The sequence below is a fragment of the Cariama cristata genome, unplaced genomic scaffold (assembly GCF_000690535.1).
Source record: "Cariama cristata isolate BGI_N322 unplaced genomic scaffold, ASM69053v1 scaffold748, whole genome shotgun sequence".
NCBI classification, from domain to species: Eukaryota; Metazoa; Chordata; class Aves; order Cariamiformes; family Cariamidae; genus Cariama; species Cariama cristata.
The window spans coordinates 11,647-83,735 of NW_009629241.1; the positions used below are offsets into that span (position 1 = coordinate 11,647).

The 72,089-nt window shown below is 40.3% G+C and overlaps 1 protein-coding gene across 1 annotated transcript; it reads left to right on the top strand.

The window, feature by feature from the left end:
• The first annotated feature begins 2,783 nt into the window (after positions 1-2,783).
• On the top strand, positions 2,784-53,790 carry FRK (fyn-related Src family tyrosine kinase). Its single transcript, XM_009705079.1, has 8 exons — positions 2,784-3,214; positions 26,372-26,493; positions 32,527-32,690; positions 33,385-33,553; positions 44,075-44,233; positions 49,260-49,441; positions 51,600-51,765; positions 53,582-53,790. The coding sequence occupies exons 1-8, from the start codon at positions 2,784-2,786 to the stop codon at positions 53,788-53,790; spliced, it is 1,602 nt and encodes a 533-aa protein (XP_009703381.1).
• Positions 53,791-72,089: the final 18,299 nt, after the last annotated feature.

Sequence of the window (72,089 nt, forward strand, 5' to 3'; positions counted from 1 at the left end):
AAACTGTGAGCATGAAGATTAGGATTATGGGATTTACCAGATTTTATTTTTTTCAGTAAAACTGACAAGAACATTTTTATTGCATGTTCATTTTTTTCTTGCCTGTGATAAAATTGTATAGTTTCTAAAACATAAAGAGTACTGCTTTATTTTCAGAAATGCAGAGAATTCTCAGTAAAGTGCCCAGGATGGGAACAAGGACGCTTGCAGCGTGGCCACCACAGCTCAGCCGTGGTCCTGCCCCACACCAGCGCTGGAATCTGCTCAGCAGTTCTCAGCAACCCTGCTACTCTCTCTTTTTGAGGAGAGTTTTGAATCCGACCAATGAATTTCATGGCTATTTGTTAAAGTCGTCTTGTTTCGTAAGTAAAACTGATCCTGAAGAGTGGGTTGGGAGGAAAGTAATCTGATTTATAGTTATTGATCACTTCCAGCAAAAGTCTTTCTGGTCTTGTAAAGCCAAGCAGGGACATAAATTGGGAGAGAGATGAATTTCATGCCTGGGTTTATTTGAGATAAGATATTCACATACACAAATGTTTGTAGGCTTAAGATTCATTCTAGCTAGTTATAAATATTTATCTGAGTGATCTCAGTGAATACAGTGTGATTTCTAATGTATATGTGTATTGGTACCTGAGCAGAAAAATGGGTCTTGATCCTGAAAAGAGCTGTGCTAAGACTGATTCTGTACGCTGCAAGTGGCTCCATTGTCATGATGAAACTATTCTGTGCAGTCAACATGTGTGCAAATCTTTGCCAGAGTAATGCCCAAGTTGCCAAAACCACAAAACATTACAGGAAAAGCCAATCAAATATGCAAACTGAAAAAACCCACATTATTTAATGTATTTTTTCTAATATTCTCTGGTTTCAGTGAATGTAGATAATTCTTTAGATGAGACTAATGGAGAGAGTTTCTTTTTCAACACAGGCCTTTCCTGACTTTGGATATTGTCCATCAGACCTAAGAAAAGTAAATATCTCTTAGATATCTGTGTTCTTATTGATCTGAGTAGTGATTAATAATTGCTGTGGGGAAAAATCATCTCCAGTGGTGCTTCAGAAACTAAATACAATTTTCATAATCTGAAAAATCAGTATGCCATTTTATTATCAGACCCAAAAAGGTTCACCACAGATTATGAGGTGTAGCGTTCACTTAATGTGCATGACACTTTATTCAGTTTCTTTTGCAGCATTGCAGAAGAGCAGTGAGTAAGCAGTTCCCCATCCCTCTTCAGTGGAGATGCACCTCATAGTGATAAATTTTCAGTGGAGACTTCTTTCAGTCATCCCACAGCCCCTAGTCCATCAGTAAGGCTTCTGCCTGTGCCACTGGTCTCCTCATTCAAAGGACTGACTGACAGACACAATGAAAACAAATGGCTTTGGTTTCTAAGTAATTTATTTGAGTCCTCTTTCTAGTAAAGTAAAGCAACAGAAGTCAGCAACTCTAAATGGAGCTGAGACGTGTGTGCATGGTTTAGGAGAACAGCACATATTCCTGACAAAAAAAAAAAAAAGGGTGTAAGTTTTCTTTATCTGCAGGAAGCTAAAGGTCCATGCGTGGGTTTTCAGTGACCTCTTATCTGTAAGAGTTTGCCTCTTACTGGAATGCCACCACACGGTGCAGCCAGGCCCTCTCCGATTCTTCCTGCTCCTGCTCCCGGCATTGCCGGTCCCCCAGGCTGGGGCGATGCCCAGCTGTTTGGGCGCTTGGGCTGCACTGCTGGGATGGGGCAGTCGGCTCTTCAGCTGGCTTTGCCACAGCAGCATCCAGACACCTGTGCTTGGTCTGTATGCCAGGTTATAGGTGCTTTAGAATTGGAAATATGCCAGTCCGTGTAGTTTCATTGGCTTACATGGTGACTGGAAGACAGCCATTATTTTTGTATGTGGTTGACATAATTAGCCAGCCACCTGGAGCAATTTTTTTGGCTAGTGCCTTTGTTTCCTTAAAACACAGAATAAGGAATGCATTAAAATCTATTGCTGTATTACTGTAAGGCCCATATATTTATTTTCCCTTGTAAGAAGTGCCAAAACCAGCTCAATAAAAAAAAAAGGCGGAGGATGGGTTAGCAAGGCGGGCACTCGGCAGGGGAAAGCACCGGGGCGTGAGCAAGAGCAGGATCCGCAGGTGCACTCCAGGTGAGGGTGTCTGCCAGCCTCCGGCGAGCGAAGGCTTCCTACTGGGAACCGAAAGCAGCACAAACCAGGAAACAACAAGAAATATTTAAGCTGTCCACGTTGGAGACTGCTAAGGGAACAGGCAGGTCAGCTTGGTTAATCATTACCCAGAGACTTTACAGACGTTCACTGCTGATCGTATGACAGGAGCCCATCTGAGATAAGAAAACATCCATCCCGAGCAATAAGAGTTGAGAAGCCTCCCTTGCTTCGATTTTCTGACTTTATTGTTTTGCTGTGGGAGAAGAGGCTCCACGCTCCCTCCTTGTTCCCGGAGCTCAGCCCAGCACAGCTGTTCTGTTGCTTTCCTCTTCCGAAGAGGAAGTGAGAAATTCCCTCCCCGTGTGCTCTGGCACTCGGATGCTCAGGTTTCACTCATGATCCAGGAGCGCCTGTAATGAGCTCTCAGTGGGGCTCAGAGAGGAGCTTCCAGCTGTGCCAAGAGTTGTTTCATTTTATGCCAAAGGAGGAGGGGGAGAAGAAATCCTGCAAAAAACTAAAATGTTGATGGTGCAAAAATTGGCCTAAGGCTATCACAACTGTGAAAAGACAAAGAAAAGCCGAAGCAGAGGAAGGCACAAGGAAACAGAATGGGAAACTTCTGTCAGAAGCACTGCGCCTGTTTGGAGCCCTACATCCCGTGCTTATTCTCAGGGAGAGACGGTGAGCAGGATGAGAAAGGTGGCCAAGTCTTCGCCAACCTTGCTGTGATAAGGCATGACTTCCAAGCAGGACAGAAAGACAGAGCCAGTAAGATAAAAGAGAAACCTTTACCTCCGCTGCCTGGCCAGCATCTGGTGAATACTTGCAGATTTGTGGCACTCTTTGACTACGAGGCTCGCACTGAGGAGGACTTGAGCTTCCGAGCTGGGGATAAGCTTGAAGTGCTGGATGCGTCCCACGAGGGCTGGTGGTATGCTAGGCTCCTCCTGCCATCAGGGTCAGTCAGTCCTGGCCGCAAGCTCCAGGGCTACATCCCCGCCAACTACATAGCTGCTGACCAGAGCATCGAAGCTGAGCCGTGAGTAACCCACATAATGCACACTGAAGTCTTTTTTCTGTTAGGTTAAATGGGTTTGGGACAGGAGGTTACGACCTTTTCTCTTGCTGAGTAGTACCCTACCACACTCATCCTCCAGTGGTCCTACCAGTGATAGTGCTAGTTGGTGTGTGCGAGGAAAAGACACCGTGGTCACAAGAAAATCGATTACAAAAGGCAGAGTGTCGAGGGTTTTGGTTTGGTTTAAATAATTCCCCTCTCTGATATACCCTAATCACCTGTTTAAGAAGCATCTGGGAATATCAGGTTGGTTGCCACTGTGATGGTTCATTATTTTTATTCATGTAACAATAGGTGTGTGTCAGATGCTTCCCACAGAGTGAAAAGGTATGACCCCTGCCCCACACAGCGTTCAGCCTAACCAGCTGCAAAGTTATCAGTTAATCAGAGTTTCTTTAAGCTGCCTTTACATCTTACAAATGATGGGTGAGTCTCTAACAGATAACTTTTTATGGTTTCCTCTATATTGTTGGTTTCTTCCTTGGGGGCAAATCTCTACTCTCAGGACAAACTTAACTGCAGTAAGTAGTGCAAAAGGCAAAAGAGTGGGTATAGCAATGGAGTACAAATTGCATTTGTTAAACATTCACAGCTTAATGATGCAGCCCATGTTTTTCTGCCTGTCCAAAACATGCCCAATCTTATTTAATATTCTGAACTAGAGCAGAAACCACACAAAATCAGTTACTTGGCTCCCTAGTGAGGATCAGTAGGGTCTGAGTCAGCCTGGGATGCGGAGTTATGTATGTCTTGCGTCAGAGGCAGCGTTTGCTGAAATGGGTCTGACTACAGTTTCAGAGGTATGTTTTGACAAAAATTATCACTGTAGAAAAAGACAGCAGAAATGGCATTCATTATTAGTCTCATAATTAATGTTGACTTTAGAGGGATGATGTTGCAGCTTTTCAGTTAAATCTCATTTGGCCCTGAAGCATCACCTCTGATCTGATCTGCCCACTGTACTGCCAAGGGCTAGGAAAATTGCTCAGACATGATTATGCCAGTCTTTTATCAGCTGTAGGATTTGTGCTAGACGCATCTTAGGGCAACTTGTAAGATTCCTCTCTAACCTGAAGACCTTAATTTGTGGAGTCTGACCAGCTGTTTCTGTTTCTGTAATCAGGCAGACAACCCTTTCAATGGTCATGTTCAAAAGAATTCTTCCAATTGCAGAAATTAATCTGCAGGGAAGGCATTTTCTGAACCACTAGAGAAATGGTGCTACACTCTAATTCAACTCAGCTTGGCCTTTGCTCTCCTTCAAGAACTAGTTTTATTACAAGTCATCTAAGATTTCTGCTTGCTGTTAATACTTTGAAAGTGATTTTGCACCATTACACAACAAAGTCTCAGCTCTTAAGATCCCTCTTAACTTTCTATATCTACAGCATCAAATACAAAGTTAAGTTTGCCAAAGTGCATTGTTGCATAACCTATTTTTTTCTTGTTGCAGAATTGATTTTATTCTATTTTACTCTTTTTATATACCTTTCTCCCTTTATTAATGAAGACTAAGTTTACGCAAAAGATTTTTCTTTATAGATTGTTAGAACTCTGGAGAGGAGGAAATGGAGGGCTTTTACAGCTCTCAGATGAAGTAATTCCTCCAAAATGAGTTTTTAGTTTCGTACCAAAACTAATCTGTCTAAACATGTTGTCTCTTCTCAGATTTCCTTCTAAGTCAGTTGGCTTTAGTGATCTTCATATGTATGCAAGACTCTCTGCTGTCAGGCCACACACATATAACCATAGACTGACTCAGGTTGGAAAGGACCTCTGAAGGACATTTGAAGCAGTCGTCCCAACTCAAACAAGGCCCAAATAAAGTTAGACTCGTTTGGTTAGTTGAGCATTTCCAGTTCAGCCTTTCACCCTAATGGTGGGGATTTTTCTTGCCTTGTATCTAATTAGAATATTCCTTGATACAGTTTCCTCCAAGAATTCCCTTTCATCCACCCTCTGCATTTCACACCTCTGTTAATCCTAATGAAACTATAAGAGCAACAGTAATAATGGTTTAAAGAATTAACCCTTGTTTTCCCTAAAGTAAAAGAATGAGGGTGAAAAAAGTTATTCTAATGTCTCTTTAATTAAAATTCAATGCTTTAGTCTTATTCTCTGCCCAAACTTTAAATTTAACTTCTTTCATCTTTCCATTTTGATTTTAATTAGCTCTCCCCTTTGGTGTTGGCCAATTGCTCATGGCCATGATAGAGACATTTGTAGAAATAGGAGAAGTTTTTATTGCATCCTTGCATCCTTTATACCAGTCCTTTGTGGTCCCAGCACAGAGCTGACGAAGAATGGAAGACTTACAATCTCATGTTCACCTGCCAAAATGCATATATACCGTACATTTGCAGTGTGTTATTTATGCTTTGCAATATTTGCAAGGCACAGCTGATCAACAGTCTTTGAGTTAGTTGAATGCACATATCCTAGCACTAGCTAGCTTCTGTATATCTGCAGAGACAATGGGAATTTTAGCTTATTTCTGGGCTGTGTCTCCATCTTACTAGATCAGGACAAACTGGCTAAACTGTTCTGGGAAACAAACTTGATTGATGGTATGACTCTTGGGAAGCTTGCGGAGAAAACCAAATGGACCATATTCTTGAGCAGCTGATTTCAGCACATTTGTACATAAAGTGTTTTTTAAAAAAAGACATTCATATACATTCATGGATACTCCATAAATTCACTTAAATAAAGAGATAGAGGGGCATGAAATGTTCTGTAAGTCACAGAATGACTTAGAGGTGACAGGGTCACTATGTAAGTTTAGCCAATAAATGCTTGGAAGGTGAATGCAGAACCATCAAATTTCTTTTGCTAATCATTTCACTTTTGCCTGTAGCCTTCAAGATTGTTAACAACAAAATATATCTGGGCCTTTTTTATCAACATTTTCACATGATCTTTATTACAGAGACAATTAGAGATCAGAAAGTCCATCCTGATCTGTGTTATCCATTCTGGCAGAAGATAATGCTAGGTAATTGCTTGTTCTTGGCAAGTGCCACAGCAGACCATTTTGTCTCCTTGCTGAAGTGTCTGTGAATTTTTTCAGGGAGAAAGGCTTTTTTTTTAACTTTTCCTTGGTAAGAAAGAAAATGAAGTGAAGTCAGAAGGAAAGTGAGAACCTTTTGTTCCTTGTCCTCATTTAGATAACAGTTTTTCTTCAGAAGTCTCTTTGACTCCATCCAATATGACTGAGGTAGTGCTGATAAGGTAGATCGATAACGAAAGGATGTGCAATATCTTCAGCCTGGGGAAAACAAAAATGAAATACCGTTTATAACAACGGGAATTTTCGTGTATCCTTGGCTATCAGAATGTTCAAGCAGAAGTGAGAAAGAATGAGATTTCTTTACGGTGTTCCTTTCCTCAGGCCAAAGTTTATTGGTAGAAATCGTATGCTAAAATTGAAGAGACACTTTGTTTATATTATATTTTGCTAATATATTTATATTACATTTATATTATGTGATATAACTATCTTATGCCAAAAGTCAAACACTTGTTATTTCTGCATGGTATCTTGTTAAAAAAAGGTTTCTTTTGCTTCCTTCCTTTGGCTTGAGTGATCCCTTCCAGTGTGAATGACTCAGACAAAATCAGTAACAATCTGTGTGAATAAGAGAAGGGGGAAAAAAGTATTTTTCCATGGCTTGGGTTCTGCCTGCTGCAGCATTGCAGTCCAAATGTGTGCTGCATAAGATTAAGTACGTCCGAGAAATGCACGCCTGCTACCATGAAGGCTGTTTTGGACAGAGTGAGGAAACAAGACCCTTCATTTTTATGTTTACCAGTAAAGCATCTTCTTATTGCTGATCTCTTCTAGCACCTGCAGTACTCCTTATACTAACAACAGCCGCTCAGGTGGAGGGATTGTGAAGGGATTGCGCCTAGTGTCTCTGGAGGCAGGTGTGTTCTCCTGGCCCTACCTGGGATAGGTGGGACAAGGCAGCCGGGGAGTGGAAGCATTCCTCTAGCAAACCACCGTCACACAGTGAACTTGCACTTCCTGAGGAAATAAACCTCTTACTACAAAAACATTATTTTACTTACTATCTGACCGAAAGCAGACGCAGAATGCACTAATGATGAGTTAGCGACTGTAAGAACACTTGGTGCTTTTCTTCTCTCTGCATCGCAGGTAGCAGTCAAAACCACAAGCCAGACAGATTTTTCATTTCTAAGGAAGTTTGAGTAAGGTTGTATCTGCCGCATCCCTCGACTTCAGAATGCTCTTCTTTCTGGGATTAGACACATAACATTTAGAAAAAGGAAAGCAAAAAATACAGTCACATAATTTAACTTGCATGTCCAGCAAAGGATGATCAGAAAGATCAATTTGTCTAACACCAAAATCTGAATTAAAAGATATAAATTTCCTTGGCAAGGAGTGTGACCTTCCTGTCTGTGTGCTCTTTCTGTGCCTGTTACTCTGCACTGTAAACAGGAACCATAGTAACGCATTCACCTGCCCTTATTTTATTACGGCCAGTTGTTTTAACTAAACAAGAAAATGACATAGTGCAAATTGTTATGGACAACAAATATAGCCCAGCTGTACAGTTAATTTTAATGAAGGAAAAATAAAAAAACAACCCTCACTGTTGGAGTGACATGAGTTCTTTTCTTGTAGAGGAAAGATAGAGTGTACTTAGAGGGGGCTCTCGCCTGCCATCCTGATGGACCTGTTGGCTGTTTCTTGAAAGTCAGCTTCATTCCATATGTTCATGCCAGCATTATTGAGACAAGACTGCTGTGCTGAGGGAAGTAAATCCACACAAATTCCTAGTAGATTAAGTCAAAGAAGATCACAGCAATTACTTTTAACTTTTGCCAGTTTCAGAAACATTCCTTATTGCAGAGAGTTTTCTTATGTAGGTATTTCCCAGCTGGTGGAAACCGAGCCCCAGACCTAATCAATGAAACCTCACCAGTCAATTCCACAATGAGCTTTTTAAACAACTCTTTGAAAGCAGAAGTGACTTGTAGGTTATTTTTGTCAATCTCCATAATTCCTTCACCTTCTGTGACCTGACTCAGCTTTAACTATTTCATACATTGACTGAATCTGAGCTGCTATGTGTGAACAATAAAGTGTTTCCTGGGCTGACCTGTTTCAGACTTTCTGCAAAGTCAGGCTTATGGGGTTTCTTTGGTTCATGCGGGTCATTTTTCAAAGTGGTATTTAGAGCCAAAAAGTCTAGAGGCTCTTTTTAAAGTGAAGCCTTAGATTCTGCTGAGCACCTCAGAAAACGGAATGTAATCCGCTGTGGTTTCTGTGTGCTCCCTCTCTCTCGCTCTCATAATTCGTCTTTCTATTACAGTACAAACTCCTGAGGACACCACTAGAATCAGCAGTAACCCTTTTACCAAAATAAACTTGTAAAAACTGTTCATTGCTAATGCGACTACACAAAGCAGCAGTAGGTTGTTCTCACAGTCTTGAAACCTGTTGCATTAAGTATGAAAGCTAATCTTGCATAGTTTTTGGTAGAAAAGTTTTCTTTATCACCAAAATATGTATTTATTATAAATCAATGAAATGGCTATATGTGAACTCATTTGAAATTCTATCTTTTCTTTCAATTGATATACTTTATGTATGTGCTTTTGTGTGTGCATGCATGTGTACACACATACCCCATAGGGAAAGTTTGTAAGACTGATGCTTTTAAGACCATGCAAAACAGCCCTGTGAGACAAGGCGTGTATTGCAAAGCCAGAAGATCGTGCTTACAAGAAAGCTGGAGAGGGACTTTTTACAAGGGCCTGTAGTGATAGGACAAGGGGCCATGGCTTTGAACTGGAAGAGGGAAGGTGTAGATGAGCTATTAGGAAGAAATGCATTACTGTGAGGGTGGTGAGGCAGTGGCAGAGGTTGCCCAGAGAAGCTGTGGCTGCCCCATCCCTGGAAGTGTTCAAGGCCAGGTTGGATGGGGCTGTGAGCAACCTGGTGTGGTGGGAGGTGTCCCTGCCCGTGGCAGGGGGGTTGGAACTGGGTGAGCTTTAAGGTCCCTTCCAACCCAAACCATGCTATGAGTCTGTGATTCTATGATTTTTATGTTTTTTGACCTTGTGTTCATAGCATCTGAAGTACTCAAAATTTGAAATTGCCATGCGTCTTTTGGAGTGCCTCTCTTGAATTTAAATGATTGAATGCTACAAAAAGACCGTGAATTTAGCCACTTAACCTCTTAGTTGTGGTTGGGCGTTCCAGTGCTGTCTTGAAGCACATCTCAAACTTTGTCTTCATTTATGCTCATTTCTTAAATATGCAAAGATACACTGAACACAAAAGGAGATGGTTTATAGAACTGTGAAATGTCGGATTTTGTCAAGTGCCAGCAGTATTTACACATCCATGTGTATACCATGTCCAGAAAATGTGTGTCTCTGCTCAGAAAGGCGGAAGGAGTTATGGCATTGCAGAATGAGGAGTTCATGCAAACTGGTCTAATTTAAGTCACCTAATTTCTGGCAATGTGGTTTTCTAAATATACAACATTGTCTATTCAAATTCTGAGAAATGAAGAAATTTCTTCCTATCGTGTCTTTATTTGAAATTAGTTTTATACGTTATAATCATTATATACTATTTTACCTCACCCTGTTGTGAAAGATTTGACAACAAATCATATGAAGACCAGAAACAATATCCTTAAAGCCTGCAAACATAACCAGTTAGCTTTTCTTAGGGCGCGGTGAAACCCAGGTGGCCTTTACAGTGCCTTTTAGAAAAACAAAGACCATATACTGGTCAGAATAACTCAATAGTCCCGTTTGATGGTTTTTCTTCAGACTCAGTAGGAGTAAGCATTGTGCATGCTAGCCTAGATTAGCTGGCTTTGAGCAATGTTGTTGGCAAAAACATTCTCCAGGTATTGTACAACGGCTAGTGTTTCCTCAATAGCTGTCTTTGATGGCTCTCTGTGCGGCACAATACAGAGCTGTGCAGAGCTTTGTGATCTCTGAGTGGGTTTAGAACTGAAAAACAGTAACCAACAGTTCAGCCAGGCTAAGAACTCCTAAAGCTGGGCTGAATTTAAACAAACTGGGTCAAGTATCTCTGTGAAGAATTATTTTGTAACATGTAAAAAGCACTGTTGGTTATAGAAGACTTTGGGGCTTTCTTTATGTAGGATCATATCTGTACTGAAGAGATTAAGTCATAAAAATATAAGAGATACTCTGCGAGGTCAAACCAATGGCCCCTTGAGCCCCGTTATTCTGTTTCAGAAGCGGTTTTATGAAAAGTGCACAGGCCCATCCACTTTCTTTGATCTGTTCCTTTTGTACTTCACCAGAGGCTGGAACTGTTGTATAAGCAATGTCAGAGGGTGCATCACTGCCATGTCTAATTACAGACCTGTTGTCAAGTCTGTTTAGCAAAAGTGTAGGTGTTGACACTGCACAATTCTTTATATGTCTGTGGGCAAAGAAAAATAAAACGAAAAACAAAACCCACAAAAACCCCTCTCATCTCTACAGAAAATTTTATATTCCTAAAGAAGCGTTTGACATTTTTTTTCCAGATTGGTGATTGCTTAGTCATGAGTGACTCAAAAAAGCTCACACTCAAAATAAATAGGCACAAAAGGAAATGGTATCCCTGCACAGGTCCCTGTGAAATCCAGGTCCTTTACAGACCACACCTGTCTGCCCCGTCTACCCCAACGTACCCCAGTCAGCCCGGGCTGCAGAGCTCCGTCACTTCACCCTCACACATTTACCCATCAATGCCTCTTGCTTCCTACCACAGCTGCAGAACTAAACCCAGGCTCTGTCCTGTTACTATCTTACAGAGGTTATCTTCTAACGTGAGGCTATAGCAGAGGTGCCTTGTGCAAACTTTACAATAATGATGCAGCCTTCCAGTAGTCTAGTTTAGACAACAAAAGATTTACCCGCACTTTAATTTTACAACAGAGTAGTAGAGAAAAATATGTTAAATCAGGATTCAGGTGTTTTTCTGTAATAAAATGTTTTGTTCCTTTTCCAAGTTATGCAAGCAAAGTATGCACAGCAAAGAAAGAATAGAATTTATTAGGTGGTATTTAAAAAATATGTATTATTACATATTTACTACTACATGTAAGAGGAAAAAAACAATTTTCAGTGATTTTTAAATAGTTCTATATGGGATGTATTTGAAGACCCTTCTTGTGTTAGAACTTTAAAAATAAGAGATTAAGCTCCTTTAGTTGAGAAACTTATTCTTCATCAGAGTTTTCTTAAATGCTGACATTTGGGGTTGCACCTCATAACTGTGTAAAAAACCCCCAAAGAGTTACAAGAAATAAGAAAGGGAATCTACATCTTTGCAGTTTTCAATTCTCCAGACATGCCTAGAATTCACCTAGAAAAGACTTTTCAGATCAAATAAAATATTGATCATGAATGCATTCCTTTTCTTTGTCATGTAAACCAGATAGAAATACATTTTTTCTGTGCTGGTACACTAATCTTAATCAATGAAAACTGGAAAAAAAAAAAAGCAGTGAATTAAATAATAGGTGATGGTTCCGTAAAGGATTGCACTAACTGACATTTTCATTACTTCTATGCAGACTACTCTGCAATCTATAATATTGTACATTATAAATTTATCTGCAGTAACGTTGGTAAACACTTTCCCTTAACTTTCTCTCACTAAAGCAGATATATTGCTAGTTTAATTAGTAACATTTTTCTGTGTTTATAACACAAATGATTTTGCAGCCCACCTTTTCAAACCTCACTGCAAAAGAAGAGAAAAAAAGAAATCTGAGACTCACATGTGGGAATGAATATATACCATGAATTTCAGAAATTATTAGAACTCACAAGCCTCGATCTTCCTTTTGAAACTACCGATCATTTCAGTGAATGGAAGTCCCTGTGAGGGTATATGGAAGGAGTCCCTGCTTCTCTAAGGGTGTGTGGGGAAAGGAGCCATCCCCAAGAACACGGAGAGGCAGACCTGAGGGACACGTGAGAAGGGAGGTGGTGAGGAGGACAAGCCTGTTCAGTCGCACTCGCCAATAAGGGTCTGCGGAGTGTGGGAACGTTTCTTTTTCAGGAAGATTATCTGAGGATCTTGCCAATAAGGAAAAGGAGGGAGATCAAACCTGGCCGATTAATGTTAACAAAGACCATAATCAGGAATAAACCTGATCAGTCGCACTAATTGATGGGCTATGAAGAAAAGGCAGGCAAACTCGGACTTTGCAACTGATAAGGATGCAAGCCTGGGGGTGCAGGTTGGGGGAGGGTGTCTGTGGGGCTATGTCAAGTGACGAAGCAAGGTTTAGGGAAAAAAAGGGTCAGGGAGGAACAACGAAGGGGTATAAAAGGTGCTGTTCACATGTAAAATGGGGCCAGTCAGTACACTTGTCTGGCTGAGCCCTGCGCCTGGTCACATCACCCTGTCCTGTCTACTTATTAAATCCTGTCTTGATTATCTCTCTGTGTAACTTACCCTCTGTCCCATGCTTGAGTGCTGCAAGGACTAAGTGCCAGCTACTGGGGGGACTGGTGTGAATGGGTACTGGGCCAGCAAGGGGATTCAGAGCTAGGAGGTCGGTGCCCCTGGCCTGTGGTGTCAGCAGCTGGAGCAAGGGGGGGTCTCAGTGCCAGCTCTGGCGCTGGGGGGCGGGGGTCCTGGCCACCCAGCTGGCACTGAGGTAGGTCTCGAAACCAGCTGCCGGGGGGACCGGCATGTGTGAGGCAAGCATGGGTAAGAGGGGTAAGAAGGCAGGGTTGTTGGATGGAGAGACAGGCTGTGCTGGTCTTTGAGAGTGGGATCCGCAAATGTGCGTGTGCTTGTGAATCTAGAGAGAGTGTGTGTGTGTGCGTGTACTGTCACTAGTGACCTCCTGGCTCTGCCAGCTGAAGAGGAGGAGGAAGGGTCTGTGCTTATGTTTTATGTCAGTCCTGTACATGGGTGCTGTTGAAGGCAGCGCCTGTGGCAGTCTGTGTGACCGGCCGTGTCAGCGTCCCCTCTGCCTGTCTGTGTGTCTCTCAGACACACGCTCAGCTTGGCCACCAGTGGAACCTGCGAACACAGGAGAGCGGCAGCCACATCCCTCAGCACGGGCACAGGACCTGTGGCCCTGGGCTGGGCTCCAGCAGCCGAGCAGGAGGTCCCTGGGCTGCAGTGGCTGGAGGAGGCGGCTGCTCCTAAATCCCCTTCGTGGTTTCCTGTACGTCTACTTCGAAAAAGAGAGTCTTGGCTTTCTGATCCTTTTTTTTGTGTGCTTTTCCCAGACTCCTACAGATTTATGAATGTTTAGAAGTGTGCGTATGTTCTCAGCCACTGACATGGATGAATCGGTATCATTTTTATCCATAGAAAGTCATCTGATGTCTTTTGCTGTTCCAGAATGACAGCTTGATTAGCTTGGAAAGATAATTACTAGTTTTCTGAATACCTGCAAGGAAAGAAAAGAGAAAATGAGATCATGTTCTTATTACACAGCTACAATGTTTGAAAAATCACCCGGAAACTTCCTTTGATACTGACATACCTTTCTGACATGGTGGTGTGATCTCTTACAAAAGAAACGATGCCTGTGGGTCTTGGGCTGATACTATACACACTGATAAGGAGTTCAGTGTGCTCCAGCTTTACTTCTGGAAGTCAGAGGTGTCTTTAGTGTATCACCCTTCCCATCTGTCACCCTGAAAGGGTTACCCTGAAAAACCGGGAGACCGTTTGATTAAGAAATGTGTCCCTGTGTGAAAGAACCATCCTGTCCTTTGGCTCGGGGTCTCATGGGGGTGCCAGGCTGCATGACTCCTTTCCGAGTGGCCCTGGGGACAGAATGACGTGGCTGTTCTCCACTGGCAATTGACCTGAGAGAGGGCACGAGTCTGCTCCGACTGCGGGCATCGGCCAAGGAGGTATGTGCCCAGGTGAATGTCCAAGAGAGAGCTCTGCACAAAATGGCTGGAGAGATCTGCTCCGCCACCAGTGTCCTCTGCAGGCAAGCGGGGCTTTTTGTTTCTGAGGGTTTCCATAGTACTTCTGTACTGAGGTGAGTTTCCCTACGAGAAAAGAACATCATTTCTCAGGAATGATTTTCTCAAGAAAATCAATGGAGTGCTTTTGGAAGCTGTAATGGTTTAAGTGAATGTATGATTGAACATTTTCTTATCCTTTTGAGTTTCCCTTAATGTTAAATCAATTGATGTTGTTTGTGTTCTCTGTACCATGTTAACGTTAAGGCTGCCTCAAGGTTTCAACTTTGTTCCTCTGTTGTTATCAATAGCAGAGTTATTGCTACTTTTAGAGTATATTATGGCAGTATATCAGTACTTTTGTTCATGTATGTGTTAACAAATGCATGCAGGTACTACTAGCACTGGTGCAACATTTTATGCTGTGCAGCAGAAACGGGGTCTGAGAAACACATTTTAAGTTTTTTAAAAAAGATGTGATTATATTAGCTATATTTCACACCCAACATCCCAAAGCAATGCCCATTAAAGCTAATGATAGCCATTCATTGACTCTGAAGACAAGTTGTTTTAGAACAAGTTTTAAATGCAATGAAGTCCTTATCCAGGTGCAAAACCACTACTAGGAGCAAACTTTGATGACTGACTTTAGTCTTTTAAATTGGAGAAATGCCAGGGATTTATGTAACAAAAACACCACAGAAAAAGCAATAGGATATCACTTTCATCTACTGTTTATTTTCTCATATAGAAGAACTTCAGAGCAGAATAAATAAGACAGCATGGAGATGACGAATGTTATGGAGAATGAATGCAAATGTTAAAATTAATGATGTAATAGTGAAGTGGGTGCTCACAGGGTGAGATTATTTATGGAGATTTCCGCAAATTAGCTCTGTCAGATTGCAGTTTGGTTGCTGGTTTATTATCTTTTGTTCTTATTGTGCAGTGAAACTAGTCTTGGGTGAGCTATGCTAATTTACAGAGCTTACGCACTTGGCCTTGTAATACTATTGCTACAGGAGAAACAGTCACTTCCCAGTCATTACGGAGTGCGAGAGTAGCCAAAGGCGCAATGGTTTGTCATCCTGAAGCAGACTCAGAGCAAATTGATTTCCGTGTTTGCAGCACAGTCAACTGCTATCATCAACTATTGAAAAATTAATGTAGTATTATGCATAATCCCTTACAACAGAATCACATGACAGTACAGTTATGGCCTACTAAGTACTTACTAAAAAGGTTTATACCCAACGTGTCATGGACTTTTTAGACTAATGCCCAAGTAATCTTTGTGTTTACGTTTACAAGACAGTAAATTTGTTCTAGACTGTAAGAGGAAATGCCTACCTCAGTGGTGAGTTTTACCACACTTACTCACTGTTGAACATTACCTTATCCAAACAATCCGACGCAGTTACTTACTGTAAAAGTCTCTAAAGCCCTGGCAGGCCCTTCCTTTAGGGCACAGCTAACAAAAACAGTGGAGTAACACAAAACAAAGATGTTTCTTAGACCGAAACAGACTTTAGAGACTCAGAGTCCTTTTTTACTGCCCTCATCTCCTGAGCTAATAATCTCTTACAGTTTCTTAAGTGATTTGTTAGTGCAACCCGGGGCTCCTTTTGGGTCTCTGCTATAGGCAAGGTCAGTCTGCCAGGGCAGGTGGGTGCTTCGCACGTTTGTTATGGTTACACTGCAGTCATTGGGGTTATGTGCAGTAAGTGACTGTTTGGTGTTAGAGTCAGGTTTTCGTCGAGTAGTAGAATTAAAACCTTTTTTTTTTTAAAAAAACCCACTGTGCAATAAAAGTATGGCAAATCTGGTTCTTGAGTCTAGAAGGAAAAAGCTTTTTTTCTGGCAGTAACTTGCAGTTTCTCATCTTGATAAAAAGCAATGCTAGCAAAGGTTCTGCCTGATTTTGGTGGTAGCTTGTGTCCATTCAGTCCTCAAAAGACTACCTCTGTTGTAACAGTGCTACCTTCTCCAAATTACTGTATGTAAGCATCTATGCACGTTGTACATTCCAGCGAAATAGTGAGTATGGTATGTTAGAGACGTAGGTTTGAATTGCCTCATTTTAACTAAAGATCCCCTGTTTGGTGGATGAATGTATCACTTGTGTCCTAGTGCTCACGTTCACATAAGCATGGAAAGAGAGAAAGGAAAACTGGCTCCCTTCTTCTGGAGGAAAGAGGCAGCGATGTTTCTCGAGTCCTTCATTTTAGTTTTGTATCAAATCAAAATATTTAACATGGCCTGAAGGGGAATGAAGGGTATTGCCTGGTTCTATCTTTTTTTCAGATAGCTTAATCCTTTCTGAGCAAAATTAAAAGAAAAAATGCTTATATTTTGATGGAAAATCCATTTGAAAACAGAATTTGAAAAAAACTTTAAATTTGAAAATTTTTCAACTTAAGTACCTTCACAAGTTAAGCTAGAGTATTTTGTTGAGAAAATATAGGGAGAAGTGTAACCAAATTTTCTTTCCCTTCTTTTTGCTTCTATGTCTCTTCCATTATAACCTCTTATATTCTGCCATCTTGCCGATAAAACTCTCTCAAATCTAACATAAATTTAGTATTTATGGAAAAACACCAAGCAGTCAGCTATAATGTCTTGACAAGAACATTAGCAAAATGTTATCTAAAAACCAAGAGCAAACTGGGATCTGTTGTTTTCCAAAACTCTGTATTTCACATTGTAATGGTTAAAGAAAAATCCCGCTGTTGGTCTGGAAGTATAGAAAATACCGTGGAACTTCCCATGTGTTGTTACAGACTGTCACTTTCAAACACACAGGCAGGCTTCTACAAACATACATGACATAAACTAACGCTGCTCTGGCGTTTCCGTAGATCTCTGCTGTGTACACAGTGTGGACACCAGCCTGTCATTTTTCACAACTATTCACATGTTCTTGTTTTCCCCCGTGGAAAGAAAAACAGACTTATTTCACCCAGTCATTGTGAAAAGACTCGGAAGCTCAAGGTCCCATGCACAGTGCATGCGGATAGTCTTCGTTTTAGCTTGTGATAAGTTATTCAACAACAAGGATCGGAGCAATATAGGTGACTCAGATCCTTACGTATGAAGCAAACTCATTGTGGTTGCGACAGGTTAAGTGTGCTGCCCTACATAACTATCCCTGAAAACCTGAATTTCTGGTTTCACTTGGAGGAAACTAGTTTCTGATTATGGTAAATAAGTAATCAGAACTGAGCTGTGTCACTATACATGTACATTTTAAATGATTTTTTATTTCAAGTATTGTCCAAGTGAGGTATTTTCTGCAGTGTGATAAGATTTTAACTGGCTGACTTATGTAGATACAGAAGGCTGCTGTTACCTAAACGTCTTTAAAGACTTTGAATCAGTTGTTGCTGATGGTAATTCAGAGAGTAAGGTTTAAACTAGTACATTCAGTGGTGACCTCTAGTCAATAAATGTATGATGAAAATGAATGGTAAAGTATTCTCTTGGCAAATACAAACATGAGTGGTGTGATGAACTAAGGAAGGGAAAGGGAAAAGATCTGCAGAGAGCAATCCTTGCAGTGAGAGTTAGTCTGTCAAATTGGTTCAGGAGATATTCTGTGAAATTGTTTCCCCAGGTAGGACTGAAGTTGCTGCCAAAGACACAAGCCCTGGGGGAGCAGGATAAGCTGGAAACCAGCGTTTGCTGAGCAGGTGCAGCAGCTCAGGCAGCAGCAGGGTATAGTCCTCGGGCAGTAAATGCAGTCCTCAGTTTTGTCTCTATTTTCTCTTCATCATTGCCTACTAGCTCTGACTTTCTCCCTTCTCTCCCTTCATCTGCTTGATAATATTCTACAGTTGTCGCTGCTTTGAATTTTTACTGTCCTGTTTTCTCCCTCCCTCCTGCAGCATCCTATGCACTCCTTTCTCATTAGCTTTACATTCCTTACTCTTAAATTTTGTCCTTGTCCCATGCATCCTTCAGTATCTGATCATAAATGACAATGAGAGATAGACAGCACTAAAACCAATCCCAGGCAAGCCTGTAGAAGGAAGTAAGGAGGAAGGGCTCTGTTTCCAAAGGACCTGAAACCCAACCTTATGTTTTCCAGCCTCTGCACAGTGAAAGTCTGCAAGCCCTACAGTAATCCTGGACCTGTCACTATGTAGATTCTTGTGCCGTATCTGGGAAGGCTTATATTTTTGAAGGCGTTCATGAAAGGAATCTTTTGCAAGTTTTCATCTTCATGGTTTAGGCTGACTACAGATTTTTCTGTTTGTTTTGTTTGCTTGGTTTTTTTTCTAAAGCCGTCATTGAGTTCACTGTAGACTATAGAGGGAAAATTGAAGCAGCTAGTGCTCATCTCCCATGCTCTCCTTCATGCACACAGTTCATCATTTGTACAGCACATCTGTTTTTTAACTATATTATATCTGGAAGGCTTTTATCTTTGCAGTGATATTTCCTAATTTCTTGAAATGTCAGCTCTTGGGGAAATTGTATTACTTCATTAGTCTTATAATTGAGGCAGCCTAATATTTTGTATCAGAAGAGCTTGTTTAGTTGCTTATAGTTTTTCCAGGCTTTACCTGATTGGATGTGAATTTTCCAGGGTTGATACCAGACACAGGCTGCCTCTTTTTCTCCCTAAAAGCAAAAAAAGTGGCTCAGAACAATACGAGAAATCCTTTGTGCATGTACTTTGGAGGAAGGGTTTGGTATTTGGTAGGGGAGATTGCTATTTTATAAGTGTGTGCTTTTTTGCTATCTAAGAACACTTCGCTTCAAACTAACCAAGCCTTTGAGAATAAAATTGGACTTTATATGTGGTAACCCGACATACTCATTAGAATTTGACAGCTGCGTTCTATATTTTTGGTATTTTTGGGAAAACCCAGCAAGTGCTTGGAGCCTTCCTCTCAGTGCGGAGAGGATGTGCTGGTGGCAGCCTTGGTAAACCTCTGTCCCTGCTTCTGCACCACTGTTTACCCACAGCAGACTGCAAACCTGGCATGGATTAAAAGCTGGCTCAGCAGCCCTCTTTGTCCCACGTGGATGACGGTAGGGAAGAGTGGCAGAGGCAAGCCTGGTCGGGTTTCCATGTGCTGACTAAGGGCAGTGGTCACAGGATGGTCATATGGTGAAAGTAATTGAATAAGACCCTGGAGGGTCTCTCTGTCTCTCTGTCTCTTTAGCTTTCCATGCATCTCTCCTTGTCTTCTGTGAGGCAGAAGTTAGAGCTGTTGCTCTCTGAATAAACTACTATATATGGTACAATCTAAATTCCCCGAAAGGTAGGCCCTAGGCATTTCAAATTGGACATCCAAAATTAGTAGAAAATGCTTATAATAACGTCTTATTGCTTTACTCCCTTTCTGTGATGTTTCTCCACTGTAAAAAATATCTTACAAGCAGAAGTGCCGCAGAAAAATTAATGAATGTTTGTAAAGCATTCGGATATTATAGTCATGAACACTATAATAGAGGCTGCGAGGAAATTAGCCATTCATGTAATTTTATAACTTGTATTGAGAGCAGAGACTAAACAAAGTACAGTAAATAATCTCTACCCATGCAATGACAAAACAAAATAGAGGGTAACTATTCAGTGAGCAGCATTCATATTAACACTGTAGGAAGCACTGGATGTGACCATGTAATTAAAGATGGTATCATACTGTATTTTCCTGAAAATGGCTGAGTTGATGCCATGAAAGCAATATTAATATTGCCACCTCCTAACTTTGGAGTTCTTGACTTTGCAGTTACAGCTTTCTAGGACTGTAGATTTTGAGGCATTTAAATGTAAACTTTATATACTGTTGAAGCTTTTCTTTATTTGTTTTAGCTGTTGCACAAGCTTTCTGCATTCCAGAAGAAACTGGCATATATTTGATTTCAAGATGTATAGTTTCTATTTTTCATAGTCCTCACCTAACAGTTTTGCTCTAATTGCAGTAATTCTTTGCTCTCCTCAGTGTAAGAAACTTTTTCTTCTCTTCTCATAGCCTAGTACTACAGGCACGGTTAACACACTCCAGTTAATCTTCTTGAGGGCCAGCTAACCTGTTTGTCATCATTTCTTCTGGTTGGGAACCACAGGAATCACAACAAACCCTCCCAACTGCTGAGATTTAGTGGTCTCATGAGATTTACCCTAACGTGAGAGGGTACATCCCAGTTGGAAGCACTTACGAAAAATGAGAAGTGAGATACCCTCATGCCACAAAGTGCTGATCCAGGATAGGGTCATGCTGTCCGTTTTAACGTCTTCAGTTATTTTTGAAAATAATTTTCATGTGACTGATTTCCTGCTATTTCTTCTGTTGTGCCTCCACACTCTTTGAATGACCTTGCCATGTAGTCCTTCTCAGGAATTTTTCTCCCCTTTTCTCCCCCCTCATTCCTATTGTAATGATCATGGTTTCTATATGTGGCTGTACCTTACTGCTGACTCAGCCCTCAGGATTTTCGCTTTTAGTTGCACATTCACAAAATTCAGAGTACGTCACAGACCTCTGCCTTTAGCCTTATCTTACCTCCAGTGTCCTGCAAGTTGAATGAGAAACTGAAATAATCCCTCCTTATCCCAGCTAAAGCTAGTTATTACAGCAAATTCACTGACTTCAGATATGGTGTTGTGGAGCTAATTCTGACTTTGCTCCTGTACGTATTAAATCTAAGTAAAGGTAGAGGATAAAAGCGGGAAGCTGTGCTCTGGTGAGCCCTAATGGAAACAGGTGACATAGTCAGAACTTCGACATCATTTTCTCTGCTGGTCTTCAGTGTGGATAACAAAAGAGTAGTGAGGGATCTGCTGAAATTTCCAAGAAAGGCAAAGATCGTAGCTGTCAATTCAGAGTTGGTGTTTGGCTTGGTGATGAAGATCTTACCCACATCCCAAAGGGGGGTGCACACAGAGTCCTTAATCATGGGTTTAGAGTGTCTGTTGGAGTACGACTGCAAAGGGGCTGCCCAAGGAAAGGGTACGCTGTCAAACAGTTTCTCCAGTAACAAATTTTTCACCTGGACCATGGTTGGGGGTCTTTGACTGTGGGTCCCCCAATGCAAAAGCAAGAGGTTGGGTTTGGAGAAAGGAAAATACTAGAGCTCCTTCTGGAGGGGGGTGGCACAGAGGCCATGCCAGGAAGGTTGAGGCTGCAGAAAGATTTGTCCCCTTAGGACTTTTGTGTCTGGCCCGTGCCACGGGGTCCTCCTCCGTGGCATTTGGCCCGTGCCTTGTTGCTTGTTCCTTTGGCATGACTGGGGATCTTTGGCAGGGATCATCCCATGCCTAGGGTTAGGATGAGGAGAGAGACGAATACTAGAGTTCCAGTGTGACTATGGCTGCTAAGGGACTGCCCAAGGAAGACCAAAGCTGCAGAAAGCAGCTTTTAGGCTAAGGCTCAAACCAGGTCTAGGGTTAGTGTTAGGACTTGGATTAGTTTTAGGGTTAGGAGTTTGACAAACTGTAGAGCTCCAATTTGAATAAAGCTGCAAAGGTCTGCCCAGGAAAAAGCTTGTCTCCCAAGAAGTGTTTGCTCTGGCCCATGGCTGGGGGGCTTTGGCTAAGGCTCAGCACACACCTTGCGTTAAAGCCAGGAGTTGGCATGTTTGGGGTTTAGGAGACCAAGCATAGAGCTCCAATGTAAGGGGGTGGGGGGAGCTGTAAAAGGGCTGTCCAAGGACTGGTAGGCTGCCAAAAAAATGTTTCCCCTGAGAGCTTTTCCATCTGGACCATGGCTGGGAATCCTTTTGTTTGGATTTAAATTTTGAGTGTTGGATAGAGTTAATTTCAGGAGAGGAAAAAAGTCTGTAGTTCCCAGATTAGTTGAGATCTTCTGTGAAGTCTTCAGTCTCTACCTCGAATGAGTGCATTGCACTGATAGGATCAGAAGGGGACATTGCATTAATGGGAGGGAACAGAGGGAAGAAAATTCATTTTGCGTACTCTTTTTTTGGATGGGGATATTTGTGGGTTTTGTTTTTCCACTGGGGTTTTGTCTTGTAGGTATGTTGCCAGGCTCTGGAAACTTTACCAGTGGTATAGCATTGCAGAACTTTGCCTCCCTGTCTTTCTATGCTTCAGTGATTCCGTCAGTGGCTATGCAGCATATGATAACCCTTGGCCTGTGTTACTCTTCCTCTCTTCTACTTTCCAGCTTAAAAATTCCTGCCGTGTCTTCCTGCTATAAGAAAAAAAGTGCAGAAATGGAAGTAACTATTTTTATTTTAGTGGATTTTTATGTAGCAAAGCACAAGGAGACACAAAGCAGAGCCGGGTAAATGGGGCTTTGACATTTAGACAGAGATCAGCAGTGCATCGCACCCTGGATGGAGGGCTTCTGAGCAAAGGTGGTGATGGAGCCAGGGAACACCATCCACTTCTCTTGAACTCATGACTCCATTTTGATTCAAACTGAACTGAATGGGGAGGCAGGAGTGAGCGTAGGTGACATGATCTCTGTTTCTTAAAAAATTTGCCCTTCAAGTATAACCACCAACATTCAGCTTGATGAATATATATCTTTTTCTTTGCTGGAAGAAATGAATCGTAGGATTGAATCGTATGGGTCTCAGCAGTGAGACTGGCACAGTCAGGGAACATGCCATGACAAAGCCTGCTATGATCCACGATGATGATCCTGTTGTCAAAAACCCGCCAGCGGAATTGATGGCCAATAGAGATGGGATTACTATTCTCTGAATAACCACCACGCACCTCACTGCTATTCTAGTATTGGGCATTGTCTGCACCAAGCAAAGACTGTGTTTGTTATGGAGCTACATGAAGGTCATCTTTTCTGTCCCCAAAGTCCTCCTATATATGGTGACCAGAAGTGACCTGGAAGTAGCCTGGAATTTTTAATGAAGGGGTTCCTGAGAGCCATGAATGATGTTGGAAACAAGGGGTTTTGAGGAAGCTACTAGGAACAATCTTCAAAAAGCAGACCTGGCATCCTACACTGAAAAGGGAGTTGGGGTGTTGGGCGCAGCGCTGACCAAGAAAGCGTGTTCCTGGGTCCCGCTGACAGAAGAGCACCAAACAGCTGTGTTAACCAGACAGCTCCTGCTAGGAATGGAAACTTGCATCCAAGTCTGAATGCCCTCGTTTGTACCATCTCTGGTAAGCTACTGATCCTGCATTGACAATCCTGACTCAAAGTGATCTGGCTGCGAGCTGAAGTTCAGGGCGAATTTGCATGTGAATTGCTAATTCAGCCTTCTCCTGAGCTGCCCAGGGCCTGTGTAGCACACTGAAGTCAGAGGAAGTGCTGGTTAAGGACCTCCTGCAATGGACGGTGCTTGATGCTTTAGTTCTGTTCTTCCAAGTGTTCTGTTGCAAAACCTTCATCTATCTTTGAGCTATGGAGCACAAATAAATTTACTAAGGATTGGGTGTTGTTTTGCTCTGACCTTTCTGTCCCACAGAAGAATATCTCATGGTGAGCAATTACTTTGATTCATTAGTACTCTTTCAAGTACTTTTTCCTCTAAGAAACACACTTTTGGAGGTAGTAAAATATTAAGCCTTTTGAAGCATGAATTCAATCACTAGAAATTGAAATAAGTCCTTCACACTTTGTAAAAGGAATTTAAACTTCCATTTATAATGAAAATAGTACTTTAAATTTCGATGTGATTTTGTTAAAAAAAGTGAATAACAAATTAAATTATTTGCTTTGAGGTTAAGGGGTTATTTTTTCACAACCAGTATTGCTTTTGGTACTGTATAATTATTATTGCAAACCCAATGGCGTTGAACTAAGAATCCCATATTCAAGTGCTATTAAAAGTAATTTTCATTATATTTTTCTGAAACATTTGAATCAGATCATATGAAGTCAGGCAAATGAGGTAATATACAATATGTGTCCACTGTTCACTCTCCATAATAATTGCTTCAGTTACACTTACCTTCTCAAATACTGTTGCTCCAATTATCTTATTTTGCAAGTCAGGATCTTTTCAACTGCTCATTTTATCTGGAGTCAGAACCTACATTTTACATATCCAACATATAACCTTTAATGGTAAATTCATATTGATTTAAAGGAAATTTTTCCAACCTAATAAAAATAAACATATCATTTGAAATATTTGGAAGTGAAAGGAACAGATACATATGCCTAACTACAATATGCACTTACATATTTTTTTCCAAAATCGTAGTCTATATTATAGACATGATTTTACATACACAAGTGTAATACTATTTTAATTTGTATTTCCCAAATGAACCAACAATTTCCTCTTGTTGTATACATTGTATTAGTGCTTGTGTTTTCAGCTTTAGCAATTTGAGTTACTAGCAGTGTATGTACAAACACTGGCTCGTGTAAAGACTATACTTTTGACTAGCCTGAACTAAAATTCAACCTTGCTAACAGTGCACTGGAAGCTTTTTTGACTTCGGTACAAAATGAAATCCTTTTGAAAGGATGCTATCCTCCTAACCCATGAAGAAAGGAGACACAAAATTAAATGCCTCTTCTTATACACCCTTATGAGAATCAGTCCCTTTGGACATTACTAAGTGATATGTTATAGTTCAAGGAGAAAAATATTGGTTCAAATTTTTTTTAGACCATATAGGTTGTTAGTTTTCAGATGTTATTCTCAGAGCAAGTGTATTTAGACATTTCAGAAAGATTCTAATTCAGTTTTTAGGGCAGACAAATTTTCTTTGGGACTTGAAAGGAGTTGAGCTTGTACTCTGCCCTCTCATTCCTTTGTCAAGAACCTCAGTCAAGGATTTGAACATTTATTGATTACTTAGTTTTCTACAGTCTAATTAATGAATTTAATTAATTAGTGGAATTCATGAACACATTTAACTAATTAAAATTATTACTAACACATTCCGGCTTTCTAATGAGATTGCTTTCCTTGCCAAATGAGTATCAAAACCTATTTTATCGAAATCATCTTCAAGTCAGAGGACAGGAATGCAGTCCAGAATATCTGGATTTAATTTTCTTTTGTTAACAAAACGCATTCGGTGTGGGTTAGCACCGTCTGTATTTGCCCCTTTTTTTTCCTCATTTTTCGTTCCTCATGCTTGCTCAGCCAAGGTGTCACCCAATGTTCTCATTTATTTCCTCCGTTCCTCTTGATAATTACAGGCCTTACAGGTACTAATGTAGTTCGTTGGTGACTCCTCCTGTGCTTTTCTCTGGTAATTGATAAAGCAAAGTAGTTAACTGAATAGTCAACTTACGTGTGCTGCGATACATTGATTTATCTTAAAAATTTACATAATTGGTTTAGCTATGATTAGTTTAAAAGGAGTTCTTCTCTGAGTATATGGATAATTTCTGGTAACTATTTATCACCATTTCCTTCAAATAAGGGGTGGAGCTAATCTTGGAAAGAGCTTTGTGTGTTTGTTGGATGGAAGCTGAGTGCTGCCCCAGTTGAAAATGCTGACTCATCTCAGTCGTATTTCCAGCTAATTTACGCTCGGCACAAAGCAGCAAAAGAGCTAAATCGTACCTTCAGAGGAGCAAACTAAAACTGTTGCTTAAACAAGTCCTTGTAAACTATGGTGTTTGGTGAGAGAGGAGAAATATGTTTTCAAAGGCATAGATAGGAGTAGATTTTCACAGAACATGGATGCTGACATGAGGGACGTATTGGGTTTGTTTGTCTAACAGCAGCAGAGCTGAACAATTGCCAGTAACTCATCTGCGCGATCGACATGGCAGTGGAATGGGGAAGGCTGCACGGTGGTTTACATCTTAGAACCCGAGAGCCCTTCTGCAGTTTTGGGGATCTTTTGACTTTTAAGGTGTCGGGATGTTAGCACATACCTGCACCTCTATGCAGTTCAAGTGACATCAATGGGCTTGGCATCAATTTCTGCCACAGTAACCTTGGTGAAATTTCTTGGTGAATTTTTCCTGGGACAAGGCCAGTCTGTCACTTCTGGATTCTTGTTCCCTTGAAATCAGTAGGACCTTCCATCAGCAGTAAAATCCAGATTTCATTCAAATGTGTAAGCAATATTTTCTAGCAATAAATTTGTTGTGTAGTTCTTGTTGGCTTTTTTCCCCTATGCTATTGGAATTTAATTAGCATAGCACAGATTATCTTTTGGTAAATACGCAGCATGTTTATAAAAGCTAAATTGTCTTCTTGGTATGTTTCACTGACTGGTAAATTTTATGTTTTTTATTTGTTCAGATGGTTTTTTGGCCCAGTCAAACGAGCAGATGCCGAGAGACAACTGTCATACCCTGGAAACCAGGCAGGAGCCTTCCTAATCCGAGAAAGCGAAAGTCTAAAAGGCGAATACTCACTTTCAGGTATATTCTAGTTTTTCAACTTAAGCAACGTTTTAAAAATTTCTCAGGTGATCTAGACTTTTTCATTTTTGAGAATGATAAACTATGGACATGAAAATGAAATTCAGTTCGTAATAATATTTCTTTCCCAGGAGATGCATAAAGAAAACTTGGCTGGAGTCATTTGAGTTTTTACTAACGTTTATTTTATAGGCTTTGTTTATTAATATGCTCAGAACTGAAATTAAGTTTCTTATGCTTAGTACTTACAGTGTGCCAGCTGCCTTAAGATAGAAACTATTTTCATGATTAAAATACAAAAAAAATACATTACAGTTGTGCACTACTGTTCTGAGTAGTACACAAAATAAAAATTAAACTATGTTGGCAGATATCTGCAGTTTAAGAAAATGAGATTACTGCTAGAGCACACCCTTAGGTTCATATTTATTTGTTTTCAGGGGCAAAATGATAGGAAGATCTTCAAAGCTGTACTTTAGAATCAGTCATATTTCATTGAAAAGGTAGTTGTAAATATCAGTAAAAAGTCAGATTTATGATGATGACGGGTTTTGAAATTTATTTAAAGTCCTTTACTTGAGTCTGAAAAGCTATCAAATAAGGAAACTTATTTTGTAATAATTTTACTTACTCACATATATGTACGTCATCTTTTTCATGTCATAGATATTTTATTGCCAAGACAAAGAAATACAGGGAAGTTTATTAAATAAATATCATATTTACAGTTTTGGGAGAGTTTACTCCATGGTCTTCAATTTGCCCTCAAGGAAGATTGTTCTTGCCAAGAAGTGCTGATAAGAAAATTAACATCAGCAAGGAATCGGACTGCTCCCAAACTGTGACAGAACTGTCCCCTGTGTGTGCAGACTTTTATCCAAAGATGGTATTAGAGCCCCAGACCTTTCAAAAGGCTTTCCCTCTATATGCCAGCTTATCCCTGTCTTACATGGTTTCAGCTTCCTTCAAGTGCTCTTCATCAGTGAACTGATTTCATCCAAGGACTGGACTAGACAGCCTGGTGTTATGTAGGGAAGGATAGATAGGCCTGAATTATCTGCTTAATGCTGGCACTTGTATACATGGCATCTTACTGAAAATCAATGAAAAGTCTTGTGCTTGTGCACCTAGGAGTGGAAATGCAATTTCTTTTTATTATTCTCCAACTGTAGCCTTGTAGGAAAGATTCAAAATCTTAATTCTTTACCCTGCATCCTGACTACTTCTGTAACAGGAAGGCAGCAGTACCTCATTTAAACTACAAAGTACTACAAAGAAAAATCCAAGAGAATGAAAATAAATACTAGGCCAGCATTTGTGGTAGGATGAGATCATCTTTGATGCCGCTATTTAATTTTTTCCTTACGAATTGTGGATAGAAACTACATTCTAGCTGATTTAATATATTTGATTCAATTATAAAAGCTCATGGTAGACATTTTTCAGGTTTCTATATAAGCTTATTCAGGAATGGGAGATTTGTTGGTGGCTGATAACAGCCAGATATGAAACCATCCACGTGGATTTCTTCCGCGCTGGTTTGTTTGATGCAGGAAAGAAAGAGTGGCACTGAAGAACATAATATACGTGGAGGCAAGGCTCCAGCAGCAGGAGCCAACCCCTTCGTGCACAAACATGGGTGAGCCTCTGAGCACGTATGCATGTATATATGTGTCATCTCAGATTTATTAAACATTTGTGCTCTTTTAGGCAAAGAAAGAGAATAAACTCTGAAGCAGTCTATAGACAGTGAGTATTAGTGACGTGATTTACCCGCGCTGCTAGATCTTTTAGCAGCTTCCCAGACTTGAACATAATTTAGCCTCAACATGCTACTTCATCTCAAAGAGCTAAATATTATTTGCTGCTTATTTGAATGGCTTGACTGAATGGTGTCTGGTTTTGTTGTGCAAGCTTTTTTGCTTGCAACCTAATGGTATACATAATGGTCTAGACATTGTATATCCATAATCTCATTATTTATTTCTACTTTTGGCGAGCTAGTGCATTCTAAAGCAAATGATGAAGTAGATTGTACTGTGGGGAGTATTAATTGGAAGGAAGGTTGTTCAGTCCGCCAGATGCTATGGAGAAGGCAGTTTTTCTGACTCTCTCCTCTTTGTTCCATCAGAAGGAGTTATGAGACACTCAAAGCTGAGGCAGAAAAGCCCTGTTTTCTTGAGGAAGAGTGGTTCAGAACTATTTCTCTTAAAAGGTCTTGGATGACTTCTGTCTCCATGGTAGCTGATACACTGACAAGGGAGAAGTCACAACCTGATATTTTGGAATAAGTCCCTAATTTCTGTTTCCAATTTTTTCAGTGCAGAAAGAACAGACTCCATAACTCCCATCCTCTGTAGGACTGGCTAGAAGAGAGACAACCTGGCTTTCAGAATTAATGTCTTTAAGAAAATATTGTAATTCTCTGCCCAGCCTAACATTTAGGTGTAATAAAGCTAAAAAGGAAAAGAAGTGGAAAAAGAAGAGAGATTTTTACCCAAATTTTATGACTTTCATGCTTGATTTCATACTCATATGGGCAATGTATAAGAGACTTAGTGTAATGAGGGAGACAAATGGATCTCCTTAGGGGAAAAAAAAAGTGAAAAATAAATAAGTAAACCCTACCTTTCATTAAAATGACACTTTTCAATTATAACTTGCTTGATGGGAAAACTCACAATTTGTAAGATTTAGATGATAAATGACTATTTAAATTAAAACCAAAAAGTCTTATTCATAAAGGCTTTTCTCATCTGTGAATGGTTAAATGGAAAGCTCATCAAACCAGATAGGCCACTGAAATGTGTTGCTATAATTTTAAAGTGTTTGACATTTTAAAAATAGGTTTTCCCATTTTAAAAATGCACATGTTGTCGACAGATTTTTATGTTGATGACTCCAGCATCTGGTGTGAAATGTATTAAATTTTAAACATGTTGGTGCCATCGTAGACATTCCCTCTTTTTAATTAAAAGCCATAATTTAGATGTGCTCAGCTTAATTGAGTGTCATTGCCAATGATAGCAGGAGGCTCTCTGCTTCCCCCCTCACTGAATAATGGTATCCGAAAGACTGATTGCATTAAATGACAATGTAAATGGTTTGTGTTTTCTTCCATTTTTTTTCCACGCTCCTAAAAAAGATTGTATGGTTTCCTCTAGGCTAGATCAGGTTTCAGCACAGGGAAAAATAAGTAATTGTTTAAGGCAGCAGACTGGTAGGAGTGGCAAAACCATGGCCATAGCAGGAGAACGATTTTGGCTCAGGCCCTGCACCTGTTCTGTGCTGGTCCGTAACCCACCCTCCTTCCGCATCCACCCTGGGCATGGGGACCGAGCACAGGTCCTGCCAGCAGCACTGCCTGGCTGGTGTTGGGCGAGGACGGCTGACGGGGACACTGTCCGTAAGCGTACATTAGTGTCTCTGGGATTCACTTGATGAAGGTGTTGGCTGCCAATGCCACCATAAATTTTGCTGCCTTGGGGAAGGAGTAGTAAATTATTTTATTCTCATCCTTGGGGTGGCAAAATTCATTTCTGCATTGCCCAATCTGATGAAGATGGGAAGTAGGGAGAGGAGAATGCTTCTGTTAAACTGAAACCATGAAGAAATCTAAAAGGGAGCTGCGATTCTTTTGGGAAGGGCAAGTTGAGGAGAAAAACACTGCAGTACTCAAACCCAGCTGCTGTCAAACTGTGTGAAGCTGAAGTTGCGATCCTGTCCTGTTCAGCAGTCTGGCGTGGACGTAAGGATGAGTGGGAGCACGGAGGGGGTTATGGCGGGCTCTTCCCTGAGTGACACGTGCCCTATGTCGTTTTGGGCAGAGGATCCACACCATGCTGCAGGACTTGTGCAGCCAGACTCAGCCCTGGGGTACGAGTAAACAGCCCCCATCAAATACTACACTGATCTCAGCTGCTTGTCACAAGAAGGGACGGTATCAGCGTAGAAAGTTTCTCCTGCTTCTCCACACCCATCACCACCTGACCTGGATACTGCCAACCTTAAGACTTCATACAAGGCTCATTTAAGAAATCAGAGCACATCCTTCAAATCAACTCTTGCATTAATATTAGCTCCTTCACAAGTAATAATTATAATACTGCTAATAAATAAAGCAGGTAGTCAAACTACTATCACTTGTGATATACAGCTGAGACTGGATTAACACAGTCATCCTGCTGGCCTTTTATTCAATGCATCATAAATAGCAATTCATTTGGTCAGATGCACTTTCCTGTGAACTTTGGAGAAGTCATTACATTTTCAGTCTGTTGTTACTGAATTACTCTTTCCTTCATTTTGCTTCAGCCCCATTTCCAAATGATACAGCACAAAGATATACATGCATTTTATACTTTAAAAATACTAATTATGGGTGTTAAATTAAAAAGAAATGGCATTTGAAAAGTGTGATGTAATTATCTTTATACTCTGGAGTGATATTTACAAATATTCTTATTTCTGGTCCTCATGCAGAATTGTAAGTTCTCAGGTCTCTAAAAATACTACCTGTGGCAGAATGAAAATCCCCTAATATTTTCAGCAGTTCCTATATGCCCTCTGGTGTTCTGGGCTGACAATCGCACAGTACAGTAGAAGAATATTTGATCATACATGATGTTACTTAAGGAAGGAGAGATTTTCCTTTTCAACCTAATCACTTAAATGGTGAGAGAAATTGTATCAGCTTTGTTAATTGCATGCGACCAATAATTTTCTATAATTTTTTCTACATACAATATGTAGCATTATGCTAAATGACATCCCATGTAAGCAACTAAATCTCTTTCCAGCTCTTCAGAACTGACCTCTCTGCTGACATTCAGCCCACGATTGCTACCACTGATAGTCCTTTATAACAGAGATCTCTAAGCTAGCGGTCTCCAAACTTGTTTGATTTTGCACCCCTACCAGTAAAAATATTTTTGACCATTCGCCCCTGATTTTTGTTTATTTGTAAATTATATCTATTCAGTACTGTACTGATAGATTATATACATTACAGAACATACACAAAAAAGAATAAATTAAGAAAGGATGAGATAAGGATGAAATAAACAGTATTTTAAATATATTTTTTTTTTTATTAATGGTACAAAAAATACTTTTTTCCTACACCCCAATGTATTGTCTTGTGTGCTCCCTGGGTTGCACGCACTCTGCTTTGGAGACCACTGCTCTAAGCCATATGTGACACAGACATCAGAAATGACATTTACAGGCCCAGTATTCCTTAAATAGCACACTAAGTGAGTGACAGTGCATTTTTTGTCCATCTCTGGTCTGCTGCTGGCCCAGGTCTAGCCGCAGCATGCAGTGGCCCAGCCTTCCTTCTGGCACCCCTAAAGAGGGCTCTGACAGTCACAGGGAGGGACACTTGGGATGTCCTGACATGCAGGTAAATAACCTACAAGAGGTCAGGAGAGAAAAGGCTTGTTGATTAAGAAACAACAGATTAGACTAAAACACATTTCAGTGAAAAGGGAGTTGTCAACTGCTCGAAACAGAGCATTGTTGGCCTGATTTTTACATATTCCAAACATGCACAAAACTCAATAAAACCCATGGAAGATGTGAGTGCTTTTCAGAGAATCATGGCTGTGTGGAGGGTGTATCTGGGCAGCCCAGCAGCTGCTATTGGGAATGTTAACACTCATAAATGAAACACTAAAACCGGATTAAATGGTTACTGTGAATTAGATGATCCTGGCTGGTTTTGGTGTCCTAAAAGATGGAAGATAAGAACTGCCTCACAGAAGATGTATTTATGTATTTTTGCATCAGTTCTTATGGTGCAAGCAGCTCCAAACCTGAATGGTTGAAGACCGATAGACTAGATATGTTAAGCTAACTAAACAGTGGGCTTTGGTTTGAAAGAGATTTTTTATAGTTGTTATCTTTGAAACTAAAATAATTTATTTTAAGGTTCTCATAAATACATTTAGGAACCTTATGATCGTTTGGCCATAAGCTATATTGTACCAATGCTATAATTCCTGGAAACTTAATATTTTTAAATCTTCTTAGTTTTTGATGGTGTATCTGTGAAGCACTACAGGATCAGAAAGCTGGATGAAGGAGGCTTTTTCCTAAGCAGAAGGAAAACTTTCAAAACTCTGAATGAGTTTGTTGACTATTACAGTAAGAACAGTGATGGCCTCTGCGTGGTGCTCAGAAAGCCATGCCTAAAGGTAAGAGCGGATGCTACACTGTGCAACGTATTTTTTGTAAGCTAACTCATCAGGTATCAGTCAGAAGGTGTTAACCCCATGTCTGCTTCTGCCATTTCAAAATGTTGATGATCTGCTTGTTTTCAGGAAGTTCTGGGTAGTGCTACTGTTTCATTCTTGAAGCTGACATGTTAATAATAAAATACCATGCCATTTTGAACAAGTCATCATGTGGCTGGAGGAGAAAATTTGCCAAATCATGATTTATGAATACCTTTTAATAAATGTATATGGAGATGAAATCTCCAACTTCATAACTCTAGCTGTCCATAAGTAATTACTGAGACAAAACCACAAGGTTCAGGCAAGCAATACGTCACTGTTCAAAAAGCTTGCTAGAGGGATGATTTCTAATTTTTACTTTTAATGGCAGGATATTTTCTTTAGAATATTTCTTATTTCTAACAAAAAGTACCCAGGATGTGGGCTGTATTTCATGTTCTCAGATCACTTTATCACGTGTGTGTATTCTAAGGAAATATTTATATCAGCTGCAACTTTACATGACATAGTTAACAATGAATGACTTGTATATAGAATCATAGAATCATTATGATTGGAAGAGACCTCAAAGATCATCAAGTCCAACCGTAAATATGCTGTTGAAAGAATATTAGAAGTCTCAATTACTATATTATTTATTTTCTTCTACCAGGTGCAAATTCCTACTACTTTTGATTTGTCGTATAAAACTGTTGATCAGTGGGAGATAGACCGACAATCTCTGAAATTGCTGAAAAAATTAGGATCTGGTCAGTTTGGTGAGGTATGGGAAGGACTGTGGAATAATACCACCCCCGTGGCAATCAAAACATTAAAACCAGGTATGTGAATTACTCTTAAATGCTAATAGTGTAAAATGTTAGAAAGGGTGCTCCTTTATTTTTCAAATGCTACTGAAAAGAGAACCTATCCATCTATGCAACCATTCTTAAAATTCACACACTTAAACATGAAGGTTAGTAAAGCTCAAGGTCCAGATATTCTTTGGTATTTTCAATTACAGTTTCATACAGTTTTCTGTTTCCGTATGAGCTGAGCTCATTCTTATTCAACATCTATGTTACATAAAAAGGCAACCCCAGCAAGGCCATCTCTTTTGCACAATATTGCTTGTCTGGAATTGAATGACTACATTTCATCTGTAGGCGAAGTAATTCATTTACTACTGGTTTGTAATCTGTAGAATTTTTTTTAGTGATTAGATGCTATATTGTAATGATTCCTTGGGTAATATAGAATATGTATTATATTAAGTTTGTATTTAAGAAGTGCTTTAATCTTAATATTGATTGAATAAAATTTCTCAAAGTTTTTGATACATTACATTAATACCCAATATTTGCATATAATATAGCCTTGTTAGTAATACAGCTTTTAACATTTTTCATAATTATTTTTCATTAACTTCAAGTAATTTGTGCATTTTAAATTGACAACATAAAATAGCTGCCAGCAGATGGCAAGAACCACATAGATAAGAAAGGTAACCTGGATGATATACATGTTTTTTAAAAAAGTGATAACAATATAATGAGTTGTGGTTAATTGAAAAAGCTTGTGTTGGGCATTAATGATCATATTTCAGGAAGCAGAATGGATTCAGATCTTTAATTCAGCATAACAACAATATGCTTGAGTCCTACTTGAACTGAACAGGGAGGAATTTAAGCACGTGTTTTAGAGCTATGTTGTATCAAGATATTGTTTGTGTTTTGGGACTTGCAAATGGAAAGCAAATAAGCACCTTTTTTTCTCTGCTTAACTCAAATTAGAAAAACTGCTCAGACTAAAGGCCTTCTATAGTTCATGTGAAAGACAGCATACTTTTTTCAGTGAACTGGTGCATCTCCCCAGTGACCCAGTAAACATAGAAACCATCTTGAAATCTCTTTGTCCATTTCCCTTTCCTAAGACAGTATCCACTAAGCCTATACCTTTTGTGACAGGGATCCTTATGGCTATTTTTATTGACTTCTGAAACCACAAGTCTGAAACCAGACTTTTTCTCCTTGTGTCTGACCTGAATCTTTCATTCTCCAGTACAAGCCCATTACCTCTTGTCTTATACATCATGACTAAAGAGTGCCTATTATTTTCTTCCTCTTTACAGCAGTGTTGTGCATACTAGACAACTATTATCAAGTTCCTCTTTGGTCTTCTCTTCTTCGGGTTAAACAACTCAAACAGATCCTTTGTGTAGCTCAGATGTTTTAGGTGTTCCATTGTTTTCAGAAGATCTTTACTGGGCTGTTTGAAGGTGGTAACCATATTTTTCCCAAGTATGATGCTAAAAGGAAGAAGTAGTCTAGATGTGTAAAGAGAGGGATTTGCTTCACATTTCTGACATGGTAGACCTCTGCTTAAACAGTCCAGTATGATGCTTGCCTTTCTTCTCCATAAGACAAGAATCTAATTTGTCCATCTGGGTTTACTTTCCTTTAAGGATTTAATGCAACATCTGAACAAGTCTGTTTTATTGCAGAAGACTGAAGGGTCCTTATTAAAGTGTGATATCTCTTAAATGTTGTTTAAAGAAGGAAATAAATGAAGCTAGAATGAAGAACAAGACTAAGATATCTTAAATTTTTGTGATACTAAATTTTCTTTTTCTTTCCTGTTTAAGAATATATGTGGCAATTAGCACTCTAGGAAAAGACTTGTTTCTCATCAAACAAAATAATTAGATTTTGAACAAATTGCAATGCATACATTTCTACTTATTTTCTTTAGCAGGAAAGTGGAGCTGACATTTATCTAGTATTGCATATGCAAAAATGGGAAGTTATCTTAATCATATTTCATCTCCTTCTCTTAATAACTCATTTCAAAACTCTAATTCAGCTTTTCCATCTGTATAATGGGGACAGTACATGTTATCAGTTCTCTGTGAAGCAAATTTCTATTTTACTAACGGATTGAATCAGAATGACAAGACTACCCAGAGATACGTGAAACACTAGTGGTGAGTTCCAGCTGCAATTTGCCTTCTTTTCTTTTTTTTTTTTTTTTTTTTGTTTTTTCCTTCTTTTTTTTTTTTTTTTTTTTTTTTGTGATGCTGATCGGGTGAATGACTGCTACTAATACTCCACCTGAAGAAAAGGAAGAGTTAGTTAATTTTATATCTGAAACAGATTTTAATGTGTTTAAGACCAAACTGATCTGTGGAGATCTGTTCTTTGGCTGCTGTTGAATTCAGTATCCTTTCAATACCTTGCTGATAAAGCACACAGAGAACACAATACTCGTAGAGCAACACGAGCAAGAAAAGAAGGTTTTTTTCAGTTTCTATAGTAATAGCGTATCCTAAGAATGCACTTACAAAATTCTGTAGAACAATAAAAAATGATCACATAAACTTCTTCAATAGGTTTGTTAGCTAAAAAGTAAATTTTACACTGGAATAAACATAATATTCTCTGTAAACTCATTATGACGTACAGACTAGCACAGTATAGTGGAAGAAACCCCTTCAACTGTGATACTTTTTGTAGTATCATAGTTCGGCTGGGAAAAAGGGTTTGATTAATCAATACTTTTTCCATCTCTGTTTTGTTCACTCTAGTCTGACTCCTGTTAAGGTCAACAGTGGTAGTCTCATTGATTTCACAGTGCATTATATTGAGTTAGGGCAAACAGAAGCCCCACCTGGATGCGATGCTTGAATAGCAGAGAGCTTGCGATCTAATACTGTGATAAGGAAGTCGTGCATTGCACTTAGTGATGCTCAGAATGAAGACTTCAATTCTTAAAACCATCTTCATAAATTATATAGGAATACTGAATCTCTTATCACTGCACTTTGTGAACTATCTCGTCCTACAAAACCAGTTCAAACAATCTCAAATGGAAGCATTTAACCTTGTAGTATGCTTTTCTAGGGAATTATCCTCTTCTACACAATGTCTTTCACCATTTGGAGTGCCTTACTCTAATCAGTTAACACATTGGTTTCCCATAGCTTGTTCTCATCGTTACTCATGAGGAATAACATTTCAATAATTAAAGAAAAACCCCAATACCCTCACCCTAATCTGGCTAATAAGTACTTAGCTTGGTACTAATAAAATTACAGCAAAGTCTAAGTCTGGTAATTTCATTCTTCATAATATAAAGATGATAAGTGAATGGAAAACATAATAGTTCATGAGTAATCAAGAAATACATCATGTTCTGTGTTGATGATTGAAGCTTCCAATATCCACATACGCAATATTTCAGGCTTCAAGCGTAACACACTGTAAAACGATCCTCTCCTGTTGCTTAGCTCAAAGATCTAAATCAGTTGTCTTTACACTGGGGGAGGAGGGGTTGAGTTTTAAATCAAAGTCTTTTTGCTAAGCTGCTTTACAGTGTAGACCCACTGGAAAAGAAAATCATCAGAACAACAGAGAAGTGTGATAAACTGAAAGCGATCTGGCAAATATGGGGCATTGAGATAGAGAGGGTTGTGTAAAAATGGCTTTACCACCAGAGAAATTGTGACAGGGAACCATGCTGTCATTACCAAGCAGGAGCAGGTTAATCAAGTAAGGTAATCACATAGCAAATAATACAGAAGAGCATAATGCAATCAGTCCTGCAATTAGTCAAACCAGGACAATGTTGTAGATGTATAGGCCTGAAGGCCAGAAGGGATTTCTGCTAGTTTGAGTTTTTCTGTTGAGCATTATTTTGCAGTGTACATCTGTCCTAGATCACATATAGTCTGAATACTTTGCTGTTACATGCCGTTGCATTTTACCTCTCTACTGAGACAGAATATTTATATTTAATCAAAACACAGCATCTTCTGGTCTAGATGATAAGTAGAAGTCTTCTAGTCCTGACCTGGAGGCACGGAGAGAAGTTGCCTCTGCTGTCTTTGACAGTTTGTATCAATGGTATATCACTATACCTGTAAAAATGTGGGCCCAATTTCTCATCTGGATTTACCTGATGTCTTCTCTAACTTTTGTTATGTCTTCTCGTATAAAATAAAAACCTCCTCATATACATTATTTTTTCTTTCTGTTCTGGAGATAAGTAGAGAGTGAGTTAAACAAATTTTCAATTGCCTTTAGAAAGGCTAAATATAGTTTCTTGTTGTATGCTACTCTCCTCATTTCTCAAATAGTTTTTCTGGACTTACACTGATTTCTAGCTATTGCTGCTAAAAGGCTTAAAGTGATTGTGTTTAGGTAGATGACCTTCCAACCTGTAGGAAAATTAAACTCCCAGAATTCTGGTGAGATGGCAGTGATGGATTTTTCCCAGAGCCATTTCTCACTTGATGCAAATGTGTGATTCCTGACTTGAGAGTAATTGGGGTATTCAGAAATCTGTTTCCATTCCAATCTGGAGCAAGAGCCAATTTTTGAGATATTGCACACAAACTGAAAATTTCACAAGTGTTTCTTTCAGAAACATTGATGCGTAGCATACTAGCTACATTTTTCCTATTTTAGACATCTAACATCTTAGCTATATCAGGCTTTTTTAATAATTAGTGGGGAGAAATAAGCACTTAAGTGTCAGATAAATCATACTATACTATAGATTAGAAATGTACATTACAATGAGAGAATAACATGCTATTAAAGCATGCTTCTTTCCATTGATTGGACAACTAACTCAGATCTAGGTGCCTGAATAATTGCCTATGGTTGGAGGAGGTGAATTCAGCTACTAACAGCGTTCTGTAATTCCACAGAATTTACAACAGTTACAAAACTGAGGAAAATGTTAAGCTGGTGAAGCCTATGAGATCTTAAACTGGTCAGCCTGGGAGCCCTCTGACCAAGAAGTGCAGAAGGATTGGGGTTTCCTAAGGAGGCCACAGGAAATGTGCGTCTTCTGATGAACCTGGTGGGGTGTCACCCCTGCCTTTATGACTATGGAGTATATAGTTTAACCAGCTTCAGAGTCTGGGTTTGCAGTCCACTGGCTATGGGCAACAGGGCTCCACACACAGCCCTTACAGACCCTAAGGGACATTCTGCAGGAAGAAGAACTCCACCAGAGACATTTTCAGATTTAATGAACTATCCTTTTTCAATGGATTCCTGTTTCTGCTAGCAGTTTATTGTCCATCTCTAAACAGAATGTTCTGTAGTTCGCTATCAAAAACATCAGATGTTGAAATCTATTGATCCAGAACCATTTTTTTTCCCCCTAACACTTTGGAGACTTTTTTCAGAGTCAGTGGCAGATTATAAAGACCTTCAAAATGTCAGAATGATTAGTCTGTAATCTTTATATTTATACAAAATTTCTATTAACTTTGCAGGAAGAGTCACAAGGCTCACAATTAAACTAGAGTGTTTTGGTGTGGTGGGTTGACCCTGGCTGGACACCTGGTACCCACCAAAGCCACTCTGTCACTCCTCTCCTCAACTAAGGCAAAAAAGTTGTTCAGTACCTCAGTCTTCTCCATGTCCTGCATAACGGGGTCTCTGTTTCCTTCAGGAGAGGGCCCACATTTTCCCTAGTCCTCCTTTTATCGCCCACATACCTACAGAAGCTTTTCTTGTTGCCCTTGATGTCCCTGGCCAGATTTAATTCTATCAGGGCTTTAACTTTCCTAACCTGATGCCTGGCTGCTCGAATGGGTTCTCTGTATTCCTCCCAGGCCATCTCTCCTTGCTTCCACCCTCCGTAGCTTCCTTTTTAGGATTGAGTTTGCCCGGGAGCTTCTTCTTCATCCATGTGGATCTCCTGGTGTTTTTGCCTGACTTCCTCTTGGTTGGGATGCATCGCTCCTGAGCTTGGAGGAGGTGATCCTTGAATATTAACCAGCTTCCTTGGGCCCCTCTTCTCCCCAGGGCTTTATCCTGTGGTACTCTACCAAGCAGCTCCCTGAAGAGACCTCTTTATCCTTATTACAATCTGTTGATCACTGTGACTATAAACAAAAAGCAGTAGTAATGTGATGCCTTCGCTCAGATAATTCTCTTATTTGTTCACTGGTGTTTGACTCTGCTTTGCAGACGTCTGTGACATTTTACCAGCCAAAAACATAGTGATGGATGTGTGAATGAAAAAACAAAATACAAGAACAAGTTTGCCTTAAGGAACATCTCTGACTTTTGAGTTGTTGACCCACAGTCATCAAAGAGGCGTACGGATCAGCAGATGGGAAAATGGTCTAGAAGCCAGAAATTGCTCTTTCTGTTCTCGGCTCTGCACAGCACTGTCTTGCTGTAGGTCCCTGAACATGTCATTTCACATTTCTGTTTTTATTTCCTCACTGAGACATTGTTTTCTCTATTTCAGTGGAAATCATTGCAGCTGGGATTTGCATTTTGTCCTATGCTGAGTGTGATGGATTCTCTAGAACCTATTGTCTGGGCTAGCTTGCTTCTCCAGCTGTCAGCGTGTAAAGCAGACATCTATCATCACCAATCAATCGTATCTGAGAAAGTTCATTATGCCTGTTCAAACTGACAGATGCATTTGTCATTATCATATTGTAAAGCATCTCCCAAGCTTCTGTCTTTGCATGGAAGCTGCCCAAACATGATTTTTTTTTCAGGAGGCTTTCTTAAAATAGTCCCTGGGTTGGTAGTGTCAGCAGAGATTTTAATAATATTTTCAGTTCTTCAGTATGTCATCTCTAAAGAGCATCTACATTTGCAGTGTAAAAAGCTTTGCACTCTGGGAAGTCTCCCAATTTCCCTGAGCAAAGAAATTCTTTTATTCCATTTAGTTCACTATATAACGTTACACAAACTTGTAAGTTCACTTCTGTATGGTGAGAAAGCTGCTTGAGGATTGTCAGATACCTATCTCATTCTCCTCTTAATATGAATAGTTTGGACTCAGTCTCTTGTGTTACCAAGAACTTTTCATGTTATTTCTTTATTGTGCATAAACTTATTCAGAAGATCACAGTATATGCTTACTGTACTCTGTACATAAGTTCATTTTGTATAAACTTATCCAGAAGACAAGGTTGCTCTGAAGTACAAGGTCACTTTGAAGTCATTTGGGAAGGTTTATTGAAAGTTGCAAACAAGGGGTCTCTGGAGGGGCTTATCAAATATTTAAGGACCACTTACATTTAGGCCAGTGGAAACTGGAAAATAACTGACCTTTCTTTCTAATTAATTTCCAAATTATCAGTGTTTATCTTATAATGTGAAGCTTCCTCAGTTCTAGAACAAAATATTTTCAGAAAGAAAGTAATCAAAGTGATATACCTGCTTTAAATAGGCTTAAATTAGAGGTGATTTCTGCAAAGCAGCACATCATAGAACACATCAAAGAAACGTATTCCAGCATTTTGTTCCTAAGAAGGACTTTGACATTTACAAAAACATTTTTCATGCAAAAGTCAAATTATCAAAATGGTATTTTCTTCAGGTACTGATCAATCTGCTCCCAAACTGGTGTCTTACACAAGGCATACTTGTTGTTTTGGTAAAGGCTTCTGTTAACTAGTTGGTTCTTTATCAAGGAGTTTCTGCTTACAGTAATCTACTCTTCATCCTGTGTTTACCACTTACAGCTGTACACATTAAAAACACATGTAATTCAACTACAAACTAAAAAAACCCAGTTATTCGAAACTCCATATGGCATGTATTTCATATATTTCATTTATGTAAACTTCCTCAAAGAAATGTATCTTCTTTGCCACCATTGTGACAGGCTTTATCTAATTAACTTGTAACAAGCATGTTTACTTGTTTTTAGAGGCAGTTTTTACTTTGCTTATCTAGTTGCTAAAACCTAATCTTAGACAAAACACTGATAAAGACACTTTTTAATTTTTTCAGTTAGCATCCAATCCACTTGTTAACTACAGTATGAGAGCTACAGGGCTCTGGGGGGTTTTGGGCACTGTCTGCTACTTGTGCTATTTAAAGATATAAACTAAATAAAACTGAAGGTTACATATGCTTTTTAAAATATGCAGGAAATACTTGTTGATCTTTGTCCCTGGATTGTTATCATTATTATTATTAATTACTTTTACGGTGTAAAGAAGGATTCAGTTAATAGAATACTTCCCTCCTGATCAATTTACTGGAAGTTGTCATATGTGAAAAACATGTTGCTTGGTTTCAGTTTGTTGGAAGAAGTTTATAGCATGGTTAAACTGAGAGATGCCTTGTAGGCAAACTTTGATGATGGGAACAAATCAGACTGTCATTTTCCATGGTGTGAAGAAATCCTGTATAATGATCCATAGAGGGCAGATGATTTGGTAGACCCCAAGTTGCAAATACTTTATCCTTTTTAGGATCAACTTGTCAAATTTTGGCACAGATGCTAAATCACTAGTCATGCATATGTGTTTACCTTTAGAGGCAGAATACTTCACACCATGCAGCTTCTCTGTAGACTTTAGGATGATTTCCACAACAAATGCATATATCTTGAAAAGAGTAAGCAAATGGACCACAATATTAAATCAGTATCAAAGTGAGTCCAAACCCTATAAAGACAACCCTAGGCTTTTTTAAAAAAAAATCTAAGATTTGTGGAAAGTTCAAATAAAGCTGTAAATATTGTACTGCTCTAAACAGGAAAAGGACATAGTGTTAGCATTACAGATATTTGGCTTTTTCCACCTGACTGTCATAATCTCTGCTTTATCCAGACCAAGTATGAGTCATTTACTTTTCATGCAGGCCCCCACTTTCCTCTGACAGTGACGAAAGGAAATGGGTATAGCCTGTACCTGTTGAGGAGATGTATTATTGGCTGCTATCCATTTATTGATGGCATGGAAATCCATTAACTTTCACCATCCCTCCTAATGTCATCCTGTAAAGTATTGTCAAATTGCACCCCGTGGGATTGCCAAGGAAAGTCTGAGGACACGGGGGAGAGGAGCACCTGTCCCTTGTAATAGTTTTTGCTCTCACAAGTTGCAATGTCAAGTGGCTCGTTTTTCATAAAGTCTATCTCAGAAGCATTTCTGAGTCATTCCTCTTGTGTTGATGCAAGAACATGAAATCAAACATCATTGCCATGTTTTGGGAAATAGGTTAGAGCACTTTTCAGGAGGTGGCATTCGAGGTAGCTGTTGGGTAAAGGTGGCCCAGGCTGATTTGCCGGTTCCTTCTGTAGAACAGATTTTCTGGTGGAGTTTTATTGCTGAGCCATTTAACATCCTCCCAACATTTCACTTCATTGAAACATCCGTATTTGGAACAGAGGCAAACTCCCAAATGAACTTTGTTGGTTACCTGATGTTAAAAAAAATAATAAATAAAGACTCTTACTCTTGCAGCCTCGGCTTCTCAAATGACTCAGTCTGCTTACACTAAGAGAAGAGTTTGTTTTTAAACATGGCATAGAGCAGACTGGGCTTGGGTAACTTTTTTTTGCCCCCGACCTTCAATGTAATCTTTTCTTAATGAAACTATTTTTATTTGGGAGGAAGGAAACGTTTGAGTGGTGGGATAATTTCACATTTGTTTCTACAAGTATTGTGAAGTAGATGTTATTTACCATCTTCCTCAAACATCTGAGAATATCTGATCACTACTGGATCATTTATAGAGAAAGCTCTGCTTCTTGATTTGTGCATGTTTTCTCTAATCAATCCCCTACTCAGGACATTTGAGCTCTAATCCTGAATTTGCCAATGTCTTTAGCTCCCTGTACCATTTCTGTGTTGTTTCTTTGACATAGTTTGTGCTTTGGCTTGCTGTGTATATGAATAGAACTAGAGATACTATGACCTTATGTAACACTTGAAAAGTTGGGATCATTAGCTGTTAAGATACTTCTGCATTTAAGGGAGTGTAAAATTACTGTTACATCTGTGCATACTTTGGTATATCTAATAACGTTGCTATTATGTGAGCATTAAAAATAGTTATTTGTATTTCCGTATATAAAATGCACACATCTACTCCTTATATGCTAAAGTCATTTCAATGCTTTCAGGCTTTGATTGCTGAAGCTCACAAAAATAGTGCAACAAATTCTTATTGCAGTACTATTTTTCTGTCAGAAATTTTATGTTCATTACCTAGGCACTCTTACTTCAGTTTCTGGTCATTTTGTTAACCAGTTGTAATGTAATTGTTTACTTAAATTATATCAGTTAACATTCTAGCCTCACTTTTTTTCTGTTTGGGGGAGACCAGGGGGCGGTTAATGTTAGTCTTTATATTTCTGGTGGCTGGAATACATATGTTCTCTGTCCCTGCACAACTGCCATGTTTCACTCATTAACTGTTTATTTCAGCTGCACTGTCTGTTTTCTGTGGGAACTGTAAAGATTTGAGATGCTAATGTACTTTGAAAGACAGAAAACAATCTCAGTTATTCCCTTAAGACCGCCAGGCTGGTAGGAAGGCCTTTAATAACCTCGGTTTATGTTTTGTTATATGCTGTTGTTTCAGGTTCAATGGATCCAAAGGACTTTCTGAGGGAAGCACAAATAATGAAGAACTTGAGACATCCAAAGCTTATACAGCTTTATGCTGTTTGTACTTTGGAAGACCCAATTTATATTATTACTGAGCTGATGAGATATGGAAGTCTTCTAGAATACCTTCAAAGTAAGCAAATGACTATAAACTCATTTCAAGAGGTGCCACACCTGGCAGTTTACTAAAACACACTAACATAAAAGATAAAAGTACAACACTCTGGTTTAATATAAAACCTGTGTTATGTGTTGCTTGTGGGGATGAGAAAAGAGGAAAGAAAGAGGTTTATTAATTTTTGATATGCCAAAGTATTTGAGAAGTAGGAGAGAATCTCACATTCACAGTTTGATTCTTATAATGACCCACATTTTTCCACCCAGTTCTGTGAGTAGACAGGAGCATACACCAACAGAATAAAAATATAAGTATCCAGAAGGATAGGTCATCATATTTGACATGAAATAGAGGCACTTCCACAAAATGTACTTAACAGCTTTGAAATCTTATTACTAGGCAGGGATAGCCTTTCACTGTGAATTTGTCCCTTGCCTATCGCATCAGGGCTTTTATCTCAGCAGCACTTCAAAGTGCTCTTTTGAAGGCAAATAATAATTAAAAATAAAGTTGTACAGCCTGGAAAAGGCTAGCATAATGATTGCACTTTAAGTTCACCCCTGCTATTAAGAAATGCTTGATTCTAGTGTTGTTACCGATTTTCAGTTTAGCGATGTCTCTAGGATGCTAAATGTCTCTAAAGCTGTAATGATCTCTTGAAGACAAAATGTTCACCGTGATTGTCTTGCTAAATTTCTTCTGTCTCCAGCCCATAAGGCAAAGCCCTGTGAAATACCACAGATGGTATTTACCTTCCCCCATCTTCTCCATGGAACCATTTTTCAAGTGAGGCTCAGTCCAGGGACAATTACAGCTAAAGCAATCTCTGGGAGAGGGACATCCCCACCAGGAACTGCACAGAGAGGGGCTTCAACAAGCTGGGGCCAGATCATCTACAGTTTTGTGGGCATTTAGTGGCCAGAGGTAGCAAGGCACAAATTTCCTTTAAATTCTCATCTTTGGTGCCTTTGTGTGCAGAGTGATGCTTATCTGATTGAAAGAGCCTAGCACATCAGGAAATGATTGCTGTGCATGAAAACATTTATTTCACAGGAGAAAACAGCTCTGAGAAAGCCAGGATGAGTCACAGCTATTGCAGAGGTGAAAATTGGCCTGTTTGTGCACGGAGTACAACGTGTTCAGGACAGATGAGGGCTGCAGCCCGTCTGTGGCTGGGTTGCCAGCATATACACAGGAGCTGCCCTTGCTGTGGGCAGCACGTGTATGCAGCCTGATCTTTGCCTAAGTGCTCGTTCCTGTAGACCTGCATCAGGAAGACTCTGCAAAGTCAGTTGGTTTCCAGGCAGCCGTCAAGATAACCGTAAAAATGGCCAGCTGAGACCCAGCCTAGTGGTATCTCTCCTTGTCTGATGGTGTATGCACAGGGGGATAAACAGAACTAGGAGGTGGAGGCAGAGATCCAGGTGCTTTGATAAGTATTGGGCAGAAAAAAGTCATTGCCGTCAATGAGAGTAATAAGGAAAGAGATCTGAAACTTGCCTAGAGCTCCGTGACTGGAAGTGTTCTGTATCAGCTGGCGGTCAGTGCATGGCTCCTGATAAGCTTTCTTGAGACTCAGCCACCGCAGGAACCAGGAAAACATTTTCTGAAGGCTGCTGTCTGTGTGCACGATGGGTAAATATGGCAAACTGGAACAGAGGGAAAGTCTGGAGATCATTCTTTGGTTAAGTTTCCCCTCCTAGAAATGCATAGTATGTTTTTCCGGCTTTAAGAATCCCTCATATTTCATGCGTAGTGACTATCGCATTCCACCATAAAGATGGCTACTTAGTAATGATGGGCATGTGGATTCCCCGTACACCCTGTGAATGTACTTTGGGATACTTCTTGATGAACACTGTTATGCAGAGTTACTGAGCTGCCATCAGTATGAGAAAAATGCAGCTGAAAACTTTTCTTTGTTATTGGATATGAATGAAATTGTCATAAATGCATGAGTGTTTTTATCAATTCTGATAGACCTGGGGCTTGTTCTGGCAGGGTTGTAGTCTTGAAGTTCGGTGAATTATTATGAAGGCAATGTTCTCTACTGGAGAAAGTGCTGCTTGTTTTTATATTTTTTATATTGTCAGGCATCTGTCAATGAGAATATTTTCCTGTCTTTCCTATATGAGATATGGTGACTGATTGCTTAGAACAAGGTGCAGACCCTAAGCCTTCTTTCATATTTTCTCTAATAAATTTTTCTTATAAGGGTGATAGCTTTGTCAAAAAATATTAGTAAAAAAGGACATGGAGGTGCTACATTTTCCTTATAGGATAAAGAATAAGCCACAGGAAGGTTTTATAAATTCACCAGTAGTGCCTGGTTTTGAGTGTGGAAGTTATATTAACTTTGGGTTTTTGTTGTAGTTTTTCCTCCTTTAAAACACTTTAAAACAAACTGAAGCACGTGTGTACCCATATGAATACAGCTGTAAACTCTTCCGACCTGCTCTGAACCAGCCAGATGGGAACTGGCTCTGGTCCGGAAACCTCCGCAGTTGTACTAACGCAGCGGTGTGCTTGAACTTGCGTGCCTTGGCGGGCCCAACCTGGGATTTTGGAGGTATAGTCAGGAACCTTTACGAGACAATTGTACATGATTTGCACTTCAGATCCCAGAGAGACCCGTGCTGTCAGCCTCTATCTTTGTGCACAGTTTGCAGCTCCTGATCAGCTGAGGCTCCTCCTTACAGCTTTCCCTTCTTTAGCTCCAGAACAGCAGCAGCGTAGAACCAGCTCACAGAGAGAAACCCTCCAAGAAATACTGCAGCAGCCAGGGCAACCGTGGCCTCTTCCCCCCCCTCAGCCCACACGTTAAAGGCAGTAGGTCAGCCTGGTCTGGGATCCCAGACAAGCCCAAATGGAAGAAATGGTCCTTCAGCTGCAACTCCACCATTAGAGGTGGATCTCGCCCTTGTCCTTTAGCAGGGTGCACCTGTGTGCCCTGCAGGCAATAAGACAGGGAGGGTTTAGCAGCTCCAGCTCCTATCTTGCACTGAAGCAGCTCATTAAACAGGAGGCTTATGAGTCAGCCTTTTCCCCGTGACATTGCTGTGTTCTGCCTCTTGGAGCAAGTTTATGTCAGGCTAGCCTGGAGCATGGGCAGAGCAATGACAAACCTGTGCTCAGGTCTGCCTGCATCCGTGTCTGCTTTCACCAGGAGGTAGTTCACAGCCTGTGCAGATGAAGGAGCAGTGTGAAAGGAAACATGGAGAGAGGGATTTTAAACTGAGTCACATAAGCTAGTTTCCAAAATCCAGGTACTGATGCAAGGTGCTTGTACATATTTAGTTATTTTCTGATTAAATACAATGTAAGCATCACCTGTGGATTTATATATTTGTACAGCAAGCTGTATAATAAATGTTGATATCTGCCAGTTATCAGGATTGCAAAACTTCAGATTGTTATATTATTCTGTGACCTGATGACGGATTTTCTTGATGGTTAAGCCATAAATTTTCACATAGCCTGATTTTTCTCCCTCTCTCTTTTAAAGGTCAAGGCAACTATTAAACATATGTGTGGGAGAGGAAAAGACTTTCTGAGTCAACAATGGAAGTAAATAATTTTAGTGCTGGGTTATCATGACAATGAGTTTAGCCTCAAAAAGGAAGTAGGACAATACACATACAGGGCAAATTTCATCATTTAAAATTCATTTCTTTTACCTATTCATCTCAGAACATCCAGATGAGCAGGAAATTCAAGGCCTGGAGATTGCAGAATAGATTAGTACACAATAGCATTTCGCACTTTCCATAAGGGGCGATTGCAAGGTTAGGTCGGATAAAATGCCAGAACTGGAGGAGGCTGTGCAAAACAATGTTAAGACCCACTTTCACTATGAATCAGTTCAAAATAAGCAACAGAAAACTGCCACCTACAAATGTTTTATGTCTTTAACACACAGGCAGTGGGGAAAAGTCACCATCCTAATGAGAAAGGAGTACTGCCAATGAACCTAGCAGTAAACACTCAGCTTTTTGATATTGTTAAGATTTTGAAACAGGAAGTTGAAACTGTTTTGAGTATCAGAGGCTGCAGAGGTAGGCACTCATGCTTCAGTGCTGCAGCGTTTGGCTTTGGGTGACAGTGACACTTGAATATAACACTGATTTGGCTTACTTAGATTACCTTGGGATAGAAATTCTTTGCTACAAGGAGGTCAGCTGTCCCCAAAATGCCCTGAATTTGTATTCTAATGTGTTATACCCCAATGACTTGTTTTTAGGTACCTGTCTTACAATTTTTGGCTGCAGTTTTTCATGGCCTAAAGCTCTTTCCTTCATTTGTGGAGGCAAGTTGCTCTGGTCAAAGTCCTTCTACTATTTTGTTTGAACAGCCGATCTTTGATTGCCAAATCTCTATTTCTGGGACTTGCTGATCTTACAGTGGTGGGAACAGCATGCACATTGCTTCAGAAAGTTCTGCTAGAGAAGCAGGCAGCTTGAAAGCAGCTCAAGGAATCCTGCTGTTGAGTAGCAGCAACAGAGACAATAGCGTGAAGCAGTCAACTGGACTAGAAAGTGAAAATGAGAGTTACACCGGACAGCAGATGGTGTATTTCCTAGTAAGAATCATTGGAGAACAGGGAACAAGGATAATTTTGTGCTTTTCCATCTTTGGTCAGCTTTGGCTATACCCAGTGAGTACTGACATTAACTGTTACTCACAGTTTGGAACAGGTTATGCACCTGTCAGAAAGGCAAACATCTGCACTACTACCAGTAGATAGATGCCTTTTTCTTTGGACTGTGTCAGCAGCTCCTTCCAGGCCTAGATTACCTGCTGCATTTAGTATCTACTCTTTTAGAGAAGATGAGACAGGCATTGTTACTCACTTATCATGAAACTAGCTGCATGGCTTTAAGTAGTGTCATTCACTAACCTCTGTCATTTGGTCGGGCTTTACTTTATTGTATTGCATGGTTCTGTTGATTTGTGTCGTCCATTTGAACGAGTCAGCTGTTATGTTATTTATATGTAAATAATGTAAATATTATGTTATCCTTGTCACCTTCTTTTTAAACAGAAGATGCAGGCTCCAAAATCTTCCTGCCACATCAAGTAGACATGGCTGCTCAGGTGGCTTCCGGGATGGCTTACCTGGAATCTCAGAACTATATCCATCGGGATCTGGCAGCCAGGAATGTTCTTGTTGGTGAGCACAGTGTTTACAAAGTGGCAGACTTTGGACTTGCAAGAGTTTTTAAGGTGGGTTGTGAGAGGGTGAATTGGCTCTACTTTAACTCTGGGGAGCAAGGTGGAAGAGGTCAACTGAAGGATGAACTGTAGCCTCTGAATTGCTGGGTTCAGGCAAAAGGCATGCTCAGGGAGAAAAGGTGCCCTAACGCATTCACTTGTATCCTCTACCTGTGTTATCCCATGCAAGGTTAGAAGCTGGTCTGTGCCTTTGTGTAAGTCCTTTGTGTAAGTCCTTTGTGTCTACTTCCCAGTCAGCCACCAAGCAATACCCTTTGCACAACCTTTATCCACAGCAGTAGTGTCTGCCGCATGGAGAGAGATCACAGGAATGATGGCAAAATTATATTCCTGAGCCTGTAAGGGAAGGCATATAAAAATGTATTGAGAGCTATTCTCTCCTTATTCACTTCCCCACTGCCTCCGTGATGCTTGCGAGTGCAGGTTGTAATCATAAAAGGACATTATTCCTCTCCACGACTAATAGCGGAGTTCATAAAGTGAGCTCTCAGAGCTTTAAATCTGATGCAGTTTCAAGTTCTTTGCCATTGCACTGTGTTTTTTCTCTAGCCCTTGAGGACATGGAATGCCAAGTAATGCTGACGAAGATCACGCTAGGAAAGAGCTGTGGTTTAGAAATGAGATTTCGTACCTCTGAAAATGATTTGATCAGAGTTGGAAATATTTGATTTGCCATATTTTATGGATTTCAATATGTAATCCATAATTTCTGAGGTCTTATTATTGTTTTTATTGATTTATGTTCTTACACTGAGAAGGAAAAACAGAGAAAAAAGCTCTCTGCTTCTTGTTTGTTTTTTTTCCATTCAAGCAGCAGAAATTGAAGTTCATAACAGAGTTGGATTTATTACATACTGAAATATAGAATAATGGCTTGACAGTGGCATCAAAGGACTTTGAAAGTGCTTTTTGCTTAATTTTGATTCTTCTAGTTATGCGTAAGTTCAGATTGCACATTTTTTAACATGAAAAATATATATTTTTAAATGAACAGTGCTTACAATGGATATTTCTCCTGTGTCCTCACTAGAGAGGGTAATAATTTACAGCTGTTGACATTTCTTGTTAAAACTGAACTTTACTAAAATACTCTGTCATAGAGTCATCTTGGCAGACTTTCTTAGGAATATTCTGTCTCCTAAGCCAAAGCACTAACATGGTCACATGCAAAGATCCCAAAGGAGTAGGTGTGAGAAATGAAATCTGTATTTCTGTATGCATTAATTAGTATAATGAAAGAATTTCTTGTTTCCGCAGATGAGTATTATGGTCAAGATGCCAGCTATATCTGTATGTAGATACAAAACAGTATTTTAAGACTATAGGGCATTACAGCTGGGAGACATACATTCCGTATTAAAAACAATCAAACAAACAAAATCTTGTACACATTTGGCTGGATTTGCATGTGAAAAACCTGACCAAGGTTTGGATGTGATGGATGTCCACTAAATTATGTTTAGGAATTAAAGAGAGAAAACGTTCACAAAGTTTAGATGTCTGTGCTATAAAACTTTAAAGACATGATTTTACAAATTTGCAAGTAAATATTTTTTCTTTTTCTTTGTGCTTTTCATCTTCACTTTACATGAATTAATTGGACCCACTGTAAGCTAATATGTTAATTTGAATCACTTGGAGTTTGTTCTTTGGTCCCTGAAACCTGCTTAAGTGATTGTTTTCAAAGTTGATGGCCCTTCAACACCGCAATAAATCACAGAAGAAAGGTTCCAAAATTCATTAGCTCTTGCTCTTGCCTTCTCTGTTTCCTGAAGACCAGACGCGCAGCCATTTGGTCTCTAGTGTCATCAGGGTGCTTACACTGCCACTCCTGACAGACTTTTGAAATCTTGCATGCCAGGTCCAGAATTCACAGTAGCAGGTCATAATTAATCATGAGCCACTCCAACGCTGCGTGCTTGCTTGAAATGATAAATGCTTTAGAAAAGCCTCTGATGAATAGTAGCATTTCTCAACTGTGAAGCCCAATTCAACAATAGACTTCAGAAAGTGCGTGCTTTAATACCATGAAAGGCAAGTGCTTGGCTAAAAGAGGATAAGATTAAGCACATGCTTAGCTTAGTCAGGTGCTTAAGTGCTTTGCTGAACCAGATCTGAAATCAAGTTTGCTTCATTTTACCCGTGACAGGTAGAAAATGAAAACGTATATGAAGCTAGGCCTGAAACAAAACTCCCAGTGAAATGGACAGCCCCAGAGGCAATCCGCTACAACAAATTCAGCGTAAAGTCAGATGTCTGGTCCTTTGGAATACTTCTGTTTGAAATATTCACCTATGGGAAGATGCCTTATGCTGGTAAGTGCTTTTACCTAAAGAAAGATGTCTAATGTTTTCTTGTTTTAAGAATGACACAAAAAGAACATTAAGTGCCTGCACTATGGGCATGTTAAAGGGTTAAAACTGTAAATACAGAAAGAAGGCTGTTCAGATGAGGTCCACTTAGTGGGTCAGACCTTCTGGCTGCCCCAAGCTCCCTGGAAGCTTTCCAAAGGCAGTGATTAGCAGCCATTCAAGCTTCCTCTCGCTGGAGTCAACCTGCAGCGCACAGGCACCTAAGCCAACTGGTTATTTCCCTCCAGCATCAGATCAAAGATGCCAGTTCTTGGAATGTGGAAAAAAGAAAGGTTTTTATGTCCCCATCCCACCCTTGTTTGTTTTTTTTTTTTAAATTTTTTTTTGAAGGATATCTCATAGAAGAACAGATTATTACTTGTGATGTGCTGCACAGGCACTTCAGGAAGAAGGTGTCTGAAAAAGGAATCTGGGTATTTTTACCCCCTTCCCTCATATTTGACTATTGCAGTGGAAAGTCTTCATAAAGAGAAGGATCACAAGAATTAGGAATAAAGTGTCACCAACCTCAAAGGTAGATTTAAGGTAGATATTCCTAGCACTGTGAGAAGTGCTCAAGGAACTGTAGCTCCAATAACACAAGATATCAGTGAGATGATTGACTGTGATTCACTTTGTGCTGGTGAGGAGAACACAAGGGTAGGACTAAAGCAAAAAAAAGTTATGCTGCATCTGTACAGGCCTGAGGGGTGGTATGTTCTCCATAAACTACATTTCACAGTGTCCTGAAGTGGTATTTCCTGTAAAAGGAAAAATTGATTTTGCTTTTCGATTCCCACCCTCACCTCCTCTGAAACTGTTCTCAAAAAAAAAAAAAAAGGGAAACCAAAGCAAAATATTCTCAACTCTTTCTTATATAAACTATACGTGTGTGCATACACACACACACATAAATAAACTATTCAAGTATAAATGATATGTAACATTGATTCTCAGTATTGTCTGAAAATATGGTCAGCGTTGTCCCTTTGCAAAGGCGTAGTTTACCTGTAACTTTACAGTAGAAAATGTCCTTTCGCCATGGCTGTCTACTTGGTATTACTGCAGGAGTTTGTCCTCAGCAATCAGTTAGGAGAAGAGGTTATGTTGATCCATGGTGGCAGAGGGTAACATACGGGGGAAAGACCATTCAGAGATCTAGGAAAAAGAAGTAAAGACTATGCAATTCAAAATTTAATTTAAAGAGTAGAAAATTGAAAGGGAATGGGACAATAGTCTTAAAATATAAAGGTATAGCAAAGGTAGAGGAACGGTTTCTTGTCTATGACTTGCGGTGGCAGAGCAGGTAGGATGCTGTTGCGTAGCTGCACCAGAGGAAACTTAGGACTAATGTTAGGGAAAACTTTCTAAATGTGAGGAAAATTCATCAACAGGATGGATTTTTCTTGGGAGGTTTTGGAGTCACTGAGACTAGAGAGATTTAGGAACAATTTAAGCGAAACAGATGTTAGAAAAATTTCAGCAAGCCTGGGTGGCGGAGGAGGAGCCTCACACCCGGGTGAACCCCTTTGCTCTGCGTCTCAGCTGGCACAGCCGGGCTGAGCGGGCTGGGAGCTGCTGGAGGTGGTTTGTCACCGCTGGTTTGGGATCCTCCGGTGGCTCCTGGGGTCTGCTGCCATTGAAGGGGGCCTGCTGGGGCCAGCTCTGCACGTGTACCTCACGGCGGGGCATCCCCTTGCCTCGTCTCAGCGAGAGATAGAGACACACGGCGTCACGAAGTAGACCCCGCGTAGTCTGAGGAACTCCCTTTGGCTTGCAGGTATGGCAGGACACCAGGTGATCCAGATGCTGGACAAGGGGTACAGACTTCCACAGCCGGAGAACTGCCCGGCGCCGCTCTACCAGCTGATGCTGCAGTGCTGGAGCGCGGAGGCGGGCGGGCGGCCCACCTTCGAGGCCCTCTGCGAGCAGCTGGAAAGCTACTTCGAGACCGACGCCTCGTCCTACGCCCAGGCCGTGGTGAAGTGAAGCCCGAGGCCGGGGCTGAGGGACAGACGCTAGCCAACACGGCTGAGGGGGGGGGGTGTGGAATCTGAGGGGGGGGGCTGTGAAATCAGCCTAACCTCAGACGTGGAGGTTATTAGGAGGTGGTGACGAATTCCACGATATTTTCATCCCTGCGCAGATATGCAAAGACACTTAAAATTTTTGCAGCTGGCAAGTGTTTTGCAAGACTAAGCATCAGGAAGCTGGAGGGGCGGGGGCTTCTAAAAAAATAAAATGTCTTCTATTTATTTTTTAAATAGCAGATTGCAAGAATGAACAAATTAAATGAGTGTTGGTCAATAACCATTGTAGAATTTTGTCATTTCTTTATTGGAATAATTATTTGCTGTTCCTTAGATTTTTCATTCCTACCAGGTTGTCCTCAGGGAGGAATGTGATGGCTCTGCACAGCAGGATCTGTGCTTCCAGAGTCCTCTTATTGTAAAAAAAAAAAAAATAAAAAAAAAATAATCCTGTGACTGTGATGATGGCAGAATCCAGATTAATTGCCTTGCTTAGACTTGAAGTACGTATGCTTTTGCTGTATCGGAAAATAAAACAGATGTTCATGGGAGAAAAGGAATTATTTGGTTTTGTGGATGCAAGGAGTGATCTCTTTTAGTTTGTCTACTGTTCCTCTTTTGCAAGAATAAACATAATTATTATTAGATTCTTGAAGGTGTTTGTTCTTAATGTTGTTAAATAGTGTCACAGAACCAATGAGTTATTGTCCATTGAAGTGTAAGGATTTATTTTATAGTTCTTCATTTTAGGGGAATTGTAGGAAAAGATATTTTAACATGAGCTCAAGACTGTCTTAGCCTTTTAGACTGACACCCTTTCCTGTCCTGCTGCCCAAATCACGGACCCTCTCCAACAGGACAAGGCTCAGGGCAGGTATAGGTATTTTGCAGAGGAACTAGCAATCCACACTGCCGTCTTCTCCAGATGTAACTTTAATCTAGGAGATTTAAATAATAGATGATACATTTTATTTTGTTCCATGGGGAAATGGAACCCAGGTGCTTCTGCTAGCAGTCTTTACAGCTACAGATTTTAGAATTTTTTTGCAGTTTTTCTAATGAACTACAATATCGGTTCTGCTAAAATCTGGTGTCACTGTGACAGTTTCATTTTCTCAATTGTGAGGCTTGGAGAACCAAGTTTTAATTATTTACTTATGATTCATCAGTTAATTATTTAACAACATAATCCAAGAATTTAGAGCTGTACTGTGTTAACATAGCATGAGCTCAGTATAAGTGTGCTACCATTTTCCTCTAATATCAAAAAAGGGTATAAATAAATGAAGAGATTCATTACTTTAACGGCTGGGTGGCTTTTATTACATCTTTTTCATTTTCCTTTCTTCTCTTTGTACTTCAAATCCATTCATCTCAGTGCCTTGCTTCTAATTTTTAATTTCCTTTTCCCCTCCTCTTCCCTTTTGGAAGGCAGCACACCTTTTTTTTTTCTTTCATACACATCTCTTATGTACTCGCTATTCAAAACTCCTGTCCTTATTTATTGTTTTTCTCCTCTTTCTATCTTACTACACCTAGAGTCTTTCTAGCATTCTGTCTCTGCTCACCTTCATTTTCTGGGCAGTGTTTCTCCTTACTAACCCTCTTTATACTAATTACATTTGTAAAGCGCAATACAGCAATAATTAATTAGCTGTCATAGCATCCATGCAATTTTGGAAAGTAATCATACTCTCTGAAAGAAGAAGAGGTTAAACAGCTTTGCCAAACCCATCCTGATAAGAATTGGCATGGAAAGAACTGGGAGACTCCCAGGCAAAGTCTCCTGCTGTCCTCCATCCATGTTTGTTTTAAGACTCACGCTAGCTACTGGCTCATGGCCCCAACAAGGTGTTATTTATGATTATCAAGCCTCCATCAATCCACGCGTCTCTCGTCTGGCTAGGAGCTGTGTTTAACACTGTTACAGTATGAGGTTAGCAAATCCCACAGAGTAGGTTTATGTAATAAGAATAGGAATGCTGTTATTTGGAAAGATCTCAGTGTCAAACTTGCAATCTTGATGTTCAAGCACTATTTCTAACATGATTTTTCAGACTTAAAACGTTAAGAATGTTGCAAATAAAAGTTGAATTTGCCCAACTCAAAAAAACTGTTGTTAAAAGAAATATAATCTTAAAATCCCAGACGTGTGCAGTTCACAGGAGAAGAGGTGCCAGGAAAAAAAAAAAAAAAGAAGACAGCAGGGAAACAGCAAAGTTTTCAGAATTCCAGATTATACCAACTGATCCAAGCTGCTCTCTGCTGGCCTCTGCCCTCGGGTGGAAGTCAGCAGGCTCTTGTTGGACTCCACTGAAGTGACACCGGTAACTGTGAAGAAGAAAGCACACCTGTACAATAAATATCTCCCTAAACCAACGTCTAAGGAAAATGAGGTCTGTTCGTCCAGCTAAGCTGAATACATTGTCTCCCTAATTTCTCCTCTAGTCACAGGAGAGAGAGAGGCTCCTTGAGGTGGTGAATGAATGCACCAAAACTGCGTTTCTCCTCTGAAGCACTCCTGGCCGGCTCCTATCTGTTTGCTGCTGTGCAGGTATCCAGGAGAGGTGAGACTCCTTGCTGAGGGCTGTGTGTGTAATAACCCACATGTGGTAAACTGACATTACCTCTTCATCTCATTCTCTTTGCGTGCTTGCACAGCCGCTGCTCGTTGGAGTTTGGCTCTGCCAGCTGCCTCTCCTCTGTGCTGGCCCAGCGAGGGAGAGGAGCAGCAGCACTGGCTGGCAGCAGGAGGTAGGTTCACTTTGGTGCGACTCATTATAGGCACTGTGTCAAAGAAGTTAGTTTATTTTTTATTCATCTTTGAGCCAGCCTGTGTATATTTGGCCTCCCCAAGGCGATGTACTACTGTAGGTGAAGAGGTGCAGCCAGTCTTTGTCTTCCAAGCCTGAACACCATTTCCACCCCGTCGGTGTGTGTCCTGTGACCAGGACACCCTCTTTTCTTAGCAGAAGCGGAAAGCAAGGCAAGGCAGGAAGGCAGGTACATTATGGGGTCAGGACATTCCTTTTTCTCTTGCACTGGATTGCTCTGAGAAAGTCTGGTGCCTGGTATAGCCCCTTTGCCACTATCAACAATCCAGCTGAGGCCAAGCTTGGAAACCATGGATGCTGCTCTGCGATCCAGTGGTTCCTCTTTCTGGCTTAAATCCGTGCACTTGCACATTCTCCCTTATTTTACCTGTCCGTAAACTGCTGTTATAGCAGTGAAATGCTGCCACTCTAATACGAGCTGGCAGGGGAACAAAGGAGAGAAAAATCAGGAATGCAATGGAATCAACAAAGTTCTGGAAATAAGGAGTGGAAAAGTAATCATTTGTTTTCAGCTCTTTCTCCCATATTTTTGCAGTAAAATGGATCCATTACTGAGACAGACTGGAGGAAGGCAGTGGCAAAGGGTGATAAACGTTCAGAGTTCGGTTTGCTTACAGGCAATGCAATAAGCAAAGCTATACCTTTCCAAGTCCAATTCCATTTTATAATAATTTTATTTATATGACAGATAACAATTATAGTCAGAAGTCTTTGCTGTGACTTGATTTAAATTAAACATCAAGGTTATCATTTCCAGTTACAGTGCACAGCGAGATGGGTTTAACTTATCTCATTCTATTCTTAAGGCCTTTTATGTTCGAGGTTCAGCTAGAGCTATCTATTGCACTTGGTTTTACCTGATGGATCACAGAGGGAAAATAGTGGATTCAGTTATGAGAAACAGTAATAGATTTTTTTGAACTGACATAAATTTCTGTGTTTAGATAGAATAAAAGGATCAGGAAGAGATAAGCTGAATTTTCTACAATAAACTGGTCCTTCTGAAATTCACTTCACATAAATTGTACTGAGATGTCTTATACGTAATGTTTTATTTATGTAATCTAGTTATTCTTTGAGAAGTAAAACATTTTATGTCATCTTACAAAAGATAACTTAAAAATGTCCAACCAGAAAGAAAGAACCTCTATTTTTCTTAAACTCCATTCTTCAGGAAGCTGTGGAGTGAGGCAATTGAACTGTAAGTATTAGGAAGTCCCTAGCATTTATTTTTCACTCCTTTTGGAGAACCTTTGCTCACCGAATCTGGATTCGAGAACCTATGCAGGGATACTAAACATGTGATAGGGCTACAGGGAACCTTCTATCATTTGTTCCTCTTTCTTTTTTTTGTCCATTGTATCTCGTACTTGCTCTCTGAATGAGTTGACTATGAGCAGCAATTTTCTTTGTGTTGATTTGTAACCTACAGCATGCAAGGAACTGCACCAGCAGAGTGCATTATTTTATTGTGGTTCAGACTCGACAAAGGGTTGGTGCACAGAAACAGAGCACCCGACTCATTCGAGTGATTGCTCCTGCTCTCCTCCGTGCTTCTGCATCACCCCTTTAACACATGCTGCAGCATCACGTCCACCCAGTGCTGTCGCTGGCGTTGCGATGCACGGGTCGCCTCTTTGGAGCAGATAAAAATGCTGCTCGTAAGAGTTGTGCCACTCTACTCAAAGAGATACAGATGTGTGGAATATTTTTATGGAAAGCTATGTGGCTTCCATTCTGTTCCAGCAACGTCCGGGCCAGATATGTTCTCCAGAGTGTGACAGAGCCCTGCCGCAGTCACCTGCTGCAGAAGTTTGCCTGGAAGAAATCTGCGTACGCTCAAACAAAATACTGAAATGAAGTCTATCAAAAGGACTTAATTCTACCCACGCTTACTATTAACAGGTCTGTGTAATTTATTTTTTCAGTCTCAGGTTTCTCTGGAGTGACTAATACAAAAGAAAAAAATCAATGACATGTATAAGCAAGCTGGGGAAATCACTGCAAAGTACTTTGGTTTTTTAATCTTCACAGCTATGTTGTGCTGAGGAAGTAAGCCCTTCCTTGTTTTGGTACTGGGAAAATCAAAATGTACATTTGAAGCAATCAGTACCCTAGAAATGAATTTTAGGCAATTCCTGGATCTAAATATCGCTAGAATTGAAAAACATGATAGAAATTGTACCTTGGTTCCCACCACTATTTTCAACAAAATAAATTCTGCTAAAGTTAGGCAGATATGTGAGAAGACAGGTATACAACAGCTTCTTTATTTCTTTTCCCCTCCCCTCAGTTCTTTACCAATGTTATTACAGGAGAATTGGAACTCCACAGCATAAAAAGACATTTTAGTTACACTGAGAGATAAGAGTTTTTTCTGTTCTTTTTCTAAAGTAAAAAAAAAATTGAGCCTTGAAGATTATTCCCAAAACTACCCTTCAAAAAAAAAAAAGAAGAAGAAGAAATGTAGGTAGTGTTTATCATACTTTTAGAATAGTTCATGTCTTTAGAAAAGACAATGATAAAACATTTCAGAGCAAACAGCCGAATTTGTTAAAAACACTCTTTGGCTAAGCTGGTTGTGCTGTTTACAGTCTTAAAGAAAAGCAAAGCATATTGCACTGCATTCTTTTCTCTAATTACTTTGATATAAATATCTGAGTATACTGATTGGACTTCTGTATTTTAATGTACTACAGAATTCAAATATATATATAGAGAGAGCAATATCAAAACAGTTTTATTTTTATTTCCTGCCTCTCTCTGTAGCTGGACAGGCATATCTCTCTGCTTAAGAGAATATGTAAACATGCTAAAGTTTTTGTTGTTGGTCATGATGGTTTTCAGCATTGTTTTTTCTCTCACAATTTTTTTTCTATTTTTGATATTTTAAAAAATTTACTTGGATGTTTTTTTACTGTGATTGGTTTATTTACATTTGCAAACAACAAAACCTGTTTGTATTCCAAAGTGCTCCCTTACTCTGCCAAATATTTAAAATGAACAAAAATAGAACACAATGCGTTGAGTGGGGTTTTTTTCTATGAGGTAACTTCTTATAAACAGATACCTGTCCACTCTGTGCCATCACCAGCACCTCAGTTCCACCTCCCTCTCAGAAGCCAGAAGAATGAAAACTGAACTTGTATGTTCTAGAACTCCTTGGCTCTGGGTTACTTTGCACCAAAATCAAAAGTTTCAAAAACGTGTATTTCACTGTTCCTTTTACCTCTTCTTCTAAATGTAGGCACCAGTTCTCCAAAGTCAGCAATGGCACCTGAAGCCACGCTCTTATCACAACACTTCCATAATAACAGTCTCTCTTCTTCCTGTTGTTCCACCATGAGCAAGCTGGCCCTCATCCGTACTCTCATCCCTGCCAGGTGCCAGGTCGGTTATGGAAAGATAGACGTGCAGTAACAAGTTAGAAGCCCACAGGTCATCTCTGATTTGTGTAACTGTCGCTCTGCCACACACACATACATTGAATTGAGATAATAGGATAGACTTCTGTGGCAGTTGACAGACTAGCTTTGGAGTTAATGAGAAATGACTGAACACAAATCTTTGGGACCTCTTAACTATGCATGAATAACGTTACTATAGCCAGATGAATAAGGTACTGGAATTTGGAAGAAATAAGGTATGAGAGCTGCTACATCACAAACTTCATCACAGCCTTCTCTGAAAGAGAAACACAGACCTGTTTCTGTAGGAGGGGTGGTGGGAAGAGAAATGCATTGACGGCAGGGCACAAGAGAGTGTGACGGTTCCCTAAATTCCTGACATCAGGGTCTCAATAATGATCTGGCATTTTCCTGTGAGACTAGAAACAGAAAAGGGACTAGCCTTTTAGTGGAGAACAACCCAGTGATACAGGGCACGACTGCAGTCTCAGGTGTTAGCAAAGTATGGCTGTGCAGGGGTGGGTGGCTGGGTCGGAGGGTGGGCTGGAGCGCTGCTCCTCTGCCCGGAGGGTGCCTGCAGGAGGGACTAACTCCCGGGCAGGCTGCCTCAAAAAGCAAAAACACATTGGAAACCAAAACTGAGAGGAACTTTCATCACTCTCAGTTGCCTTTAAGAAAAACCTCTGCCTTTGCTTACAATCCTGTAAAAAAACCTGGTGACAAACTTCAAGTATTTGGTTGTTGGTAGGAACACTGCAGCCAGCCTCGGGCTGTGCAGCTGGGGAAGCTGCGGTCCTCTGGCTGTGGGCGGCTGAGAACAGCGGTTCCTAATTGGGATCGTTCGGGCTTTTGATGTGGACGAGACCTCTGATTTCTGAAGTGCCACTGGTGCACGTTGGAGCTCACACACAACCAAGATAATGTTCTTGCTTTGCAAATTCTGCAGGGAAAGGCTTTGTTTTGTCAAGTGTTTATGCTCTGCTCAGCTCCTTTCCCATGACCTGTGAGAGATTTTGCAAGACTTCAGGTTGCAGCAGCAGAAGACCCATTCCTACTGCCGTTGACTTTCCGTATTAGCAGAAGCAGATGAAGGACTTGGGTAAGTTAACATAATTTCTCAGGAGAGTGTAACTAAAGGAGACGAGGAAGGAAGCAGAGAATTCAGAGCAATAAATGAATTGGATTTTGGATCAGTTATCCATTTACATCCTTAAGTTTGTAGGAATGTTTCATTTTACCCTTTGCACTTTGAAGTTTATTAAGCCTTTTTTGGTCTCACAGGAAAACCTAGTCCTAACCAAAGCCATTACTAATGTCTAGAACATTCTACCTAATTTTAATTTAGCTTGGCAAGGGTAACTTTTTAGTGTCAAACTGACTGAATTAGCTGAAAGTTGGAAGCATTTCTATGCCAAGCTCATTTCCCATCGTGCTTGTAGCTTTAGCCCTGTATAGCCCAGTAAGGTCACAGATTGCTATGCAGGATCAGCAGTAGCATGAAACAGCTTCAGGGTGATCCAAAATCTCTCCTCATCCTGGCACCGCAGTGATACGTGGTCGTATTACTGCATGTCTGACTCCTGCAAACACTCACACTCTCAGCTTCAGGACCATGCGATGTAGCTGTGATTTTCCTCTAATCAATTGTCACGCTAATAAGGGAAGTGTATTTGCTAATCCCTGCCTCATACAGTGATAAGAGATTTCACTGTACTTGTGGTTTCTGGAGGTCTGATAAGTGCACATCACATCCTCTTGTAGGTCCCAAAGGTCTAAAATAATTTTGTGAAGTTTTTTCTTATTCACCCTTGAGATAAGAGATGTGGCTCCAGCAATCAATTATCATGTGAAATGATTCTTAAGGGCAGAGATAAAACATCCAGAGTATTGGAGAATAACCATAATTTATTTCTTTAATTCTTCATATAACTAAATTAAGAGTTATAATGAGATATTACACAAGATTTATTTAGGATGGATTTTGGAACTTTACTGCAGGAAACATACTTACAGTTATAAATTGTTGATTACATTGGCCCTTCTTTAGCCTGATCTGTGGAATAACTGTATTCTCAACAGTGAATTCTTAATGTACTTTACAGCAATATCATTTAAGTATAGTGCGAGTGTCAAATATTGATTTGGAGTTAACTTATGACTGATATCTAAATCATAATGGTGCTGTTTCTTAAGGCTAAAAACATCTGGCCCCTTACTTTATTATCCTTTATATTTTATGAGCAAAATTAAACTTCTGTCCTTCTAAAATTAAAATTTACAGTTGCATATTCTTAACGTGACTACATTTCTGTGGCTGTGAAGGCGGTTAAGAAACCTTCTGGTACTTCAAATAGGCTTTTTGAAATTAGAAAATAACAATTTTCTTTATGGTGTTTCCATGGTTCAGGCAAAGGTGTGACTTCATTTTGTGTAGATGTAACAGAGAAAGATTTACATGACAAGCCAAGTTGGGTACCACTACCAAATAGTTGTAGGAAAGTATTAGCAGCTTCACAGAGAAAGATGGAGAAATGTATCACGGAGTTGGTCTCTGCAGTTCTCTGATGTTTTGGCCTCGCTGTTAGCAAGCCCCACACGAGCTAGTGAAGATATATCAGTCAGGAAGGCATCAGTTTCACCAGCTGCAATGAAGATATATTTTCTCTGTACTTTTGAGGAACTGAAAAGGAGAAGGCTAAATCACTTAGTCATCCAAGTTCAGTATTTTGGTTTCAAAAGTGACAGATGAAAGTTTAATAAATAGTCTCCTGAGCAGCAGTTTGGGCTAGCTTTTAAAATGCCGTTGTTCCTTACCCATCATAGTAACTCAGAGTTCAGTACCTCGCAGATGTTCAGCTGAATGCTTTTACCCCGTGTTACTGCAGACGCGCTGTTCCCAGGTGCAGTTAATAGGTTAGGAACGGCCTGTACAAACTGCAGACTGACTTTTGATTTGCAGTGTAAAACACTGAAAGTAATTCATCTGCCTTAAGTGGATGGAGGTGAAATAAAACGACAGGCAAAGAGGGAGAATGCCTGTGAGGGTAGAGCGTTCTGGGCTAAAGACCAGCACTGCAGTCAAGAAGGTATGAGAGCTAAATACCTGGAGTTGTCCTCTGGATGTTTCCAAGACAATGAGCCTAAAAGGCTGGGTCTTGTGACACCACGTGAGTCCAGTAGGATTTAGATGTCATTTATTGATTTTGGCTAGAAAAAAATAATTCAAAGAAACCCATCAAGATTTTTTCAAAGACACAAATTCCTTTGGCTGTTTGACTGCCTTTCCTCGTGTGGCACAGGAGATAGTAGTACTGGTTTAAACTTTACACAAGGCTTTTTCAAAGTGTGCGTGGTACATGAGGTCAACAAGGCTTAGGTACACCAGTCTGTGTCGGGAGCGTGGCGATGTGCCCCGTGTGGCATTCGGAGCGGCCACCTCTGTCTCCCCGCAGAGCTGGGGGCCAGACCCACATCCCCAGGCACCCAACAGCTTACATCCACCACTTGCTTTCTACTGTAACAAACAGGAAGCTATGAAATAATCATATACTTCAACTTTTCATACCTCTGTTTAGAAAGTGTGGCTGAGAAGCTCCTTCCTTTGGAGTAGTTAGTCGTAACCCCAAAATGCCGAGACCAGACGGGTTGTCCGTGGCCCCGGCCGACGGCAGCCTGGCAGGGACGCCTGGCAGCAGCAGGACAGTTCCTGCGGCCTGGGGCGGTTGTACCGGGAAGAGGCAGGGGCAAGGTCCAGCCCTGGCCGGGAGAGCACCCTCGATGCCGGCTTTGCATCAGGCAGATGCAAAGGGCATCCTCCGCTCTTTTTTGTTGCTCTGTATTTCAGCTTAAAGAAGGTGCACTCCAGCAGTCATGTGGCCTTTGCAGGTTATATATATTTTTTCCTTTTTTTTTTTTGGGTAGTAGTTGTTTTTCTATGTGTGTGGTTTTGTTTTGCTTTGTTTTGTTTTTTAAATTTGCTTCAGCAGAGCTGTAAATGATTTAAGTTACAGGACAGCTTGGGAGGCAATGTAAAACCCCAGGTGGAGATGCCTGCATGGTCAAACTCCCTCTTTACCCTGTATTTCACTAAGTATCTTTCAGTTGCGACGCTAAGCACAATATTGACAAGCAGATGTTTGCTCAACCTGGTTTTACCTGCTGTGATCCTTGTAGCTGTTATTGGAAAACACTGCTAGTCTTGAACTTGAATTCAACCTTTAACATTTCTGAGAGAAGGATTTTCTTTCCCGTCTTTCCAGACACGGGGGGACAGTGGAGGACAAACGCTGGATGCCGAGGCAGATACTTGCTGGTATTTGCTTATTTGACTCCTCCTCCTTCTCCTTGTCCTTTATGGAAGCTTACTGAAGTCCAGGGAAAAAGTAGAGCAGAAACACACTGGTATAAATTATTCAAGGATGCTGCTGTTTCTAAGAAGCAGCAGGAGGAGTCTGCCTATAGAACACTTATGTGGCATTTTTGAATTGTGATGGATGGGTTGGGAGAAGAAAGCCTAAGAATGAGCAGAACACCATTCCAAGGGAAGAGAGACTTTTTTTTTTAAACTACAAACAAACCTGCTTTATCACCCAGCTGCACGTGGGCCTCCAGTGATGATGAGTTTGGGAAAAAGGGAGATGGGGGTGGAGGGGGGAGATATTAAAATCTTAGAGAGTCTTGTCAAGAGGTTACAAAAGATCTGCTCGGTGCTGCCATAGGAAAGGAGAAAGAGGGTCAGAGGCAGAGTCCAGCTGGGTTTCTTTGCTTTTCCGCTCCTTTGGTTAAAACTGAGGAGTGATCCACTTGCCCTGCTTAAAATGTTGAAACCCCCTTTTGCTTCTGATTGACAATTTGGAGTCTTAACTCGGTTGTGATGTACCTGATTTCCCGGGAGACTCTGAAGTACAAAAGGTGCAAAGAAGGTATAAATTTTTATTTAACTTCGGTAGATGGTAACAATACAATGATGCCAAATTCCCTCATCTGATAGAGCACTTTTTCAATTGGGAAACCCTAAGGCAATGTCAGATGCCCTCTATTTAATGACATCCCTGTGTCTTAGAACTAAAATACTATTTTGGACAGACTGAAGACAGGTTTCTAGGTGAATAAAACCTCTCCCAGGACTAGAGACAGCGAACAATGTCTTATGTTGAATGGAGCAGCTATGTAGAATTTATGAATTTGTCACCATATTTTTTGGCTTTGTACCTTTAGTTCAATGTTTCAAACCTTTGACTCCTATGATTTAGCCCTATGGCCTTTCTCTTTTTCCCCATAGGTGATTCAAGTTTTCTTTTCCTTGCGCACGGTCTCCTGCAAAAGCAAGGTCTGCTGCCTATATAGAAACTAGGGATAAAAGTGATGCTCACAAAAGGCTAGCCTACAGAAGTAGATTTCCTTCTCTTTTTCTTTCTATATATAATTTGTATATAGCACTATTTCATTTCCCGGCTGAATTTCTTTCTTTAGTGTCTTTTTCCCTCTTGGGTTGATTTTTTTGCTCCTCTCTGTCCTGCAGTGTATGATTTTCTTTTCATCTGCTCACTGTTCCTTTTTCCCCAGATACACAATGCCAATAACATTTCAGTCAAGTTTTTAACAGATGAATACATTTGAAATGATGCAAAGTGATCCTGCCCACTTTGCCCAGGCAACACAGGAAAATAACGCCATCGCATAGATAGCCAAAGGTAAGAATCAGAACTATGTCTTTGAGTTTTCATTAAATCGAGGCCCCTAAAATGGAAATACCTTGTGTGGTGTAGGTCTGTTTCAGCTCCCTCTTGTTATCGAATGTGTGGCAGGAATCTGTGGCAGAAATACCTGGGTTATTGCTTTAAAAAAAAACAACCAAAAAAAGGAGACTGCTGACTTCCAGGGCTGCTCACAGGACGGAGGGGCAAATCTGGGGCACTGAGTGTCCCTCCCGAGAGCAGCAGGCAGGCGCTGCCCGCAGACCAGGTCCCCGTTCCCGCTGAGGCAGGTCCGTGATCTCCTGTAAAAGCAAACAAACAGCCTTGTTTAGTGGCGAGGGGTTATTAATTCCAAGGAAACCAAGGGCGATATCTGCCAGCCCACGTAATTCTGAGCAGAGAAGTATTCTCTGGTGTTTACTGCTTGTGTTTGCAACAGATTAGACGATACTATTCAGGCTATGTATTTGTTTTCCATGCAGTTCTGTTTCTTTCCTCCAAGGTATGAGTTTCTGCAGCCATCCGCACACGGAGGTGACGGCTGAGAGCAAGGCTCGGCAGGTCACGCCGGCACAACGGAGCATTTGCTGGGCAGCTCCGTGCCAAAACTCCGCTGCCAGCGTGCTCCAACTGTTCACTCTCCATTTTTGTCTTGGCTCGAGCGGCAGCCACCTCCCGCCCACCCTGCCAGAGCAGAAACTGGATTCTCACCATTATCACGAGTCACCAGCCAACTCCTACTACTTCTACCAACTGCAGAACAGGCATGAGCAATCACATTTATTCAGTGCGCTTGCTTCCCACATGTTAACCCAGACGTGCCTTTGGCTTGCCATTCACTTGCTCCTGCGCCGTTGGATTCACACAGGTAACGCTCCTCCGTCCTTCGGATGGAAGTGAGCCTGACTCGATCTCACCTGTAAACCACGAACTTGGCTTGACGAACCAGAAAGCTTCGTTCTCTGAATTAAAAACACCGAGCCAAAGTGCTAAGTCAAAATCCCCTTCGTACACTACGTTTGGCTGATGCTTGGAGGCGGTGGGCTGAGTAGCCATGTGGGAAATCTGTGAGAGGCTCCCGACTTTTCCTTCCCCAAGGGCTGGATGCGAACGAAAGCACAGCTCTGGTGTGTTGAGTCTTTGGCATCAGCGAGCCAGGCGAAGCAGGGAATGATTCCTCATCCCCAGCTGCTGGTTGATTGATGGGAACCGAATCGGTGATAAGTCTGGAGGGAGATGTTTGCCCTGGCTTCCATCTGGAGCTGCTGTGTTATGGCTCATGGAGATGGCTGTGGAACAGGCTGGGCTGGCAGACCTGCTCCGGCAAGTCAGGCTGGAGGCTGGGGAAATAAGTGAATTATCCAGGGGTGCTTGGAGTGAATGGAGTTTGATGTATCTAATCCTGATAGCTTGCATGAAAACACAAAGTGCTGGGAAATTGTGGAGAGTAAAGGGAAAACAGAGTGTCTCTCTGTCTTTAAGACAAGGAAACAGTTGCAGATGGCATCTCTCAAAACTGTTGCTTCCTCAGGGCCGTATTCTGCCCTTGGATCTGCTTGATGCTCACTGTGACGTGCTTTAATTTAGCATGTAAGGGGGTGCCAGCTGCCAGAATTTAAATTACAGCCAGAGACTGTCTTGTCTTTCCTTGAGCCCCGTGTCCTTCTGTGCCTGACTCTTGCCGTAAGGTTCTGAACCAAACGGGTCATCGCAACAAAACGTGAGACAAATGGAGACGTGCTGCTCTCCAAACATGAAATCCTTTAAACAGCATTCATTAGCGGGTATAAAGTAGTGTTTCTTCATCTGCAGCAAGTGTAATATTAATAACTTGCTTCATTTCTTGTAGCCTGGGAAAAACATAAAACTCTCAAGAGAATCCAGGAGAAAAGAAAGCGCAGACGTAAATCGTGCTGTATGGTACCATGAGAAGGGATATCACATGCTGAGACTCACAACTGAGGGGTGATAGCTGGGGCAAATATCATGTTGCAAAGTATTTGGAAAACACCATTCAGTTTCTATGGTTTTCTAACTACACTGAGAAAAAAAGGGTTTCTAAATCATAACACTGAAGAAAGTGGAAGGAGAGTTGCCTAGAGCATGGCACCTTTATGCCGAAAATATACTGAAACTGGTCTATGTACAGAATTTCTACGGCAGTTCTGGGTAGAAAAAAGGAGGAAAAAAATCTTCTCGCTCTCTTCGGAGCAGCCAATCCCCACATGCAGACTGCTGGGGATGCGAGGTCAGGCTGCAATAGCTGTTCAGTTGCTTCAGTTGTGAGCAAATTATCCATCCATAGGATATTAAAAGAAAAAAATAATTTAATGCCTGGTTTTGGTTATTTTAGCCAAAGGTGGGGTTTGTTGGTTTGTTTGTGGGGTTTTGGTTTGATTTTCTTTTTTTATTTGGGGGGTTGGTGTGTTTAGTTTTCTTTTCTTACTTTGTAATCTACAAACAAATGGCTGAAAGAATAACAATTTTCACAATGTTTTCTATGTGTTAAAGAAATTTCACTCCCTGTAATATTGCTTTTACTGTTCAATAGGTTCAGTAGATACCTACAGAGCACTGGAAAAATAATTTTCCTTTTTAAATTTTCTATAAACCTTTAATTATTTCTTCCTTTTAACTCACGCCTTAATTTCAAACTCTCATTTTACCGCCTATTATTTTTTCTTTTTACATCTATAATTTAGAATATGGTTTAAATATGTAATTGTGTGTAGTCATTCAGACCAGACAAACACATGTAAGTTCACTCCTTTTGTATCGAATCTTCTTTGTAACATTTTGTATGAGTTACCTTTTTGTGAAAAAAAGATATCTTCCTGAAAAAAGCACTGGCACTGCTACTAATTTTCATTTCATAGAATAGAATGGCCCTTAAAAATAAAAATAAATGAAAGGCCACATATTGGAGGCAAAGGAAGTGCTTAATGGAAAGCTGTTCTAATTGAAAGGTTTCACACCTTTGGTATCTGGCCAGAAGTCCCACCTCGAAGCTCTTTTGCATTCAAAGTGGAGTGCCTAGCATACAGAGAAGAAACATGCTGAGGGAAATGATTGCTGCTCATTTCTTGTCTCTTTAATGTTGTTGGAATTCCTCACCCGGCTGTGCAGTGTTCTGTCCTTCGTGGTGCCCTTGAATAAGCACAAAGGACATTTTCTCATCTCTGTAGGCAGAAGTTTGGTGGGCGGTTGTAGATAAGCCTGAAGAGTTTAGTAGGCTCCTCAAGTTAGGACTCTCCAGTGACTTCTTCCTCCCTCCAGCTGCAGCTGGCGGGCTGGCAAACCCGTAACACCAACAGGTTTGTAAATATTCTAATTACCCTGTGTTAAACTTTGAAGACATCTTCTGTAGCATCTGAAGAAGAGATCTGTGCAATCTTTTAACAGATACATTCGGGTAAAGAGGAGTTCTAAACATCCTTCTGCTCCAAATGGTTAAGGCAGAAAAGCTATCGGCACTATGCAAAGCAAAGTCTGTCCTTGTCCAGCGCAAAAAGATGATGTTAGACCCTGTTTGTACCTAATAGGTAGGTAAAACAGAGCTACTCAAACAGAGCTACTTCTTGACACACACAAAGATTTGAAATATACATTGCTAGGGAAAAAGACACCAGCAAATGTCAGTTCTGATATTTTTCCAATGTTTTACTAATCTAATCAGAGGAATTTTAAACATGTGCATCCAAATAAAAATATTTTGTCTTAAAATGTCTATATGGTTTGTTAATGATGTAGTGAAATACTGAGTCTAAATTCTCTTCAGATGTTAAAATGTTTTCTTTCACTAGAAATAGAAACATCTTTCACTTCTTTTTCTACTAACGATTTTGGAATTTGCTCTGAACAAATAAAGTACTTCTGCTTTTCATTTTAATTATAGGCCACCTGGAAAATCTTAAAAACTCTATAGAAAGAGAATGCCATTTTCCTTTAAACAACCTGATTCACACAGCTACTCTCTAAGAGATTTCCCAAGTCCCCTAAAGAAACTAGAATAGTGAAGAGAATGTTTAGATGCCTAAAAATCACCTTTTTGTATTACTGGAAACCCAGCATTGACTGATATTATGGTCAAATGAATTATCTCCCACCTATATAATGCCTGAACTACTAAATGTTATATCACTTTAGATCCATGAAGAATCTCTGGGCTTACAGAACTTAAGAAGGCATTCCAATTAATTCTATTTTTAAAAAGTAATGCCATTAGAACTACAATTAAAGATTTAGAAATTGCTCAACCAAACTGGATAGTTAACATGAAAATACAGCAACAATAACAAATTCCACATTAACTTGCAGTGAAAACCTGTTGAAACTTTCATTTAAGTAAAACAAAAAAGAAAGCGAGTGGAGTGTTTCACTTATCCCAAAACAAGATATGTCTTATTTGTCAACTTTTAAAGACTGTAGAAGAAAAATACTGAAATTGATGTTGAAATGAAGTATTACGCAGCATCAGAAAGGAAAGATGTGATTTTTGACAGAAAGTGTGAAACATATTGACTTTTTACCATTGTTTGTTTTCTATTAAAAAACCAAACAAACCCAAAATCAAGCAATTAACTGAAAGGGGCACACATTTAGAAAATACGTTGCTGAACATGTATTTACATTTTGCTCCTTACTTTTCAATCAGGAATACTTATGAACAAGCTAAGATATCGCTTGGACTTAATCACATCTTTAGTTAGTCATCTAGTTTTTATTTCCAAAGTAGATATTTTCCAATTAAAAAAAAAAAAAAAAAGAAATTGGAAATTTCCTATCTGCTGTAGTCTGGACTTTGCCACTCAGGGTAGGTTCCTCTCAGCTCAGTGTCATTTCTTTTCTTCCTTGCACACGAATCCACCTCCTCAAGCCATTGCAACTTTTTCCCCCCCCTCCCCTGATGTTGGTCGCCCAGGCTGGTTGATCAGATGAAAACCAGTCAGTCTTCTCTTTAAGTTTGGGAGTGATAACTGCCTGCTCCCCTGTTATGATGAGGTTTATTAGCAGCCAAACCCTTGCGTTGACTGAAGAGTGACGCTGTTGCTCTTCGGTGCATCTAATGTGTCCTCTGAGACTGCCCTGTTGCCGAAACAGAGAATATTGGGGAGTCTCCCACCCCTCAGATACAGCCAGTTCTAGATTTTGGCTGGTAGCTTATACCACCTGCAATGAGTGATGCTGTTTGCTGTGAGCCAGCCATAGAAACTGTGCTGTCAGGAGCAGGAATACACGTTACTGGGATTGTAATGGAGTCTAATAGAGTTATATAAAATCTCTATAAAGTAAAATTCTATTATACCTACTTAAGTATTCTCTTGTGCTTATGCTAAGCAATGACAAACTAATTACTGACATTCAAATCACTTAGTGCTCCAGTCACTACATATTCTAAAGTTCGTACTTTGATTTCCACAGGATACCTCTAGGCCTGGCTCAAGGCCAGGTAAGAGGCTCTACCTCCCCCTTCTCCCATTCTTGCTGTACTTCATTGTGTTACTCGGTGAATATATAATTAGGAGGTTTTGCTGGAAGGGGATAAAAATGATGCAACACCTCCATTAGCATTTATAGATTGCCTTCGGATCCAGCCTTTTATTTGTTATGCCTGTGTTATGCTGAAAGGAGGCATGCCATGAAAAAGCAATACTTACCGGGTAGAGAAATACAGGGATGCACAAACAAAAGAAGTAATGTTGGTGATTAGTACCACATTACGTGCATAATGATTTTTCATATTTTCAGAGGATGTTTATTTGGTATGATTGGACTGGAAATGTCCAGTGAGGAAGGTTAACCTGATAAGAAGTGAATGCACCTGGCTGAAACCAAACCAGGCATTTTCAGAAAAGGAAGGAAAATGGTATCCACGGTAATAATAATAACAACAACATTATTACTTGAGTTGAAGGATTTCCCCTCACTTAAGTACCGCAGAGGTCTTCATAATGAATAAATCTCATGATCACCCTCGTGGGAATGAAGGAGCACAACAGAGTGAGTGAATTATTAAGGATCACCCAATACTTTTCTGGTAGGACTGTAAATCAAGTCCCCATGTGTATCTGCTCCAGCTTTTGATGCAGATTTCAGTTCACCTCCTTAGTTAACTACAGCCTCAACGTCTGCACTCCGACTGGTTGTTGCAGCACCTTTTGCAGCTGTTGGAGAGAAGCAGGAAGGGAGTTTTGGACAGCACTTTGCGCGATGTGGTGTGGTTGGTTGTCTCAGAATAGGATGGACCGCTCCCCAAGGATGCTTTCTTTCCTGTGACTACAAAAAGAGCCTGGGGAGACTAACCTGGATGTGTACATCTAC

Excerpts from the sequence above, each read along its gene's own strand:
- FRK (XM_009705079.1), top strand. The coding sequence starts at position 2,784 with ATGGGAAACTTCTGTCAGAAGCACTGCGCCTGTTTGGAGCCCTACATC. Across the intron at positions 3,215-26,371 it reads CAGAGCATCGAAGCTGAGCC|ATGGTTTTTTGGCCCAGTCA; the intron begins GTGAGTAACCCA and ends TTATTTGTTCAG. Across the intron at positions 32,691-33,384 it reads TCAGAAAGCCATGCCTAAAG|GTGCAAATTCCTACTACTTT; the intron begins GTAAGAGCGGAT and ends TTCTTCTACCAG.